At 46.2% G+C, this 72,089-nt stretch overlaps 1 protein-coding gene across 1 annotated transcript; it reads left to right on the top strand.

Moving 5' to 3' along the window:
• The first annotated feature begins 16,257 nt into the window (after positions 1-16,257).
• Positions 16,258-68,184, top strand: FDXR (ferredoxin reductase). The gene is made up of 12 exons (XM_069752371.1): positions 16,258-16,462; positions 16,711-16,808; positions 23,743-23,838; positions 41,403-41,525; positions 42,856-42,969; positions 43,679-43,780; positions 47,499-47,606; positions 53,156-53,240; positions 61,104-61,303; positions 61,386-61,557; positions 61,628-61,801; positions 67,834-68,184. The coding sequence occupies exons 1-12, from the start codon at positions 16,393-16,395 to the stop codon at positions 67,962-67,964; spliced, it is 1,473 nt and encodes a 490-aa protein (XP_069608472.1). The 5' UTR covers positions 16,258-16,392; the 3' UTR covers positions 67,965-68,184.
• The last annotated feature ends 3,905 nt before the right edge of the window (positions 68,185-72,089 follow it).

The raw sequence follows: 72,089 nt of genomic DNA, 5'->3' as shown, positions 1-72,089 counted from the left end.
ATAATTTACATGATGTCTTAGTGCTTGGTCTGCCATGGTTACAAACTCATAATGCAGTCTTGGACTGGAAGACGATGTCTGTGTTAAGCTGGGGATGTCAGGGGATTCATGATGATGCACCTCCGAATTCTATCGCTTCATCTACTCCTTCTGAGGTTCCTGTATTTTTGTCTGATTATCGGGATGTTTTTGAGGAGCCTAAGCTCAATTCGCTTCCTCCTCACAGGGATTGCGATTGTGCTATAGATTTGATTCCTGGCAGTAAATTTCCTAAAGGTCGTTTGTTCAATCTGTCAGTGCCAGAGCATACAGCTATGCGGGATTATGTTAAGGAGTCCTTGGAAAAGGGACATATCCGTCCATCTTCATCTCCTTTGGGAGCAGGTTTTTTTTTCGTGGCCAAAAAAGATGGTTCCTTGAGGCCTTGTATAGATTACCGTCTTTTGAATAAAATTACGGTCAAATATCAGTATCCTTTGCCATTGTTGACTGATTTGTTCGCTCGCATTAAGGGGGCTAAATGGTTCACTAAGATTGATCTTCGGGGTGCGTATAATCTTGTGCGGATTAAGCAGGGTGATGAGTGGAAAACCGCATTTAATACGCCTGACGGCCATTTTGAGTATTTGGTGATGCCTTTTGGACTTTCTAATGCTCCTTCTGTCTTCCAGTCCTTTATGCACGATATTTTCCATGAAGATCTGGATAAATTTATGATTGTGTATTTGGATGATGTTTTGGTTTTTTCTGATGACTGGGAGTCCCATGTTCAGCAGGTCAGGAAGTTGTTTCAGGTCCTGCGGGCCAATTCTTTGTTTGTAAAAGGTTCAAAGTGTCTCTTTGGAGTCCAGAAGATTTCTTTTTTGGGGTATATTTTTTCCCCTTCTACTATTGAGATGGATCCCGTCAAGGTTCAAGCTATTTGTGACTGGACGCAGCCTACATCTCTTAAGAGTCTACAGAAGTTCTTGGGCTTTGCTAATTTTTATCGTCGTTTCATAACTAATTTTTCTAGTGTTGTTAAGCCTTTGACGGACCTGACTAAAAAGGGTGCTGATGTTGCTGATTGGTCTCCTGCGGCTGTGGAGGCCTTTCAGGAACTTAAGCGCCGGTTTTCTTCTGCTCCTGTGTTGCGTCAGCCAGATGTTTCGCTTCCTTTTCAGGTTGAGGTTGATGCTTCTGAGATTGGAGCGGGGGCGGTTTTGTCACAGAGAAGCTCCGATTGCTCGGTGATGAAGCCATGTGCGTTCTTTTCTAGAAAGTTTTCGCCCACTGAGCGGAATTATGATGTTGGTAATCGGGAGCTTTTGGCCATGAAGTGGGCATTTGAGGAGTGGCGTCATTGGCTTGAGGGTGCTAGACGTCGTGTGGTGGTCTTGACTGATCACAAAAATCTGATTTACCTTGAGTCTGCCAAGCGTCTGAATCCTAGACAGGCTCGTTGGTCACTGTTTTTCTCCCGTTTCGATTTTGTGGTTTCATACCTGCCAGGTTCAAAGAATGTGAAGGCGGATGCTCTTTCTAGGAGTTTTGTGCCTGATTCCCCTGGAAATTCTGAGCCCACTGGTATCCTTAGGGATGGGGTGATTTTGTCGGCTGTCTTCCCAGACTTGCGACGTGCTTTGCAGGAGTTTCAGGCGGATAAACCTGATCGTTGTCCGCCTGAAAGACTGTTTGTTCCGGATAATTGGACCAGTAGAGTCATCTCCGAGGTCCATTCTTCTGCGTTGGCAGATCATCCTGGAATATTTGGTACTAGAGACTTGGTGGCCAGGTCTTTTTGGTGGCCTTCCTTGTCGAGGGATGTGCGTTCTTTTGTGCAGTCTTGTGAAGTTTGCGCTCGGGCTAAGCCTTGCTGTTCTCGGGCCAGTGGATTGTTGTCACCTTTGCCTATCCCGAAGAGGCCTTGGATGCACATTTCCATGGACTTTATTTCGGATCTCCCTGTCTCTCAAAAAATGTCCGTCATCTGGGTTGTGTGTGACCGCTTTTCTAAGATGGTTCATCTGGTCCCCTTGCCTAAGTTACCTTCCTCCTCTGAGTTGGTCCCTCTGTTTTTTCAGAACGTGGTTCGTTTGCATGGGATTCCGGAGAACATTGTTTCTGACAGGGGATCCCAGTTTGTGTCTAGATTTTGGCGGACGTTCTGTGCTAAGATGGGCATTGATTTGTCCTTTTCGTCTGCATTCCATCCTCAGACGAATGGCCAGACGGAACGAACTAATCAGACCTTGGAAACTTATTTAAGATGTTTTGTTTCTGCTGATCAAGATGACTGGGTTACCTTTTTGCCGCTTGCCGAATTTGCCCTTAATAATCGGGCTAGTTCTGCTACCTTGGTTTCTCCTTTCTTTTGTAATTCGGGGTTTCATCCTCGTTTTTCCTCTGGTCAGGTGGAGCCTTCTGATTGTCCTGGAGTGGACATGGTGGTGGATAGGTTGCATCAGATTTGGAGTCATGTGGTGGACAATTTGAAGTTGTCCCAGGAGAGGGCTCAGCAGTTTGCTAATCGCCGTCGCCGCGTGGGTCCTCGACTTCGTGTTGGGGACTTGGTGTGGTTGTCTTCTCGTTTTGTTCCTATGAAGGTCTCTTCTCCTAAGTTCAAGCCTCGGTTTATCGGTCCCTATAGGATCTTGGAAATTCTTAACCCTGTGTCGTTTCGTTTGGATCTCCCGGCATCGTTTGCTATTCATAATGTGTTCCATCGGTCGTTGTTGCGGAAGTATGAGGTACCTGTTGTTCCTTCGCTTGAGCCTCCTGCTCCGGTGCTGGTGGAGGGAGAATTGGAGTATGTTGTGGAGAAGATCTTGGATTCTCGTGTTTCCAGACGGAAACTTCAGTATTTGGTCAAGTGGAAGGGTTATGGTCAGGAGGATAATTCTTAGGTGGTTGCCTCTGATGTTCATGCTGCTGATTTGGTCCGTGCATTTCATAGGGCTCATCCTGGTCGCCCTGGTGGTTCTCGTGAGGGTTCGGTGACCCCTCCTCAAGGGGGGGGTACTGTTGTGGATTCTGTTTTTGGGCTCCCTCTGGTGGTTACAGATGGTACTGGGTGACTTGTGTTCTCTGCGGTCTCTGGTGTCCACCTGTTCTATCAGGATATGGGAGTTTCCTATTTAACCTGGCTTTCTTGTCATTTCCTCGCCGGCGATCAATGTAATCAATGTGTCTTGTTACCTCTGCTTTCCGCTTCTGTAATCATCAGGACAAGCTAAGTTTTTGATTTTCCTGTTCCACGTTTTGCTTTATTTTTGTTTTAGTCCAGCTTGCAGTTATGTGATTCCTTGTTGCTGGTTGCTCTAATGGGCTGATATTACTCCTCATGTTCCATGAGTTGGCACATGAGTTCAGGTAATTTCAGGATGGTTTTTTGTAGGGTTTTTCGCTGACCGCGCAGTTCACTTTTGTATCCTCTGCTATCTAGTTTTAGCGGGCCTCATTTTGCTGAATCTGTTTTCATTACTACGTATGTGCTTTCCTCTCATTTCACCGTCATTACATGTGGGGGGCTGCTATTTCTGTGGGGTGTTTCTCTGGAGGCAAGAGAGGTCTTTGTTTCTTCTAATAGGGGAAGCTAGTCCTTCGGCTGGCGCGAGACGTCTAGAATCATCGTAGGCACGTTCCCCGGCTACTGCTAGTGTTGTGAATTAGGTTCAGGATCGCGGTCAGCTCAGTTTCCATCACCCTAGAGCTTGTTCTGTTTTTTGTGTGCTTGTCCTTTTGTGATCCCCTGCCATTGGGATCATGACAGAGACCCGATTAAGCCAGACTAGGGGATTATGGTCCGTTAGGAGGGAAAACTGTCGTCCATACAAATATGGTTGTAACTTTTTGAGTGCCCATACTATTGCCAGGCACTCCTTCTCGATGGCCGCATAGCTCACTTCACGGGGCAGTAGTTTCCGACTCAGGTAAGCTACCGGGTGTTCTTGGCCGTCCGGCCCGTCTTGGCTTAGTACTGCCCCCAATCCAAACATAGAAGCATCTGTGTGAACAAGGAAATTTTAAGTTGGATTGGGTGCGGCCAATACAGGGGTATTGGTGAGGGCATCCTTTAGCTGGCGGAAGGCTTCCTCACACTCTGGGGTCCAGGTTACCTTGCGGGGTTGGTTCTTACGGGTCAGATTAGTGATGGGCTTGGGCACGCTGCTGTAATTGGGAATGAATTTCCTGTAATACCCCGCTTTCCCTAGAAACGCCATGACCTGGGTTTTAGTGCGTGGGGTGGGCCATTTGGCTATGGCCTCAATCTTGGCTGGTTCTGGTCTCTGTTTCCCAATTCCCACCCAATGCCCTAAATACTGAACCTCTGCTTTGCCCACGTGACACTTGTTTGGGTTCAGGGTGATTCCGGCCTTGTGGATCCTGTCTAATACTGTCTCTAGGAGATTTAGATACTCTTCCCATGTCGCGCTGTAGATGGCGATGTCATCCAGGTAGGCACACGCATAGTCCTGGAGACCATCCAGAAGCCGGTCAGCCAGCCTCTGGAAGGTCGCCGGGGCAGTCTTCATCCCGAATGGCATAACTCGAAACTGGAATAAGCCAAACGGGGTGACAAATGCCGACTTGGGAATAGCATCAGGACTAAGGGGAATCTGCCAGTAGCCTTTGCATAGATCGATGGTGGTCAAATACTTTGCCCCCGCCCGCCGGTCTAACAACTCATCCACATGTGGCATGGGATACACATCCATCACTGTTTTCTCATTGAACTTACGATAGTCTACACAAAACCGTGTAGTTCCATACTTCTTGGGCACTAACACTACGGGGGATGCCCAGGGACTATCTGACTCTTCAATGACCCCTAAACGCAAAATCTCTTGTATCTCTTGTCGCATCCCTTCTCGTACAGACTCAGGGACGCGGAAGGGGGGTTGTCGCAGGGGGGTCTGATCCTGGGTCTCAACCTTGTGTTGTGCCAGGTGAGTGTACCCGGGTTTCCCCGAAAACATCCTCTGTCACTGCCTCAACAACTCCTCCGCCTGCTGTCTCTCCCGGGGACCTAAGTCTTCACCCCAGTGTACCTGGTCCCATGTTTTAGACTGAGTCCTCTCCCCTAAGACATCAGGCAAGGGAAGTCCGGCTAAATCCTCTGCTTCAGGTGCACAGATGGCCACTACCTCTTCAGGGCGCTCCCGATAGGGCTTCAGCATATTCACGTGGAACATGCGGATAACCCTGGGGTCGTCACAATCGGCGACATTATAGGTGGTGTCGGCTATTTTCCCCACTACCTGGTAGGGCCCCTGCCAAGCAGCTTGGAACTTGTTCTGCCTAGTGGGCTCTAACACGAGGACCTTCTGCCCTATTTCCAAGGTGCGCTCTCTGGCCCTCCGATCGTACTATACGCGCTGGCGCCGCTGGGCCACCTGCATGTTCCCACATACAGCCTGGGTCAGCTCCTGTAGGCGGTCCCGGAATTCCAGCACATAGGGTACAATAGGAACCCCTTCTATGATGCCCTCCCCTTCCCAGTGTTCTAGCACTAAGTCTGGGGGTCCCCTTACCCGTCTCCCGTATACCAGTTCGAATGGGGAGAACCCCGTGGATTCTTGGGGCACCTCTCGATAGGCAAACAGGAGGTGAGGCAAGAATTTCTCCCAGTCCCTGTAGGTCCTGGTAAAAGTCCCAATGAGTTGTTTTAACGTCCCGTTAAAGCGTTCACACAACCCATTGTTTTGCGGGTGGTACGGGGCGCTTCTAATGGATTTAACGCCGCACAGCTTCCACAGTTGGTTGGTCACCTCTGCTGTAAACTGGGTACCCTGGTCTGAGATAATCTCCCGGGGAAATCCAACCCGTGAGAAAACCTGGAGCAGGGCAGCCGCCACCGTCTCTGCCAGTATGTTAGGTAACGCAACCGCCTCTGGATACCGTGTAGCATAATCTACCACTGTCAATATATACCTTTTCCCTGACGGACTGGGTTTGGCTAACGGCCCTATCAGATCGACCACTACTCGGCTAAATGGTTACTCCACAATGGGGAGGGGGCGTAATTTGGCCTTGCATCGATCTCCCCTCTTGCCAATGCGCTGGCAACTGTCACAGGTCTGGCAGTATTGACGGACATCATAGGTTACCCCCGGCCAAAAGAAGTTTTGTGTCAGACGATGCCTGGTACGACTGACGCCGAAGTGCCCGGCCAAGGGTATGTCATGAGTAGTGTTGAGCATTCCGATACCGCAAGTATCGGGTATCGGCCGATACCGAGATCCGATACTTTTGTGATATCGGGTATCGGTATCGGATCAATAGGGATGTGTAAAATAAAGAATTAAAATAAAAAATATTGATATGCTCACCTCTCCGGCGGCCCCTGGACATCACGCTGCTATGACGTCCCGGCTTCTGATTGGTCGCGTGCCGCCCATGTGACCGGCACGCGACCAATCAGAAGCCGTGACGTCATTCGCAGGTCCTCAATTCCTAGAATTAGGAGTTTAGTGAATGAGAATGACGTTGCGGCTTCTGATTGGTCGCGTGCCGCCCATGTGACCGGCACGCGACCAATCAGAAGCCGCGACGTCATTCTCATTCACAAAAACTCCTAATTCTAGGAATTAAGGACCTGCGAATGACGTCGCGGCTTCTGATTGGTCGCGTGCCGCCCATGTGACCAATCAGAAGCCGGGACGTCATTCGCAGGTCCTAAAGGCGCGCATTTTAAACACAGAAGCCTCCCGGTTAGCAGCGTGATGTCCAGGGGCCGCCGGAGAGGTGAGCATATCAATATTTTTTATTTTAATTCTTTATTTTACACATCCCTATGGATCCCAGGGCCTGAAGGAGAGTTTCCTCTCCTTCAGACCCTGGGAACCATGAGAATACCTTCCGATACTTGATGTCCCATTGACTTGTATTGGTATCGGATATCAGTATCGGCGATATCCGATATTTTTCGGGTATCGGCCGATACTATCCGATATCGATACTTTCAAGTATCGGACGGTATCGCTCAACACTAGTCATGAGAGATTTGCAGTAACTCCTGCCTATACTTCTTGGGAACTACGAGCTGTCGTTTTATAGTGGAGCTCGTCCCTGTGTGGTGCTGCTCTGTGCTCCGGTAGAGGAGTCCCTGCTTCCATATAAACTGTTCCCCTTCCAGTACCCCTCTCCCCTCCTGTGCCTTCCCACGATATCCCTCCAATGAAGGATCCTCAAGTAACTCCCTCTTAAATTCATCTGGGGTGCCCCAAGAAATGTGTCTGGCTATGGGAATACGTGTAGGGCTGGGATGTCTTACCTGGGCCTCCTCTGAGTGTGATTCCGCCTCCGCAGCTCGAGCTTGTCTCCGGGTGGTAACAGGATATGTCTCAGCCAGAGGGGCAACCGAGAAGGTAGACAACATGGGCCCCAAGTCATTTCCCAGCAAAACGTCTGCAGGCAAATCCTCTATCAAGCCAACCTCAACAAGGCCATCCCCAACTCCCCAGTTCAGGTGAATCCTGGCAGTGGGCAGTCGATGTATGGCTCCCCCTGCTACATGGACTACCACTGTCCGGTCCGTCTTCTCTTGGTCCTGGACGAGATGAGGCTTCACAAGGGTCAATGTTGCTCCGGAATCTCTTAGTCCCTGCATGCGTTTCCCATTAACCCACACGACCTGTCGATGCTGTTGTCGATTATCTGCCCGGGCTGCCTGCACGGGGTCTACTTCATGCAGCAATTCCTCCATGTCTTCCACCCCTTGGTTAGTTGTAGCCCCCAATGCCGGGTCAGCTTCGCCTTGGTAGCAGTGTACAGCGACCCGGCGGACGGTAGCTGTTCCCGCCTTTGGTCACTGGGTATGCTGAGTCCGGTTGGGACATTGTCTTTGCAGGTGGCCCATCTGACGGCAGGTGTGGCATCGCGCCCCAGGGGAACTGTGGTAGGCCGGGTTTCTAGCTGGTCCCCCTACAATCTTCGGTGGTTTGGGGCCCTCCAGGTCCATGGGCGGACCCCTAGTGACCATCTTTGATCCGGACAACTGAGGCCTCCTGGCGTCATGATGTTCATCGGCCAGACGAGCGGCTTCCTCAAGAGTCATTGGCTGCCTGTCCTGAAGCCATTCCTGTGTCTCGGGGTTTAGTCCATTAAAGAATTGTTCTAACAAGAAGAGCTGGAGGATGTCCTCCTTAGTGGTTGCTTGGCTCCCTTGTACCCACTGTAGCAGTGACCACCGTAATTTACAGGCCCATTCAGCGTGGGTATCGGTTACTCGTTTTATAAGTCCGTGGAACTTTTGGCGGTATGCCTCTGGTGTCAGCGCATACCGGGCCAAGATAACTTCTTTGATCCGCTCATAGTCCATACAGTCCTCATCAGGTACCGTGTGATAGGCGTCCGCTGCCCGGCCTGTCAGCTTGCTGGCCAGAATTTGAACCCGTTCCTCCGGCTTCACTTGATGAAGGGCACACTGCCGCTCAAAGTCCTGCAGAAAGTCAATGTCTTCCTCTGCCTCCCCCAACTGTCGGAAGGCATTATACTGGATTTTTTGTGGCTTACTGTTGAAGGTACCTGGTCGGAGGCCAGAGCTCCCCTTGCTCGCTGACTCTCTTCTCTCCGCTCTGCCATTTCCATCTTGGCCAGCTCCACTTTGGTCCGCTCTGCCATCTCCATCTTGGCTAGCTCTATCCTGGTCCGCTCGGCCATCTCTTCCTTCAGATCAGTACGCACATCAGCCATCACCTCTCGTATGATCTCTACTGCAGGGTTTGGGCCATAGAACGCCAGTCTGTTCTTTACCTCCCTCAGGAATTCAGTATCCTCCACGTTCACATTGGGGGGCGCTGCACTGTCGTGTTCCATGATGGCTGCTATCAAATCCGCTTTTGTTTTGTTGCTGGCGATTAACCCCCGGGCTTCCACCAGATCTTTTAGTGTAGTCCTCTTTAACTTCTGGTAGTTGTCTTCCATTCATTCCTTTCCTCCTGTAGAAGGGGTATCACATCCCGCTGTCTGCCACCAGTGTAACGGGGTCTACTGTGCTGTAGTACCTCTTTCAGCACCCCCCGAGTTTCAGGAGGTTCATTCTGCTTTTGATGGATTCTGAATGAAGGACACTGGCTAGGATTTCTTGATTACATGGGAGCATATAAAAGCTGACTGCTACTCCAGGTATTTCCAGTCTAAAAGAACAACTTTATTTACAACACACAGAATATATAACACAGATACACAGGGCAGGCCAATAGAAAAAACAGGCCAGACATACATTACAGTAGCCGCAGGGGGCCGGAGCCTGCTGGTATTTACTGTGGGAATTACAAAGGTGGGGGAGGACAGAAGGGGGATATCTTGTCCTCTCTGCCCAGGGATGCAGCCTGTGGACTGATGCATTTCACATGGAACCTATTATACATAATATATATATAGCATAACATATTCTTGGTGCTGGGGGTTCTGTAACAGTGTGTGTCTGTCTGCTGCATTATACTGTGTGTGTGGGGGGGCTACATTATGCTTTTCGTGTGGGGGGCTGCATTATACTGTGTATGGGGACTGCACAATATTGTGTATGTGGGGGGCTGCATTATACTGTGTGTGGGGGCTGCACTATACTGTGTGTGTGGGGGCTGCATTATATTGTGTGTCTGGGCTGCGCTATACTGTGTGTGTGTGGGCTGCATTATACTGTATGTGCGGGCTGCACTATACTGTGTGTGGGGGGACTGCACTATACAGTGTGTGTGTGGGGGCTGCACTATACTGTGTGTGTGGGCAGCTGCATTATACTGTGTTTGTGGGGGGCAGAATTATACCGTGTGTGGGGGGCTGCACTATACTGTGTGTGGGGGAGCTGCATTATACTGTGTGTGTGTGGGCTGCACTATCCTTTATGTGGGGGCTGCACTATACTTTGTGTGGGGGGACTGCACTATACTGTGTGGGCTGCATTATACTGTGTGTGTGGGGAGCTGCATTATATTGTGTTTGTGGGGGGCTGAACTATACTGTGTGTGGTAGAGCTGCATTATACTGTGTTTGTGGGGTGATGAATTATACTGTGTGTGGGGAGTTGGATTATAATGTGTGCGTGGGGCTGCATTATACTCTGAGGGGCTGCGTTATACTCTGGGGGCTGCATTATACTGTGTGGGGGGCTGCATTATACTCTGAGGGCACTGCATTATACTCTGAAGGGGCTGAATTATACTGTGTGTGGGGGGCTGCATTATACTGTGTGTTGGGGGCTGCACTATACTATGTTTGTGGGGAGCTGCATTTTACTGTGTGTGGGGCTACATTCTACTCTGAGGGGGATGCATTCTACTCTAAGGGGGCTGCATTATATTCTGAGGGGGCTGCATTATACTCTGAGGGGGCTGCATTATACTGTGTGGGGGCTGCATTATACTCTTATGGGGCTACATTACACTCTGAGGGGGCTGCATTATGCTCTATGAGGGGACTACATTATACTATGAGAGGGGCAGCAGTATACTGTATGAGAGGGCTGCATTACACTCTGTGAGGGGGCTCCAGTATACTCTATGAGTGGGGCTGCATTATACTATATGAGTGGGGTTGTATTATACTCTATGAGGGGGCTGCATTATACTCTATGAGGGGGCTGCAGTATACTCTATGAGGGGGCTGCAGTATACAGGGCTGCATTATACTCTGAGGGGGGCTGCATTATACTCTATCAAGGACCATGGGGAGTGCATTTTACTATATGTATTATATGGGACCTGCATGATACTGTATTGAGGACTATCTGTACCAATCATTCTTCCTCAGGCGGAGTAAGGGTAGGTGCACACAGTCAGTGAACAATGCGGGTTGGACGCTGCGTACTTGTGCAGCGTCTAGATGTTACAGCATAGTGGATGATTTCAAGAAAACCCATCTCCACTATGCATGCACAGATGCCCGCAGCTCACCTGCGGAGACGGACGTGCGGCGCGTCTCTCCAGACCGCAGCATGTATATTTATCTTGCGTAGATGCGAGCCTTCAGAAGATACATTTCACCCGTCCAGGGGTGGATTAAGGGTAACCAGGGCCCCAGGCTGTTCAGACACTGTGGGCCCCCCGGTCCTGTGACGGGGTCATGTGACGGAGTCATCATATACCGGAACCAGATTATTCCAGAAGTTGTCTCACGTCGCCATTGTTCTCCCGCGCGCTGGGTTGTTGCATATTAATCACTCTTTTTGTTTCATGTTTTTTATTTTTATTCAGTGACATCAGGGTTCAGACATTTTGTGTCTTTGGGTACAATTCTTCTCAACCATTATGGATGGATGCGGCCTGATTCCTTTATCGCAAAAAAGCAAATACATCTGTATATGGCCTGCATTGGAGCACCCCTTGAAGCACACACACTCTGGATCAGAATATGAATGGATCATTCAAAACCTACGATCGCTTCTTTTCCCGGCATTATATTGATCTATGTACTCTGTTCTGGCTGTTCCGACATTATGTATATGCTCCTTTCCTCCCCTTGTTTGTCCCCCTTTTTTTGTCATTGAACATTGTCTTGGATTGTTTTATGCTCCTTATGTTGCACTACCGCAGCTTTTTGGTGCTCACCAGGTGTCCTTCGGCGCTTGCCCATACTTTATCCAGTAAGCAACATGGCTGCCGCGCCGTGCGCCTGCGCGGTGTGGTCCCGGGTGTGTCCGCGTCACTGAAGGCATCCTTAGGACCCGGCGCGGGTCTTTGACGTCACAGGAAATGTTTTTCCTTGACCCGCGCCGAGGCCCGGATGGCCGGATGTGACAGCTGGCGCTGTGGACGGCACTGCGCATGCGCCGCATCTGGCGCGGCGCTTTTGGAGTAATTGAGGCGGCGTCTGGTTCGGTTATTTAAACCGGGCACTGGTGGCACGTACACTATGGTCCCCTGAGGAAGCCATCGTCGCGAAACGCGCGTTGGGGCCCTTCTTTCCAGTCTGCCACGGTCTCTCCTTATCTCCCTCCCACATGGGTAAGCACTTGGCATGTTGTGTCCGATAAGTGTAGTGACTCTAGCGTTACTAGCTGGGGTATTTACATATACATAGGTTCTCTGGGTATTCATTCCCCTATGTTTAGATTATGGGATGCCTGATTGTAACTCACTCTGAGTACCTACATATAGGGATGGACCTTTCCTGGCAGACTGTTTGTGTTTTTTATGTGGTTCTTTTTCCCCCTTGTCTTTTCGTCATGCATTTGTATATTTGGGCTTTTTAGCCATTTTTTGTACTATTTTATGAGCTGGTTGTCTAATAAATATTCACTTTTGAAATTACCATTTTTAGACTGATAGGCTCTAATTTTTCTACATTTATACCTAATGAGAGTATACTCCTGATCTTTTGTAGGTGGTATATTCCAGAAAAATAGTTGCTGTGTGAAACTATAACCTGTAAAACATCCATTGATCTAGTCAATTTTATTATTTATTATTATTATTTATTTATATAGCACCATTAATTCCATGGTGCTGTACATGAGAAAGGGTTTACATACAGAGTTATAGATATGGTTTACAGTAAACAAGTTTACAGTGACAGACTGGTACAGAGGGGAGAGGACCCTGTCCTTGCGGACTTACATTCTATGGGATAGTGGGGAAGAGGCAGAAGGTAGGGGCGAGGCAGCGGCTCTGGCGATGGAGAAGCAGCGGCTCTTGCGATGGAGAGGCAGCGGCTCTGGCGATGGAGAGGCGGCGGCTCTGGCGATGGAGAGGTGGCGGCTATGGCGATGGAGAGGCGGCGGCTCTGGCGATGGAGAGGCGGCGGCTCTGGCGATGGAGATGCGGCGTCTCAGCAGTTAGGAAAGAGGGAGAGAAGTACATGGGATTCAGGGGTGCAGTGGCTATTCCAGAGTAGGAGATCGTTCAGACGTACCAGCAGTTAGGAAAGAGGGAGAGAAGTGCATGGGATTCAGGGTTGCAGTGGCTATTCCAGAGTAGGAGATCGTTCAGACGTACCAGCAGTTAGGAAAGATTTACCCTTCAGTTAGGAAGAAAAATTCAAAAAAAACCCACAATACTATCACCATAAGTGCCAGTATTCACAGGAGATCTGTACTTAGTATGCAGTGTCTGTGTAGAAGTAATACAGTGATCACCGGTGACATTGTACACAGGACCTTTGTATATAGTATACAGTGTATAGTGTCAGTGTATAGGTAACACTGACTCACCAGTGACGTCTCTAAGTGAACTCCTTCATCTTTCATCCAGCACAGACCGCCGTCATTTCATCCAGCCAGGACTCGTCTCTGCAGGAAATAACACAGTTATCTCGAGCTCCGCTTGCAGAACACATTACTTAATTTTTCCCAACTTCTACATTACACCAAATGAAGAAAAAGAGGCAACATAGTGTTGCTCTACACAGTAACAGGACCGCCCCCATTTAAAACAGTGTCCTCAAAAAATAAAATAAATACATCACTGCAGTAATAATATTCCTTAGGCTACTTTCACACTAGTCTGTCGGTACAGGCCGTCGCAAACCGTTGGCCCGACGTACCGACGGACAGTGTGTTAATGTAGCACAACGTGGGCAGCGGATGCAGCTTTACAATGCATCCGCTGCCCATTGTGAGTTCCGGGGAGGAGGGGGCGGAGTTTCGGCCGCGCATGCGAGGTTGGAAATGGCGGACTCGACGCACAAAAAAATGTTACATGGAACGTTTTTTTGTGCCGAGTGTCCGCCAAAACATGACGCATCCGTCGCACGATGGATGCGACGTGTGGCCATACGTCGCAATGTGTCGGCTAATGCAAGTCTATGGAGAAAAAACGCATCCTACGGGCACATTTGCAGGATGCGTTTTTTCTCCAAAACGACGCATTGCGACGTACAGCAAACAACGCTAGTGTGAAAGTAGCCTTAATTTGCCCCTATGGTAATAATATCCCCCATCCTGGCCCCGTGTATCTCATTCCTGGCTCCAGCCATATGTTCTCCCATCTTGCCCTCATGAGTATCCATTCTGCCCCATATGATCTCCCCATCCTGCCCCATCAGTCTCCATCATATCCATCCTGCCCCATGATCCTGCACGATCTGTCTCCAATCCTGCCCCATGTCTTTCATTTTGCCCCGTGTCTCCAATCATGCCCCGTATCTACATTCTGCCCATGTCTCCAATCCTGCCCCATCTGTCTCCAGTCCTGCCCCAGTGTGCCCAGCATCTTTGCCCCCAGTGTCCAGAATCTCTGCTCCCAATGCCCAGCATCTCTGCCCCTAATGTCCAGCATCTCTGCCCCCAATGTGTCCAGCATCTCTGCCTCCAGTGTCGAGCATCTCTGCCCCCAGTGTCCTGCATCTCTGCCCCCAGTGTCCAGCATCTCTGCCCCCATTGTCCAGCATCTCTGCCCCCAGTGCCCAGCATCTCTGTCCCCAGTGTCCAGCATCTCTGCCCCCAATGTGTCCAGCATCTCTGCCTCCAGTGTCGAGCATCTCTGCCCCCAGTGTCCTGCATCTCTGCCCCCAGTGTCCAGCATCTCTGCCCCCATTGTCCAGCATCTCTGCCCCCAGTGCCCAGCATCTCTGTCCCCAGTGTCCAGCATCTCTGCCCCCAATGTGTCCAGCATCTCTGCCCCCAATGTCCAGCATCTCTGCCCCCAATGTCCAGCATCTCTGTCCCCAAATGTGTCCAGCATCCTGCCCCCAGTGTGTCCAGCATCCTGCCCCCAGTGTGTCCAGCATCCTGCCCCAGTGTGTCCAGCATATTGCCCCCAGTGTGTCCAGCAATCTGCCCCAGTGTCTCCAGCATATTGCCCCCAGTGTGTCCAGCATATTGCCCCCAGTGTCTCCAGCATATTGCCCCCAGTGTGTCCAGCATATTGCCCCCAGTGTGTCCAGCATATTGCCCCCAGTGTGTCCAGCATATTGCCCCCAGTGTGTCCAGCATATTGCCCCCAGTGGGTCCAGCATACTGCCCCCAATGTGTCCAGCATCTCTTCCCCCAGTGTCCAGCATCTCTTCCCCCAGTGTCCAGCATTCTGGCCCGGGCCTCCCGGATTGCCGTTCGCATTAAAAAAAACAAAAACGAGTTCTCCTCACCTGTCCGCGCTCCTTCGGCGAAGCTCCCTCCAGTCACTCGCCAGCGACTGACAATGACATCAAATGCCGGCGACGTGCGCGCTGCGGCTGATGTCAGCTGCCAGCCTCCAATTGGCTGGCGGCTGTTAACTATTGACGTAGTGTTAAACTGCCGCAGCGACGGTAAGGGCCCGGTGAGCAGATGAGATGGGGCCCGATGCGGGCCCCCTCTGCCCACCGGGCCCATACGCCAGTCAGGGCAGTAATGCCCTGATGGCAGTGGTCAATCTGAGCGGTTTCCCAGGGCCCCCCACACCACTGGGCCCTGGGCTACCGTCCAGATTGACCTCATTATAATCAGCCCCTGCATCCGTCTAATGTATTTGCGTGGTTCAGCGATTACATGCGGATTCAACTGCGTTCAATAGCCGGCAGCAGACATGTGCTGCGTCCAAAGCGCTGCCAATTATTGAACGTGCGCACCTACACTAAAGAGGGAAACAAGTGTCTGACGACTTCAATATTGTCGATCGCTCTCATTTAGCGGCCTGAACGCAGCACTTCTAAACACAACAGAAATCTTTCTGTGTGATGGTGCAATATGTATTTGGGGCCTCTCATTCAATTTTGCCCAGGGCCCTACTTTGTCTGAGACCGGCCTTGGTCATACCACCCTGTTTACTGCCTTCCCACAAGATACCCAATAATTCAGCGGCACAACTACAGCCAGGCAGAGGGATAGCAGAAAATTAATTTGAGGGGATCTGGCATCGAGTCTAAATGAATTTTGGGACCAAAATTAATTTTTGGAGTCTGGTCTGTGGTATAAAATAATTTAGGGGTCTGGGATAATTGGTGTTTGTTCATATAGAGATCTAATGTTGTTGTTACCTGCTTCTTTTTGGGGTCTGGAATTCATTACGCGCAGTATAGCAGGCACATATGGCAACGGGTGGTGGTCCCGACTCCCAGTATAGCTAGGGGGGCATGCTTTCACATGTCAGTTTGGGAGGAGCGCCATCTCTGACACCAGCAGCTAATGGCACATGGGGCACCCTATGACTCCCCCCAGCTCCCTCCATTTCTGCGCATGTGTGGTGGCTTCACTTTATTATTCTGGCGGCTGCAGCTTCTGAGACCTTGTGCATTACAGTGTTTAGTAAATGTGACAGGTGATAGCGCACAATTCCACGCTGGTAATACTCCAGTTCTGACACTAGAGGGCGGGGCCGCAGGAACGTAAGAACTAATGTCCAAGGCCACCGTGACTGCACATGCGCCCGGGAGACCCGTTTCCATGGAAGCTGAACGCTATCTGTCAGCGTTCAGCCTTGCCGGCAGGGAGGAGTATGGGCGGGGCGGAGCTCCTACCACAGTCCCCGGCTGCAGTGTGGCCTGGCAGTCGGCATGTCTCCCCCGTGTAGCTGGCTGTGGCGCCTTCCTCGCTGCCCGCTGCTTGGCACAACTAGACGTGTGGGTAAGACTCTTGTATTGATGAAGGAGCAGCTGCAGAGAGTAAGAGCAGGGGATGGTACTACAAGTCGCAGCATATTATCCTACTTTAGCAGTAAAAACAGTATATGCCGGGCTCACACTGTATTGTGCCAATGCCCCTCGTTGCCATGGATGGTACAGTGCTCCAGGGCCATGTGATTTGTTCCTTTCTGCCAGGATCTAGGTGTTGTGCTCACAGAACTGGTGTAACCTGATGTCTCTGATGTTCAGGTGCAGAACGCAGACTTTCTACCAGGTGCCAGCCTCCCCGGATCTGTATCGTGGGCAGCGGCCCCGCGGGATTCTACACAGCTCAGCACCTGCTAAAGGTAAGCCCCCCATCACCTAGCTGAGGGCACAGCGCCTAGTGGGGCTGTCAGTCTTATGGACCACCGAGCCACAGATCACCCCCAGCTCTCATGAATAGTGATGGGCGAGTGTACTCGTTGCTCGGGTGACCTCCGAGTATTTGTTAGTGCTCGGAGACTAAGTTTTCATCGCCTTAGCAGCATGATTTACATCTGTTAGCCAGCTTGAATACATGTGGGGATTCCCTAGCAACCAGGCAACCCCCACATGTATTCAGGCTGGCTAACAGATGTAAATCATTCAGCTGCCGTGATGAAAACTAAATCTCCGAACACTAACAAATACTCGGAGGTCACCAGAGCAACGAGTACACTCGCTCATCACTACTCATGATCAGTGCTGATATGCAGTGATTACATGGAGCATCACCAGCCCGTGTGAGTAGTAAGGGGTAAGGGCCAAACGGCCTCGAATCAGAAACATATCCGTTCAGTACGGATAAGCTGCCTTTTTTCTCGGCAGCACAGGTCATGTTTACACAGGACAATGTGCTGCCGAGAATGATGATGCTTTTTTTTTTTTTTTAAAGCAAGAAGTCATTTCACGTAAAACGTGAGCATTTTTCGCATGCGTCGTGCAAACTGTTGACCCTGCGGAAAACAAGTGTCCCAGCGTGTGTCTATTCTATGTAAAAAACTGACCACATTCTCAACGTGTGCACGTGGCCATAGGGTGTTACAGAGGATTCCTAGTTTACATTCAGAAGCGCAATACATGGGGACACTGATGAGACTGGGGATAGCCACAGGTAACTGGTATCAAAGGGTAAAACCTCATCAAAATAGTAAGCGTGCTGCAGTTTATTCAGCAATCGCTGACCTCGAGGCTTAATTCTGCATCTACTATATAATTATCTAAGGGTCACTTCCATCTGTCTGTCTTTCTGTCACGGATATTCATTGGTCGCGGCCTCTGTCTATCATGGAAATCCAAGTCGCTGATTGGTCGCCGCAAAACAGCCACAACCAATCAGCGACGGGCACAGTCCGGAAGAAAATGGCCACTCCTTCCACCCCGCAGTCAGTGCCCAGCGTCCTCATACTCCCCTCCAGTCAGCGCTCACACAGGGTTAATGGCAACGTTGACCGCGGTGTTACGCACTCGGTTAACGCTGCTATTAACCCTCTACCGTGGACCCTCTCCAGGCTATTAATATCTGCCCTCAGTCACTGGCTTTACTACTCTGGCGGAGAAAATTGCGCGGGAGCCCACGCCAATTTTTTTCCGCGATTTAACCCTTAAATATAGCTAGAGCGCCCAAATTTTGCATATACACACTACTAACATTAGTAGTGTGGAATATGCAAAAAAAATGGGGATATGAGATGGTTTACTGTATGTAAACCATGTCTCATATCATGTCGGGTTTATGAAGGAGATAGCAAAAGCCGGCAATTGAATTACCGGCTTTTAAGCTATCTAGCGCTGCATTAAATATAAATATATATATATAGATGTCTCCCTGACATATACAGTGGGGCAAAAAAGTATTTAGTCAGTCAGCAATAGTGCAAGTTCCACCACTTAAAAAGATGAGAGGCGTCTGTAATTTACATCATAGGTAGACCTCAACTATGGGAGACAAACTGAGAAAAAAAAATCCAGAAAATCACATTGTCTTTTTTTTAACATTTTATTTGCATATTATGGTGGAAAATAAGTATTTGGTCAGAAACAAAATTTCATCTCAATACTTTGTAATATATCCTTTGTTGGCAATGACAGAGGTCAAACGTTTTCTGTAAGTCTTCACAAGGTTGCCACACACTGTTGTTGGTATGTTGGCCCATTCCTCCATGCAGATCTCCTCTAGAGCAGTGATGTTTTTGGCTTTTCGCTTGGCAACACGGACTTTCAACTCCCTCCAAAGGTTTTCTACAGGGTTGAGATCTGGAGACTGGCTAGGCCACTCCAGGACCTTGAAATGCTTCTTACGAAGCCACTCCTTCGTTGCCCTGGCGGTGTGCTTTGGATCATTGTCATGTTGAAAGACCCAGCCACGTTTCATCTTCAATGCCCTTGCTGATGGAAGGAGGTTTGCACTCAAAATCTCACGATACGTGGCCCCATTCATTCCTTCATGTACCCGGATCAGTCGTCCTGGCCCCTTTGCAGAGAAACAGCCCCAAAGCATGATGTTTCCACCACCATGCTTTACAGTAGGTATGGTGTTTGATGGATGCAACTCAGTATTCTTTTTCCTCCAAACAAGACAAGTTGTGTTTCTACCAAACAGTTCCAGTTTGGTTTCATCAGACCATAGGACATTCTCCCAAAACTCCTCTGGATCATCCAAATGCTCTCTAGCAAACTTCAGACGGGCCCGGACATGTACTGGCTTAAGCAGTGGGACACGTCTGGCACTGCAGGATCTGAGTCCATGGTGGCGTAGTGTGTTACTTATGGTAGGCCTTGTTACATTGGTCCCAGCTCTCTGCAGTTCATTCACTAGGTCCCCCTGCGTGGTTCTGGGATTTTTGCTCACCGTTCTTGTGATCATTCTGACCCCACGGGGTGGGATTTTGCGTGGAGCCCCAGATCGAGGGAGATTATCAGTGGTCTTGTATGTCTTCCATTTTCTAATTATTGCTCCCACTGTTGATTTCTTCACTCCAAGCTGGTTGGCTATTGCAGATTCAGTCTTCCCAGCCTGGTGCAGGGCTACAATTTTGTTTCTGGTGTCCTTTGACAGCTCTTTGGTCTTCACCATAGTGGAGTTTGGAGTCAGACTGTTTGAGGGTGTGCACAGGTGTCTTTTTATACTGATAACAAGTTTAAACAGGTGCCATTACTACAGGTAATGAGTGGAGGAAAGAGGAGACTCTTAAAGAAGAAGTTACAGGTCTGTGAGAGCCAGAAATCTTGATTGTTTCTGACCAAATACTTATTTTCCACCATAATATGCAAATAAAATGATAAACAGACAATGTGATTTTCTGGATTTTTTTCTCTCACTTTGTCTCCCATAGTTGAGGTCTACCTATGATGTAAATTACAGACGCCTCTCATCTTTTTAAGTGGTGGAACTTGCACTATTGCTGACTGACTAAATACTTTTTTGCCCCACTGTATATATATGTATATATACCTATTCTATGTGTATATATCTACTCTAATCTAAGCTGTCAGTGTGATTCTACTGTACACTGCACTGAATTACCGGCTTTTCAAAAGAGACCCATGCGTAAAAATCGGACAGCAATACGGATGTCATACGGATGTTGCGATAAAAAAAATCGCATGACACTCGCAGACGTTACATCCGTTTTTTCGGTCCGTAATTCGGACCGTTTTTTTTTCTCTCAAGTGGAAAGGGGCCCTAAGACCGAGGATGGAAGGACGTATTTCATGGTCTGCGTAGAGAACGCAGTGCCGGACTTGCCGCGGGTCACCCGACCCAACCTTACTGCCTCATAGACACCTGTTAGGCCTTAAGTCAGGTCAGGAGACATCGGTCAGTCCAGGCATTTCGATCTGTAGACGGACAATAAAATATTCCCCTCTGAACTCCTTACAAGTTGGCGCCTAGTGATAAGTTCTGAGCTCCAGAAACGTTTTCAGGTTATTTATATGAATGACAGCAAGCAGAGGCCTTACAATGTGTAGGAATAGAAATACATCTGATAACTTTTGGCCACATTCACACGTTCAGTATTTGGTCAGTATTTTACCTCAAGATTTGTAAGCCTACACCAGGAGTGAGTGATAAATACAGAAGTGGTGACGTGTTTCTATTATACTTTTCCTCTCACTGTTCCACTCCTGGTTTTGGCTTACAAATTCTGAGGTAAAATACTGACAAAATACTGAATGTGTGAACATGGCCTTTCTGTGCAAAAAATAAAAAAAGCTACAATTGCAAATCATCAGACAGCATCTTTTTTTAAATTTCTTTTTTGTCTAATCATTCGGAGCAGCACTATCACCAGGTGAGACCAAAGCGGTACTAATCATACTGAAATGCTGAATATAGAGCCGCTATATGTCTCATGCTATAGCCATAGTGACAAGCCATAGCAATGTGTGGTAGCGTAAAACTTAACTCTTAATCTATATTCAAATAAAATATAAAACCTGTACAAGTGCTTCTCACAAAATTAGAATATCATCAAAAAATTAATTTATTTCAGTTCTTCAATACAAAAAGTGAAACTCCTATATTATATAGAGTCATTACAACCAGAGTGATCTATTTCAAGTGTTTATTTCTGTTAATGTTGATGATTATGGCTTACAGCCAATGAAAACCCAAAAGTCATTATCTCCGTAAATTAGAATACTTTATCACACCGGCTTGAAAAATGATCTTAAAATTTGAAATGTTGGCCTACTGAAAAGTATGTTCAGTAAGTGCCCTCAATACTTGGTCGGGGCTCCTTTTGCATCAATAACTGCATCAATGCGGAGTGGCATGGAGGCGATCAGCCTGTGGCACTGCTGAGGTGTTATGGAAGCCCAGGTTGCTTTGATAGCAGCCTTCAGCTCGCCTGCATTGTTGGGTCTGGTGTTTCTCATCTTCCTCTTGACAGTACCCCATGGATTCTATATGGGGTTAAGTTCATGTGAGTTTGCTCGCCAATCAAGCACAGTGATACTGTTGTTTGTAAACCAGGTACTGGTACTTTTGGCAGTGTGGACATGTGCCAAGTTCTGCTGGAGAATGAAATTTCCATCTCCAAAAAGCCTGTCTGCAGAGGGAAACATGAAGTGCTCTAAAATTTCCTGGTAGATGGCTGCACTGACTTTGGTCTTGATAAAACACAGTGGACCTACACCAGCAGATGACATGGCTCCCCAAACCATCACTGATTGTGGATGCTTCACACTAGACCTCAAGCAGCTTGGACTGTGGCCTCTCCACTCTTCCTCCAGGCTGTGGGACCTTAATTTCCAAATGAAATGCAAAAAACAACACCTTGGAGCACTGAGCAACAGTCCAGTTCTTTGTCTCCTTGGCCCAGGTAAGACGCTTCTGGTGTTGTCTATTGGTCATGAATGGCTTGACACAATGAATGTGAGACTTGTAGCCCATGTCCTCTATACGTCTGTGTGTGGTGGCTCTTGAAGCAATGACTCCAGCAGCAGCAGTCCACTCCTTGTGAATCTCCCCCAAAATTTTTAAATGGCCTTTTCTTAACAATCCTTTCAAGACTGCGGTTATCCCAGTTGCTTGTGCACCTTTTTCTACCACACTTTTTCCTTCCACTCAACTTTCCATTAATATGCTTGGCTACAGCACTCTATGAACAGCCAGCTTCTTTAGCAATGACCTTCTGTGACTTACCCTCCTTGTGGAGTATGTCAATGACTGCCTTCTGGACATCTGTTAAGTCAGCAGTCTTCCCCATGATTGTGGAGCCTACTGAAACAGACTAAGGGACCTTTTTAAATGCTTAGGAAGCCTTTACATAGTAACATAGTTAGTAAGGCCGAAAAAAGACATTTGTCCATCCAGTTCAGCCTATATTCCATCATAATAAATCCCCAGATTTACGTCCTTTTACAGAACCTAATAATTGTATGACACAATATTGTTCTGATCCAGGAAGACATCCAGGCCTCTCTTGAACCCCTCAACTGAGTTCGCCATCACCACCTCCTCAGGCAAGCAATTCCAGATTCTCACTGCCCTAACAGTAAAGAATCCTCTTCTATGTTGGTGGAAAAACCTTCTCTCCTCCAGACGCAAAGAATGCCCCCTTGTGCCCCCTTTGCAGGTGTTTTTTTTTTTTTAATAATTCTAGTTTACTGAGATAATGACTTTTGGGTTTTCATTGGCTGTAAGCCATAATCATCAACATTAACAGAAATAAACACTTGAAATAGATCACTCTGTTTGTAATGAGTCTATATAATATATGAGTTTCACTTTTTGTATTGAAGACCTGAAATAAATTAACTTTTTAATGATATTCTAAGTTAGTAAGAAGCACTTGTATATAAAATTAGTCCAGCCGGACCTAAAGTGCAAAGATGCTGAAAAACACACACATCCCCTAAACATCAAAACATAAATGCTGCGTCCCTTACACTGACCAACATATACTGTAGGAAGGATTCTTCCTGGCATTACTATATGGTGACGCACGCACTCAAAATACTTTATGTAGGAGAATCAGTATATTGAAGATTCTTCTGTCAGACAGTGAGGATATAAAGTCCTTCTCCATTGTACACACATAAATAAGAGATTGGAACACTCTCGCCCCAAAATGAGGCTCAGGAGTCAGATAGCCGGGTCTGACGTAGCCTTTCGCACGGTCCCATTTTCTCCATGACATTCCCAGGGTATCATCAAGTTCGAGGTGCGCTTCTCCCAATGTGTTTCCTCTGGAAAAAGATTCTTCAGGGGAGTCTTATTCACTCAGTGGGAAGTCCTTCCACCATCACTGCACCATGTCACGACTGTTCATTACCTCAACACCAACTTGCCGTGGTAACAGGCATCATGCTGTCCTATCTTGAAACCGCCACGCTTTATGCCTGCAGCGGCTTTGTCAGACTCGGCTATCTGACTCCTGAGCCTCATTTCGGGGGAGAGTGTTCCAATCTCTTATTTACGTGTGTACAATGGAGAAGGACTATATATCATCACCCTCTGACATGAGAATTGTCAATACACTGATTCACCTACATGAAGTATTTTGAGTGCGTGCGTCACCATATAGTAATGCCAGGAAGAATCCTTCCTATATGTTGGTCAGTGTAAGTGACGCAGCATTTATGTTTTGATGTGTAGGGGATGTGGACTAACTTTATATAGATATTTTATTTGAATATAGATTCAAGTTTTAGGCTAGCACACATGGCTACAGCGTATTGACGTTCAGGGGTTTCAGACCATGACCATTGCAATTACTACAGCCATAGTGAGCCGCTCCCTTATCTCCGCAGCACCACACACAAGCTATCGTTGATATTTATGAGAAACTGCCGGTACCCTTTGGCTTGGTCCGTTTTGGTGTGGCACCAGATCATCCTGAAGTAAAAGTAAGTGATAATCCATCTTTGACGATGTCCATCTTTTGGTTGCATTTACCTTTGTTCTTCCAGCTTGTAGCTCTTTCCTGCTGCAGCCAATTTTATTTTTTTTCACTTTTTACTTTTTTTTTCTGAGCCATAACTTGTCCGTGGACATACATAGAATGCACTGAAATACAGGAGTGAGGTGAAATTGTGAAAAAAAAGCTCAATTCTGCCATTGTTATTAGGGACTTATTTTTATGGTATCTAGTGTGTGGTAAAATAACCAGGCTAGCTTACTCTCATGGTCATTGCGATAACGGCGATGCCAAGCGCCTCATGTTTTTTATATTTTAGTGGTTTAAAAAAAAAAAGTGTTGCCATTTTCTAAGGCCCGTAACTTTTTGTTTTTCAATCAATAGTTTTGTGAGGGCTTCATTTTTGTGTAGTAAGCGGACGTTTTTATTGGTATCATTTTGGGGTACGTGCAATGTTATGATCACTTTCTATTAAATTTTTTTTTTTTTGTATAGGAGCAGAAACCATAAAACTGCAATTTTGATGTATTGATTTTTGTATTCTTTACTCCCCCTGAATTTCCTGAGCCTGTGATTTGTAATGGATCACTATAAAGGCGCAATCAGGTGACCGAGTTCAGAACGCAATGCATGGACTGGCCAGCAGCTCTTCCGGCCTGAGCGTGACAGCTTCATGTATTTCTATATGCTCGATTCGTGAGACCCACCGAGCATTGCCTTCCCCTTGTGGTATGGTTTGTACCGCCGTCTGACTGCTCCCTTACAATAAGTAGTGAAATAAACAAACTCCTATTAAGGACCTGGCGTTATAAGTTTACAAAATGGGGACAATAGGGGCTGTCAGTACACCCCTCGCTGCCATTTTAACCCATCGGCACCCTATGATCTTGCTGTGGCGGGGGCAGATGGGTACCGGAACGCACCCCTCCTCCGGATAGTCACTTATTGGCCACTGTCAGAGATTCCAGGGTCATTTTGGTCAAACAGCAGAAATCGGAGCCAGCTCCGATCACTGCTGTATAGCACTGCTGCCACCTTCCGTGTATGTTGTGGGCTCCCTCACTAAGACCATTCCATACAAACACACTGGACATCTGTCGCACATGTTAGGGATGGGTTAAACCCAGTTAACGTGGTTTCATCAATGTTTTGTGAGGGTGAGACGTTATCACAATTTTGTTTTCCCAGATCTGCAGGGAACGCAAGGTTCTCTCAGTGACTACATCAGGTCGCACAGGATAATGAAGAAGACCAGTCGAAACAACTCTGCCCTTGTTTTCAGGGCAGAGTGCTGATGACCAGCATCTCCTTTTATTATGTAGGAAAGTGTATGTTAACCCTTTCATATGTCATGACTTCACATGCTTGCTGCGACAAGAGTATAGGCAATAGAATTAAGAGGATAGTGTGGTACAGTATTAAAGGTTATCCAGACAGCAGGATTTTCCTCTATAATGTATTAGGTTCGCTTCATCAGTCTCGTAATATCATTTTAATTATCCCTGTGTTGTACCTACATGTTACATGTGTTTAAACTAATGGACTAGTCAACGACTGGCGTCAATCTTTGCAACAGCGGCGAGACTGAGATCCCGGCATTTTCGGTGTGCAAGAAGGAGGAGAGAGACTGTGAGCCTGATCCCAGCAGCAATGATTGACAGCAGTCCCTGACTAGTCTGCTAACACCAGGCAGGGCGCAATAAGGACATGACGTAGCTTTTTTTTTCTTTTTTTAAAACACACACATTACAGCAATTATTAGAAGACTAATAATATGATGATTCTAATATTTCCTAGGGGTGAATCCTACTGTTGGGAGCCTTTTAAAGAGATTGTACCAAGTCTATATGTCCCTATGGGGAGATTATAACCTACTGATTGCTGGGTGTCCGATTGCTTGGACTCTCGCCAATCTTGAACGGTGCTCTGTAGAGCCTCATCTGCATAGACTTTAGGTTGAGCATGCGGTCCTACAATCCATTTATTCTCTATAAAGGCAGCTGAGCATGGTGGTCAGCTATCTCCTAGGTCCTATAGGAAATAAATAGCGCAAAGGTGCATATGCTCAACCTCTACTCTATTCAGGTGAGGCACTACAAAGCACCATTCTCGAGACTGATGGGAGTCTCCGCAGCTGCACTGTCAGTGACCAGCGACATATCCCCTATGCATAGGACTAATCTATAATATAACTCTGGATGTGTCCTGTCCGAAGCCGGTATAGCCCGCGCATTGTGGCTGGAGGCAGAAGGACGCATCCAGCGTTAATACACTGGCGGTCCAGTGCCTCGAGGTGACAGGGAGGAGGATTGTAGCGCCAGATTCAGCGCCTGCGCATACCGCGATCTCTAGTGTCATTTTATTGAAGACAGATTCGCACACAGTATCTTCAACAAAATGGCACCAGATAGTATGATATGTACAACTGCTGACTCCGGCGCCATTTTATTTAAATATTTAATGCGGGGGAAAAGTGAGTAGGAGTGTTTGTTTATTTTTTGGTTTGTATGTATGTATTGAACAACAGCAGCGTAGGCAGGATGGGGGGAGCATATAGTAGTATGGGGCACCAGGGTGGGGGAGCATATACCAGAATGGGGGAGCATATAGTAGTATGGGGCACCAGGGTGGGGAGCATATACCAGGATGGGGGAGCATATAGTAGTATGGGGCACCAGGGTGGGGAGCATATACCAGGCTGGAGGAACATATAGTAGTATAGGGCTCCAGGGTGGGGGAACATATAGTGGTATGGGGCACCAGGGTGGGGGAGCATATAGTAGTATGGGGCACCAGGTTGGGGGAGCATATACCAGGTTGGGGGAGCATATAGTAGTATGGGGCTCCAGGGTGGGGGAGCATATAGTATGGGAGACCAGGGTGGGGGAGCATATAGTGGTATGGGGCACCAGGGTGGGGGAGCATATAGTAGTATGGGGCACCAGGTTGGGGGAGCATATACCAGGTTGGGGGAGCATATAGTAGTATGGGGCTCCAGGGTGGGGGAGCATATAGTATGGGAGACCAGGGTGGGGGAGCATATAGTAGTATGCGGGACCAGGGTGGGGGGAGAATATAGTAGTATGCGGGACCAGGGTGGGGGGAGAATATAGTAGTATGCGGGTCCAGGGTGGGGGAGAATATAGTAGTATGGGGCACCAGGGTGGGGGAGCATATAGTATGTGGAACCAGGGTGGGGGAGCCTATAGTAGTATGGGGGACCAGGGTGGGGGAGAATATAGTAGTATGCGGGACCAGGGTGGGGGAGAATATAGTAGTATGGGGGCCATGCTGGGGGAGCATATAGTAGTATGGGGGACAAGGGTGCGGGAGTATATAGTAGTATGGGGGACCTGGGCGGGGGAGCATGTAGTATGGGAGACCTGGGCGGGGGAGCATGTAGTAGTATTTGGGACCAGGGTGGGGGAGCATATAGTAGTGTGCGGGACCAGAGTGGGGGAGCATATAGTAGTATTTGGGACCAGGGTGGGGGAGCATATAGTAGTATGAGGGACCAGGGTGGGGGAGCATATAGTAGTATGGGGCACCAGGGTGGGGAGCATATACCAGGCTGGAGGAACATATAGTAGTATAGGGCTCCAGGGTGGGGGAACATATAGTGGTATGGGGCACCAGGGTGGGGGAGCATATAGTAGTATGGGGCACCAGGTTGGGGGAGCATATACCAGGTTGGGGGAGCATATAGTAGTATGGGGCTCCAGGGTGGGGGAGCATATAGTATGGGAGACCAGGGTGGGGGAGCATATAGTGGTATGGGGCACCAGGGTGGGGGAGCATATAGTAGTATGGGGCACCAGGTTGGGGGAGCATATACCAGGTTGGGGGAGCATATAGTAGTATGGGGCTCCAGGGTGGGGGAGCATATAGTATGGGAGACCAGGGTGGGGGAGCATATAGTAGTATGCGGGACCAGGGTGGGGGGAGAATATAGTAGTATGCGGGACCAGGGTGGGGGGAGAATATAGTAGTATGCGGGTCCAGGGTGGGGGAGAATATAGTAGTATGGGGCACCAGGGTGGGGGAGCATATAGTATGTGGAACCAGGGTGGGGGAGCCTATAGTAGTATGGGGGACCAGGGTGGGGGAGAATATAGTAGTATGCGGGACCAGGGTGGGGGAGAATATAGTAGTATGGGGGCCATGCTGGGGGAGCATATAGTAGTATGGGGGACAAGGGTGCGGGAGTATATAGTAGTATGGGGGACCTGGGCGGGGGAGCATGTAGTATGGGAGACCTGGGCGGGGGAGCATGTAGTAGTATTTGGGACCAGGGTGGGGGAGCATATAGTAGTGTGCGGGACCAGAGTGGGGGAGCATATAGTAGTATTTGGGACCAGGGTGGGGGAGCATATAGTAGTATGAGGGACCAGGGTGGGGGAGCATATAGTAGTATGGGGACCAGGGTGGGGGAGCATATAGTAGTATGGGGGGCCAGGCTGGGGGAGAATATAGTAGTATGGGGGACAAGGGTGCGAGAGCATATAGTAGTATGGGGGACCAGGGCGGGGGAGCATGCAGTATGGGAGACCTGGGCGGGGGAGCATGTAGTATTTGGGACCAGAGTGGGGGAGCATATAGTAGTATGAGGGACCAGGGTGGGGGAGCATATAGTAGTATGGGGGACCAGGGTGGGGGAGCATATAGTATTATGGGGAACCAGGGTGGGGGAGCACATAATAGGATGGGGGACCATATAGCTAGACTAGCTATTGAACTCGTTCTACGCCCGGGTGACGAGCATTTTTATTGGTACATTTTTGTGCTATGTAAAAGGGAACCTATCACAAGAAATAACGCTATTAACCTGGAGATATGAGGTCAATCTGCAGGTTAACAGCGTTATTGTGCTGCCCGGCGCCTGCACGCAGCCAAATGCAGCTGGCAGAAAATTACAGTGCCGGCAAAAAAAATCTTTACACTTGCGCAGCAAAAAAAAACTTTACATGTAAAATCCACATCATAATTTCACTTTTTAAAAGTGTACACAATGGGGGAGATAATAAAATATGTCTAATATTAAAGCTGGCTTTGTTGCAAATATCAACCAATCAACGCTCAGTTTTCACCTCTCTGGTAAAGCGAAAGCTGCACTCTGATTGGTTGTTATGTGCAGCCCAGCCAGTTTTGCTATTAGGCAGTCTTTTATTATCTCCCTCAGTTTTTTATTATCTCCCACAATGAGTCGAAAGAAGCTTAAAATGGAAGAGAAATCCCGTGCCTTGACTCTGCTCGAGAAGGGGGATTCAGTGATTGCTGTAGCTAGAGATCTGGGAGTGTCAAGAGAAGCAATTTATCAGCTGAAGCGGTCGGCGGCATCATTGCCTCCTGGGATGGTACCGCAGAGGAAGTCAGGCTCTGGCGCACCTAAGAAGACTTCACCAAGGACTGATAAGCTTCTGAAGCCTGAAGTGATGTCACATCCTTCTATAACTAAGTACCCTATGCTCCTCCAGAACATCGCAACTAGGACTATTCGTCACCGCCTGCAGAAGGACCTGGGTCTACCAAGTTACCGTGCCGCAAAGAAGCCCCTGCTCACAGCAGCAATGAAGACGAAAAGGCTTGCCTTCTGTAAGAAATATCAAGATTGGACATCTGAAGAGTGGAAGAAAGTGATGTTTAGTGATGAGAGCACTTTCAGGCTGGTCAGGGGAGGCTCAAAGGTTGTGCGTCGTCCGAGTACCGTGTCACGGTATGACCCAAAATATACAGGTGTTGAAGACACTGTGGGTAAACATGGACTCCACATACTTAGCCAGCCTTGCAGAATCCATGCCTAAACGACTGCAGATGGTGATAAAATGTAAGGGTGACATGACAAAATACTAATTATAATAAAATATCCACAATAAAACACTTGAAACCACTTGAATATTAAGATTTTGTGGTTTCATTGAACTTGTAAAGATTTTTTTTGCTGGCACTGTAACTTTATTCTCCCCGCCACCTTTATGGAGTCAGGGCCACCGCGGGTTTAGTCATTACTCTGAGAATACAGACCCGCGACTGTAACAATGCCCCCAGTCCTGACTTACAGTCGGACTCAATGTAGAGGGGGTGTCACTCAGGGTTGGGGGCGAGGTTACAGCGGCTGCTCTGTATAGTCAGGAATCTACAAGTGGCAGGATGGATTGTTTGTCACTTCTAGATTCCTTTCTTAAGCTGTGTGCTGTTTAAATAAAATCAGGGTTTTATTAGAAGGAGATTATCTCTTCCGGACTAGGAGTCTCATGCCTACTCATCAACTGCTCTGTATAACTCTGCCCCTACCATTGATTAGCCGCAGTCTGTCAGTATCTAGTGTACACAGAAAGCTGCTAATCTGTGGTGTGGTCGGGGTTATACACAGCTCAGCATTCTGAGCTCTGCTTGATCTACAGTAGATAAAACTGTGATTTATCACAACTGCTGCACCCAGTAAACTAAGTGACACATCTCTGGAATCCGGGTCTCTGTCTCTAAATCATGCTGAACTCAGTGGAGGTACCAAAGGGCTGCTGACGGATTCCCTTTAAATTAAAGATTGCTTACAATTTCATTGGAAACAGATGACCATCTCATCACTTGACCAAACAGATGGTGTCAATGGAGACAATGATCTGGCAGTTTGTATACAAATGTCCCATCCTTATATTGTCTCCTTATATAAGCACTCTCCCCATAGAGCACACAAACACTGCCGATCCCAGGAGGTTTTTGGTTAATGTGTATTCCACTCTCCCCATAGAGCACACAAACACTGCTGATCCCAGGAGGTTTCTGGTTAATGTGTATTCCACTCTCCCCATAGAGCACACAAACACTGCCGATCCCAGGAGGTTTTTGGTTAATGTGTATTCCACTCTCCCCATAGAGCACACAAACACTGCTGATCCCAGGAGGTTTTTGGTTAATGTGTACTCCACTCTCCCCATAGAGCACACAAACTGCCGATCCCAGGAGGTGTCTGGTTAATGTGTACTCCACTCTCCCCATAGAGCACACAAACACTGCCGATCTCAGGAGGTGTCTGGTTAATGTGTACTCCACTCTCCCCATAGAGCACACAAACACTGCCGATCCCAGGAGGTGTCTGGTTAATGTGTACTACACTCTCCCCATAGTGCACACAAACACTGCCGATCCCAGGAGGTGTCTGGTTAATGTGTATTCCACTCTCCCCATAGAGCACACAAACACTGCCAATCCCAGGAGGTGTCTGGTTAATGTGTATTCCACTCTCCCCATAGAGCACACAAACACTGCCGATCCCAGGAGGTGTCTGGTTAATGTGTACTACACTCTCCCCATAGTGCACACAAACACTGCCGATCTCAGGAGGTGTATGGTTAATGTGTATTCCACTCTCCCCATAGAGCACACAAACACTGCCGATCCCAGGAGGTGTCTGGTTAATGTGTACTCCACTCTCCCCATAGTGCACACAAACACTGCCGATCGGTGTCTGGTTAATGTGTACTCCACTCTCCCCATAGAGCACACAAACACTGCCAATCCCAGGAGGTGTCTGGTTAATGTGTACTCCACTCTCCCCATAGAGAACACAAACACTGCCGATCTTAGGAGGTTTCTGGTTAGTGTGTACTACACTCTCCCCATAGAGCACACAAACACTGCCGATCTTAGGAGGTGTCTGGTTAATGTGTACTCCACTCTCCCCATAGAGCACATAAACACTGCCGATCCCAGGAGGTGTCTGGTTAATGTGTACTACACTCTCCCCATAGTGCACACAAACACTGCCAATCCCAGGAGGTGTCTGGTTAATGTGTATTCCACTCTCCCCATAGAGCACACAAACACTGCCGATCCCAGGAGGTGTCTGGTTAATGTGTACTACACTCTCCCCATAGTGCACACAAACACTGCCAATGCCAGGAGGTGTCTGGTTAATGTGTACTCCACTCTCCCCATAGAGCACACAAACACTGCCAATCCCAGGAGGTGTCTGGTTAATGTGTACTCCACTCTCCCCATAGAGAACACAAACACTGCCGATCTTAGGAGGTTTCTGGTTAGTGTGTACTACACTCTCCCCATAGAGCACACAAACACTGCCGATCCCAGGAGGTGTCTGGTTAATGTGTACTCCACTCTCCCCATAGAGCACACAAACACTGCCGATCTCAGGAGGTGTCTGGTTAATGTGTACTTCACTCTCCCCATAGAGCACACAAACACTGCCGATCTCAGGAGGTGTCTGGTTAATGTGTACTCCACTCTCCCCATAGAGCACACAAACACTGCCAATCCCAGGAGGTGTCTGGTTAATGTGTATTCCACTCTCCCCATAGAGCACACAAACACTGCCGATCCCAGGAGGTGTCTGGTTAATGTGTACTCCACTCTCCCCATAGAGCACACAAACACTGCCGATCCCAGGAGGTGTCTGGTTAATGTGTACTACACTCTCCCCATAGTGCACACAAACACTGCCAATTCCAGGAGGTGTCTCGTTAGTGTGTATTCCACTCTCCCCATAGAGAACACAAACACTCTGCCGATCCCAGGAGGTATCTGGTTAATGTGTACTACACTCTCCGCATAGTGCACACAAACACTGCCGATCCCAGGAGGTGTCTGGTTAATGTGTACTCCACTCTCCCCATAGAGCACGCAAACACTGCCGATCCCAGGAGGTGTCTGGTTAATGTGTACTCCACTCTCCCCATAGAGCACACAAACACTGCCGATCTCAGGAGGTGTCTGGTTAATGTGTACTCCACTCTCCCCATAGAGCACACAAACACTGCCGATCCCAGGAGGTGTCTGGTTAATGTGTACTCCACTCTCCCCATAGAGAACACAAACACTGCCGATCTTAGGAGGTTTCTGGTTAGTGTGTACTACACTCTCCCCATAGAGCACACAAACACTGCCGATCCCAGGAGGTGTCTGGTTAATGTGTACTCCACTCTCCCCATAGAGCACACAAACACTGCCGATCTCAGGAGGTGTCTGGTTAATGTGTACTTCACTCTCCCCATAGAGCACACAAACACTGCCGATCTCAGGAGGTGTCTGGTTAATGTGTACTCCACTCTCCCCATAGAGCACACAAACACTGCCAATCCCAGGAGGTGTCTGGTTAATGTGTATTCCACTCTCCCCATAGAGCACACAAACACTGCCGATCCCAGGAGGTGTCTGGTTAATGTGTACTCCACTCTCCCCATAGAGCACACAAACACTGCTGATCCCAGGAGGTTTCTGGTTAATGTGTATTCCACTCTCCCCATAGAGCACACAAACACTGCCGATCCCAGGAGGTGTCTGGTTAATGTGTACTCCACTCTCCCCATAGAGCACACAAACACTGCCGATCTCAGGAGGTGTCTGGTTAATATGTACTCCACTCTCCCCATAGAGCACACAAACACTGCCGATCCCAGGAGGTGTCTGGTTAATGTGTACTCCACTCTCCCCATAGAGAACACAAACACTGCCGATCTTAGGAGGTTTCTGGTTAGTGTGTACTACACTCTCCCCATAGAGCACACAAACACTGCCGATCCCAGGAGGTGTCTGGTTAATGTGTACTCCACTCTCCCCATAGAGCACACAAACACTGCCGATCTCAGGAGGTGTCTGGTTAATGTGTACTTCACTCTCCCCATAGAGCACACAAACACTGCCGATCTCAGGAGGTGTCTGGTTAATGTGTACTCCACTCTCCCCATAGAGCACACAAACACTGCCAATCCCAGGAGGTGTCTGGTTAATGTGTATTCCACTCTCCCCATAGAGCACACAAACACTGCCGATCCCAGGAGGTGTCTGGTTAATGTGTACTCCACTCTCCCCATAGAGCACACAAACACTGCCGATCCCAGGAGGTGTCTGGTTAATGTGTACTACACTCTCCCCATAGTGCACACAAACACTGCCAATTCCAGGAGGTGTCTCGTTAGTGTGTATTCCACTCTCCCCATAGAGAACACAAACACTCTGCCGATCCCAGGAGGTATCTGGTTAATGTGTACTACACTCTCCGCATAGTGCACACAAACACTGCCAATCCCAGGAGGTGTCTGGTTAATGTGTACTCCACTCTCCCCATAGAGCACGCAAACACTGCCGATCTCAGGAGGTGTCTGGTTAATGTGTACTCCACTCTCCCCATAGAGCACGCAAACACTGCCGATCCCAGGAGGTGTCTGGTTAATGTGTACTCCACTCTCCCCATAGAGCACGCAAACACTGCCGATCTCAGGAGGTGTCTGGTTAATGTGTACTCCACTCTCCCCATAGAGCACACAAACACTGCCAATCCCAGGAGGTGTCTGGTTAATGTGTACTCCACTCTCCCCATAGAGAACACAAACACTGCCGATCTTAGGAGGTTTCTGGTTAGTGTGTACTACACTCTCCCCATAGAGCACACAAACACTGCCGATCCCAGGAGGTGTCTGGTTAATGTGTACTCCACTCTCCCCATAGAGCACACAAACACTGCCGATCCCAGGAGGTGTCTGGTTAATGTGTACTCCACTCTCCCCATAGAGCACACAAACACTGCCGATCCCAGGAGGTGTCTGGTTAATGTGTACTACACTCTCCCCATAGTGCACACAAACACTGCCAATTCCAGGAGGTGTCTCGTTAGTGTGTATTCCACTCTCCCCATAGAGAACACAAACACTCTGCCGATCCCAGGAGGTATCTGGTTAATGTGTACTCCACTCTCCCCATAGAGCACACAAACACTGCCGATCCCAGGAGGTGTCTGGTTAATGTGTACTCCACTCTCCCCATAGAGCACACAAACACTGCCGATCTCAGGAGGTGTATGGTTAATGTGTACTCCACTCTCCCCATAGAGCACACAAACACTGCCGATCTCAGGAGGTGTATGGTTAATGTGTACTACACTCTCCCCATAGAGCACGCAAACACTGCCGATCCCAGGAGGTGTCTGGTTAATGTGTACTACACTCTCCCCATAGAGCACGCAAACACTGCCGATCCCAGGAGGTGTCTGGTTAATGTGTACTCCACTCTCCCCATAGAGCACACAAACACTACCGATCTCAGGAGGTGTCTGGTTAATGTGTACTCCACTCTCCCCATAGAGCACACAAACACTGCCGATCCCAGGAGGTGTCTGGTTAATGTGTACTCCACTCTCCCCATAGAGAACACAAACACTGCCGATCTTAGGAGGTTTCTGGTTAGTGTGTACTACACTCTCCCCATAGAGCACACAAACACTGCCGATCTCAGGAGGTGTCTGGTTAATGTGTACTCCACTCTCCCCATAGAGCACACAAACACTGCCAATCCCAGGAGGTGTCTGGTTAATGTGTACTCCACTCTCCCCATAGAGAACACAAACACTGCCGATCTTAGGAGGTTTCTGGTTAGTGTGTACTACACTCTCCCCATAGAGCACACAAACACTGCCGATCCCAGGAGGTGTCTGGTTAATGTGTACTCCACTCTCCCCATAGAGCACACAAACACTGCCGATCCCAGGAGGTGTCTGGTTAATGTGTACTCCACTCTCCCCATAGAGCACACAAACACTGCCGATCCCAGGAGGTGTCTGGTTAATGTGTACTACACTCTCCCCATAGTGCACACAAACACTGCCAATTCCAGGAGGTGTCTCGTTAGTGTGTATTCCACTCTCCCCATAGAGAACACAAACACTCTGCCGATCCCAGGAGGTATCTGGTTAATGTGTACTCCACTCTCCCCATAGAGCACACAAACACTGCCGATCCCAGGAGGTGTCTGGTTAATGTGTACTCCACTCTCCCCATAGAGCACACAAACACTGCCGATCTCAGGAGGTGTATGGTTAATGTGTACTCCACTCTCCCCATAGAGCACACAAACACTGCCGATCTCAGGAGGTGTATGGTTAATGTGTACTACACTCTCCCCATAGAGCACGCAAACACTGCCGATCCCAGGAGGTGTCTGGTTAATGTGTACTACACTCTCCCCATAGAGCACGCAAACACTGCCGATCCCAGGAGGTGTCTGGTTAATGTGTACTCCACTCTCCCCATAGAGCACACAAACACTGCCGATCTCAGGAGGTGTCTGGTTAATGTGTACTCCACTCTCCCCATAGAGCACACAAACACTGCCGATCCCAGGAGGTGTCTGGTTAATGTGTACTCCACTCTCCCCATAGAGAACACAAACACTGCCGATCTTAGGAGGTTTCTGGTTAGTGTGTACTACACTCTCCCCATAGAGCACACAAACACTGCCGATCCCAGGAGGTGTCTGGTTAATGTGTACTCCACTCTCCCCATAGAGCACACAAACACTGCCGATCCCAGGAGGTGTCTGGTTAATGTGTACTCCACTCTCCCCATAGAGCACACAAACAATGCCGATCCCAGGAGGTGTCTGGTTAATGTGTACTACACTCTCCCCATAGTGCACACAAACACTGCCAATTCCAGGAGGTGTCTCGTTAGTGTGTATTCCACTCTCCCCATAGAGAACACAAACACTGCCGATCCCAGGAGGTGTCTGGTTAATGTGTACTACACTCTCCCCATAGAGCACACAAACACTGCCGATCCCAGGAGGTGTCTGGTTAATGTGTACTACACTCTCCCCATAGAGCACGCAAACACTGCCGATCTCAGGAGGTGTCTGGTTAATGTGTACTCCACTCTCCCCATAGAGCACACAAACACTGCCGATCTCAGGAGGTGTCTGGTTAATGTGTACTCCACTCTCCCCATAGAGAACACAAACACTGCCAATCCCAGGAGGTGTCTGGTTAATGTGTATTCCACTCTCCCCATAGAGCACACAAACACTGCCGATCCCAGGAGGTGTCTGGTTAATGTGTACTCCACTCTCCCCATAGAGCACACAAACACTGCCGATCTCAGGAGGTGTCTGGTTAATGTGTATTCCACTCTCCCCATAGAGCACACAAACACTGCCGATCTCAGGAGGTGTATGGTTAATGTGTACTCCACTCTCCCCATAGAGCACACAAACACTGCCGATCTCAGGAGGTGTCTGGTTAATGTGTACTCCACTCTCCCCATAGAGCACACAAACACTGCCGATCCCAGGAGGTGTCTGGTTAATGTGTACTCCACTCTCCCCATAGAGCACACAAACACTGCCGATCTCAGGAGGTGTCTGGTTAATGTGTACTCCACTCTCCCCATAGAGCACACAAACACTCTGCTGATCTGAGAATACCATAACTATTGCCCAACATATGTCTCTGACTGAAATCGCTCTCCTTTATGAGGGTGTCGCTAGTGTTTGCGGATACCAGTGCTGTTCATCTCATCATTGCTTTATACTGAAAAGCTGTTGAAAAATGTCCTAGTGCACATGACCTAGTGACAGCGGGCACATGGAGCTGCCTGAAGAACTTTGTGAAATTTGCATGAGATGTGCATCAAATCTCCGGCAGAACTAGTGTGGTGTATCACCTTGAGCTGTCCAGAGATCTGATCTGATTCCTCTCGGGTATTTTGGGAGCGGCTGGAGGGTTTGAAGCTGATATGAAAGGCTGCATGTGTGAGATAAGAAGAGCCCTTGAACAGCCTGTGGAGATAGAGCGGCCTTGCAGATAAAAGCCAGACCTCTTGCAAGGACTCACTGTGGAACTGAGGTGTCTCATTACGTCATACAGCCCACTCGGGCTATGTCCTGAAGGTTGAGCACATTTCTGGCAGACAAGTCAAAGTTAAACATACATCCACTAGATTAAAAAATCCAATGTGTCGGATTATTATTTTTGTGATCTCTGGATGTTAGTGAAGCCCTTTTACCAACTCCACTGTTCTCTGCAGTGTAGGAATTTAGTGCTTTAGTAAAAAAACTCAACTTCACTGACAAAAAGCTGCTAATCAGTGATGTGGGCGGGGTTGATGATTGGACCAGGAGGCACAGGACATCTAGTCGGTAGTGATAATCTACTGCTGATAAAACACTGATTTTAATGAAACAGCGACGCACAGCCCAATAAGGCTACGTTCACATTGGCGTTCCGCCAATGTGCGTCGCTGTTGCGCCGGCGACGCAGCGGCGACGCAACGCTAATGTGAACGTAGCCTAAGTGACACATTGCTGGAATCAGCCCGTACATCATTCTTTTCTCAGATTGCATAGTAAAACCTGCTGACAGATTCCCTTTTAAAGGGTTATTCCAATCTTCTTAGATGGGTAAACTTGTAGGTTTGTATGATGAGAGTGACATGAGACCCCCAACTAATGGCTAGAATGAAGGAGCCCAAACAATCAGTAACTGTATAGCTGACTAGAAAGCCTTTAGATACGATCTTAAAGGAGGCATCCCCTCTTAGAAAGTCCTGGTTGCAGTTTGTCAGTAAAAAAACACAAACATAATGTATTTTACTCACTGTGCTCAGATCCAGCTCTGAGTCTCCACTGCTGCTGGTGTCACTTATTGGCTGTAGGACTGACATCACGTTGACCGCGTGGTCGCTATATCAGGGAGCAGAGCCGCTCAGCCCGTGTAACCAGAATGCTGTTGACATGGCATGAATGCTGCAGCCAATGACAGACACTGGGAGCAGAGGACCCTGGTGGACCTGGGAATGGTGAGTACATTAGTGTTTGCTTTTGTTTTCTGTGCCCAGGAATTTGGACTTCCTGAAAAGGTGCAACCCCTTTAACTATCCAATATGGCCTAAAGGGCTGCCTATCTGGATATCAATGCCAGTCATAACACAAGGCTGGACAGATAATTGGTGCATTATAGATTTGATCAAGTGTTTACATGGTCGAGTAGGATTAAAAATGTCGTTTTTTTTTTTTTTTGTTTTTTTTTTTACATATTTACAGTCATGTCAAAATTGTGTTTTGTTTTTTTTCTATCCCCACTCCCCAAAAAATGATCTAAAGTTGTATGTACCAAAAAATGTGCCAATGAGAACGTCAAATCTTCCTGCAAATAATAAGCCCACTGAAGGCTATGTTGGTAAATTCTCCCACGAAAGTAATACAATTTATACAGTACAGTGTGTGCCAAAATGGTGGCAACTCGTCCTGCGAAGAACAAGCGCCCATGCAGCTCTGCTGAAAAAAGATTTGACTTTTGAAATTAAAACGACATGAAAAACTGCATCCTCAATGTACAATTTACGTTTTGTTTCCAAGGGTTTATCGCAAATGATAAAATCTTGGTATAGTTGTTTGACAGTTTTAATAAAATTAGGATTTTCACTACGAAAAAAACCCCAAAACTGTTAAATATTGTGTTGTCCTTTGTTTGGAGCGTTAATGATGTTTACCTGATCGATGAAAATTCTCTCACCTGCTATGCGGTGTCAGGATGGAAGGATTTCCCCCCCCCCCCCCCCCCCCCCTATAAGGCAATGTTCACAAATTTTTTTTTTAGTACAAATTTTAAGCTGTGTCTTACCGTACCAACAAAAGCTATGAGATTTCAGAATTCTCATGCACACATTGATTTTTTTTCTTCTTCTGACTGAATTGGAAAACTCCTGCGTTTTTGAAAAACTGCAGCATGTCGTTTCTTTTAGCGTTTTCACAGCTTTTTTTCATTTGTAGAAAAAGAAGGAAGTGCAAAAACGCAGCAAGAAACGGCGGTATCAGGTTTTGCTGCATTTCTACAGAAAAAAGCAAGTACAGCAGTATGTGAAACCGAATTCGCAGATTGATCTCATAGTGGGCTTCAATAAAATGGCACTGGCAGATTTGAGACCTCAGATTGTCATTTAGCTGAGATCTTAAACTGCGCATGCACCTGCGCCTTTATTCTGAAGACTGACAGGAGCTCAATCTGCTGCCTTTGGCTAGGATGGTGCCAGTGCAAAATTTAAATAAGAGAGAGGATAGAGACACTAGAGTTAGTGGAGTAGCCTGGCAGAGCCGAAGACACTACCCACAGGGTCGCCCCACAAGCTCCCCCTCATGCATGGAGACCAAAACTTCTGATTTTTAAAACAACCAAGCTGCAGATTCCTTCATCGAATGTATGTATCACTCGAACAGCACCATTCTGGACATACCTTCAGTTTTATATGAATAACCCTGATCACATGGTTCTCGTTAACAGAAAAAAATTAAAAAAACAAACTAGTGAAAATGAAATGTACAACCTTTTAATGCAATCACTTCATACAAACGATTCCTATAACTCTCAATGAAGCTTCTGCACCTGTCCACCGATATTGTGGCTAACTGCTCCAGCTGCCTCAGGTATAAACGCACATTCTCCAGACGGCATGTTTCATCTCCTTCCACAGATGTTCGAGAGGATTTAGGTCAGGACTCATAGAAGCCACTTCAGAATAGTCCCAACGCTTTGCTCTTAGCCATTCTTGGATGTTTTTGTCTGTGTGCTTTTGGGTCATTATCCTGTTGGAGAATCCATGGCCTGCATCTCTCACCAAGCTTTCCGTCACAGGGCAGCACATTTTGCTCCAGGATGCCTTGATAGTCTTGATAATTCATTGTACCATGCACAGATTCAAGGCACCGTGTGCCAGATGCAGCAATGCATCCCCAAAACGTAACCAAGCCTCCTCCTTGTTTTACAGTAGGTACAATGTTCTTTTCTTTGTATGCTTCATTTTTGCATCTGTGACCATAGAGCTGAAGTGACTAGACAAAAAGTGAGCTGAAGTGATTAGACAAAAAGTTCCAGTTTTGTCTGCTATGTCTAAAGGACATTCTCCCCAGAAGCTTTGTGGCTTGTACGTATACATTTTGGAAAATTCCAGTCTCCCTTTTTTATGATTTGCTTTCAACAGTGATTTCCTCTGTTGTCCTCCATGAAGTCCTCTTTAGCCTAGACCGTGCCAGACATTGCGATCTGACACTGATATACCTTGACCTTGGAGTTCACCTCTAATCTTTTTGAAAGAAACACTTAAAAAAACAGGCAAAGGTGCTTACCTGTCTAGGCCTTGAATCAAATGCACTATCATGGTGCAGCGGGCCCAAGTAAAGATGTCGACTACACAGGTGCGATAATACCAATGAGACAGCCAAATCATACATACCAGACCACACGAACACCTCAAATAAATTGTCAAGGGTGCTAGGATGTATTTCACCAGTTCAGTGCACAGAAGATAGAAGAAATCCTATAAGAGAGCAGCACTACGAGAACCAAATATAAAACTATTTACTTTATTTAATATTTATTTCATATTAGTTATAACATAGAATGACAAGGATTCACCAAAAAGGTGCCAACACAGTGCCCAACAGGTATTCAATGTCCAAATATTTCACTCATTTATATAGCATCGTCAAATTCGGCAGCACTTAACAGATATTGTCATCACTGTCCCCATTGGGGCTCACAAATCTAAATGTAAACCCACACAAACATGGGGATAGCATACAAACCTTTGCAGATGTTGTGGTGGGATTTCAACCCTGGACCCCAGCGCTGCAAGCTTACAGCACCACCCACTGAGCCCTCATTCTGCCCATTTAATCCATATTGTATGAGAGAAAAGATATTATTTGGAAAGCATACATGGTCAATACTAAATACATTAATTCCGTTACATTTCTTTTTTTTTTTTCTCCATACAGAATGTTATTAACACTTTTACCCAGACTGCCCGCTCTGAGCGCTGCAGCTTCTTCGGAAATGTGACTGTGGGGAGAGATGTAACAGTAGAGGAGCTGCAGGAAGCCTATCATGCTGTAGTGTTGGTAAGTGCCATAAAAGGGTGCCTCAAATGCTGCCGCCATTTGGTCTCTCATTAGAGGTTTAAAGGCAGGAGACACGGCTGACAAATCATTCACTACCGTCGCCATTCCGAACGTACCATGCCTCTACTGGAAAGATCCCATCTTGTAAGTTGCCATCAAACGGGAGATGAGCTTGGCAGCAACGTCCTATAAGAAGCATCTGTCACCAGAGAGCTGAAGACGTAGATGCACCTGTTTGGGGTGAAGGGGGCATATGGTCACCTGTGCAGAAGCCACATGTGAGCTATTCTTGATGACAAATGACCTTCTTTTATATTTGACTTGTAAAACAACATTCTGCATTTAGCGGTCTCACTCTGCCTACTAATTGCCTTGGCATCAGTGTCTTTGATTCGTGGGATCTAGCATACAGCCTAAGTGACTGCTGGTAATCAAGAGTAATAAAGGAAAATCTCATAATGTGATGTGTATACCTTCGGCAATTCCCGTAGACTGGCAGAACTGTAGGACAATGCGAGAGTCTCGGGACCAGAGGTTGCAGTCTGTCGAGCTGGAAGGCGCTTCTGATATAGTGATGGCGGCTTACTCTATTATTTCTTAGGCTCCCTGGAGCGTCTCGGTCTTAGTTGAGCTTCACAATCCAGGATTCCTTAAAATGCAGTATTGTTGCGTGCCATTGATATTGGGTTAGAAGACTGATACAATACTAGCCTCTCCGATATCTAAGATAATTCCGAAATTGTAATGGTGACTAGTAAAGGACTGCAAGCTTTGCAGAGGTCACTTATTTATATACAGGGGTTACATGAAATTACAAAAAGAGGCTTCCCCTTTCTTGCAGAATCGGCACCACTCTTTACTAATATATTATTGATATAACGTTCAATAACCAATTTAAACTCAATTGTTCAAACGTAAATCGTATCAGTAAGGGCATAATTATTCTGTTGGTGGTATGAATAGCGTCCCTTCACTGTTAGAGCAGCCCTAACTTCAACTGTCTGGCCGGTGAGAAGAAAAATACACAGGCTTGTGATTTCCAACAATCTCCAAGGTTTAAAGGAGTGTTCACTATTTTATACCTTTCGTGAATGTAGGTGTTTTGTTAAAAAAAAAATGTAAACTTTTTATATAATACCAAATGGCAGAATTCGTAGTTGAATAATAAGTAAAAGACACTCCCTGTGTTCACCCAGCTTAGTGCACCCCTGAATAGATTTTTGTTCTAAATTCTTCAATGAAAGTGTCCACAGTCTGTGAGATTTGGTAGACCTGAAGACATTAACCACCATATAAAATGCAAGTATAATTTGACTTAACTTTCCCACAGAGCTATGGAGCGGAAGAAAAGCGGGAACTAGGGATACCGGGAGAACAGCTTCCAGGCGTATATTCCGCCAGAGACTTTGTGGGCTGGTACAATGGACTTCCAGACAATAGATATGTGAGTTTCTGAGAAATAACCTGCGGGGCCTTCTTTTTTTTTTTGCTTATTGACTAGAGGACATCACTTACAAACCAAACTGTGGGATGTAAATAAATGTAGTAATTTCTTCCGGGCTATCTGGGTGTTGAGGAGTTAGGTGCATGACTGTAGTGTGATGTAGAAGGTGTCAGTAAATTCAGTAGGTTTTAGTACCGTTAAGTTTCACATCAAGTATATCATCCCTCGAGTAGATGTTATATGTGCGCTCTCTTATCAACATCGATCTTGCAAAGGAAATCTAAGATCATGGAAAATCCAAGGTCTTTAAATGGAAGTTTGCCTGGGCCATTATGGGCTTCTGTGAATATATGTCAGTGCTTGCTAATCCTGACCTTATTATAATGTTTAATATCAGATATAATAAAGTTGATGCCAGGGTTGCCCAAACTATGACATATGCTCTTTCTTACAGTGGAATATATCAATAAGGATGTGCTGTGTGTACAGATCCTGTGCCTATAGAAGCGAATGTAAGCTATCAGCGGCACCTGATATCGGAGCCTGGGGACTTGTTGCACACTCCTGTATCCTGTTAGTTTAGCTTATTTTTGTAACATACAGGATCTGTATAACTTTAAACCCTACAGCCTTTATACATATTGCAAAGGATCATACAGCGTGCAGAAAATCTGATAGGAGGGAGTAAGTGATGTTCTCTTTGTTCCAGTTATCCCCAGACCTGAGCAGTGAGACGGCTGTCATCTTAGGACAAGGCAATGTTGCTCTAGACATTGCCAGAATGCTGCTTTCCCCACTTGAGCTGTTAAAGGTTAGTGAGCTCTTAATAAGAAGCCGGTCATTCCCAAAACTGAAATTGAACTATTCAGACCTACATATGGAGGGCTTAGTCCCAATAAAAATCATAGATGTACTGTGAATTTTAGTAAGTGTGTTTTTAAGAGAAAAACCTTTTTGTTACCTATGGAAATGAGAAGGCTTTAGTGCACCCTAGGTGTGGCCAAGGGTTCTGGGCACTTTTCCACCCCATCAATTACAATACTCCATCCCTCAATTTTGAGCACTGCCTGATCTAAATCCCCAGCTCTGCACATTCTGACAATGAGGATGACCATGCCCACATGGGCAGAGTTCTCATCCCCCTCTCCCGTGTACCGATAACAAAGCCGTGGCGGCGGATGCTGACAGTAGAGGGAGGTGAGAACGTGCACAATGTCAGTGTACAGTATGTGGACTCTCATCTCCCTCCCTTGTGTGCTGCGGCCACATGCTGCTTTGAGATCCTGTGTGCACAGATAGTGACATTGTGTTAGTTCTCATCCTCCCGTTTGCATCGGCCACCGCGGCTAAGTGAGCGGCCACAATACACAGGAGAGGGCGATGAGAACTCTGCCCTTGCACCCACTGATAATGTGAAATATTATCACCAGAACAGAAACCATATCACTATATAGCCATATAACAGTGCCTATATAAGGGACCTAATGAATCACAGAATAAGGACTCTCCAAAACTGGATTAGAAACTGATGACCAGTTGTAAATATCCGAAAAATGTATATATAAACAATATTTTATTCAACTCGCAATAGGCATGTACAAATACATAACAAACATGTAGATCAGTTGCAGAGTCTTTTCAGGCATAAACGGGCATGTACATCACTGACTGGGGGAAGTTTATGAAAAGTGCATAGTGCTTATGTAAACTTTATACTCACTCAGCATGTGGGGATATATGAGAGAGAGAGAGAGTATATATTATACACACTGCTCAAAAGAATAAAGGGAACACTTACCGTATCTTCCGCTTTGTAAGACGCACTTTATTTCCCCAAAATTTGGGGGGGAAATGGGGGTGTGTCTTACACAGCAGATATACCGCTTACCTTTACAGGCTGGGGGTGTCCGCTGCCGTGGTTGTCCGCAGCTGCCCAGGGTGATGCTAGAGTCTCCGGCGCTGCGGGGGGCTCTGGCGACATTTTGTGGAAGGCTAGAGCCCCCCGGCAGTTCTTCAATGCTTTCCTGTGCGCCGGAATCTCGGGAGATGAGATTTCAGTGCTGAGATCTCATCTCTTGAGATCTTGGTCCCAAGATCTCCAACTGCACATGCGCCGCCTCCTGGCGGCCATTTTCCCGATGTCCACTGCACAGGAAAGCTTGGACGAACTGCCGGGGGGCTCTGGCCTTTCACAAAATGTCAGCAGAGCCCCCCTGCAGTACTGGAGACACCCCTGCAGCACAGGAGCCCCCCTGCAGCACAGGACTCCTGCACACCCCCTCATCCCAGCCTGCAGCAACGCTCCACTCCTGCCTCCTCCAGCAGCGACCCTGGGACCCTGATCCACCGCAGCCACAAACCCCGGTAAGCAATAAGACGCATGGATTATAAGAAGCCCCACCAATTTATTAAAAAAAAGGTTTTTTTTACAATTTTCTCCTCAAAATTTGGGGTGCGTCTTATAATCTGAAGCGTCTTACAAAGCAAAAAATACGTTAAACAGAATATAACTCCAAGTAAATCAAACTTCTGTGAAATCATACTGTCCACTTAGGAAGTAACACTGTTTGACAATCAAGTTCACATGTTGTTGTGCAAATGGAATAGACAACAGATGGAAATTATTGGCAATTGTCAAGACACTCTCAATAAAGGAGTGGTCCTGCAGGTGGGGACCACAGACCACATCTCAGTACCAATGCTTTCTGGCTGATATTTTGGTCACTTTTGAATATTGGCTGTGCTTTCACACTCGTGGTAGCATGAGACAGACTCTACAACCCACACAAGTGGCTCAGGGTGTGCAAATGTTCCAGGATAGCACATTAATGCAAGGTGTAGCAAGAAGGTATGCTGTGTCTGTCAGCATAATGTCCAGAGGCTGGAGGCGATATAAGGAGACAGGCCAGTACACCAGGAGACGTGGAGGGGGCCGTAGGAGGGCAACAACCCAGCAGCAGGACGGCTACCTCAGCATTTGTGCAAGTAAGAACAGGAGGAGCTCTGCCAGAGCCCTGGAAAATGACCTCCCGCAGGCCACAAATGTGTATGTGTCTGCACAAACGGTTAGAAACCGACTCCATAAAGATGGTCTGAGTGCCCAACGTCGACAGATGGGGGTTGTGCTCACAGCCCAACACCATGCAGGACGCTTGGCATTTGCCACAGAACACCAAGATTGGCAAATTCACCACTGGCGCCCTGTGCTCTTCACAGATGAAAGCAGGTTCACTGAGCACATGTGACAGAGTCTGGAGACGCCGTGGACAGCTATCTGCCGTCTGCAACATCCTTCAGCATGACCGGTTTGGCAGTGGGTCAGTAATGGTGTGGGGTGGCATTTCTTTGGAGGGCCGCACAGCCCTCCATGTGCTCGCCAGAGGTAGTCGGACTGCCATTACGTACTGAGATGAGATCCTCAGACCCCCTGTGAGACCATATGCTGGTGCGGATGGCCCTGGGTTCCTCCTAATGCAGGACAATGCCAGACCTCATGTGGCTGGAGTGTGTCAGCAGTTCCTTCAAGATGAAGGCACTGAAGCTATGGACTGGCCCGCCCGTTCCCCAGACCTGAATCCGATTGAACACATCTGGGACATCATGTCTCGCACCATCCACCAACGTCACATTGCACCACAGACTGTCCTGGAATTGGCGGATGCTTTAGTCCAAGTCTGGGAGGAGATCCCTCTGGAGACCATCCGCTGCCTCATCAGGAGCATATGGAGGTCATACAGGCATGTGGAGGCCACACACACACACACTGCTGAGCATCATTTCCACTGAAGTTGGACCAGCCTGTAAATTGATTTTCCACTTTTGATTTTGAATATCGTTCCAAATCCAGGCCTCTATTGGTTAATAAATTTGATTTCCATTGATGATTTGTGTGTGATTTTGTTGTCAGCACATTCAACTTTGTACAGAGCAAAGTATTCAATGAGAATATTTAATTCATTCAAATCTAGGATGTGTTATTTGAGCACTCCATTTATTTTTTTGTGCTGCATGATGGATTTACTGTGACACCATCCCAACATACATAGAGAGGCTCTTACCTATAGTCAGTTCTGTAGTTCTGTACGATGACATGCGAACAGCCCCAGCTCATGTTTCAAGTTGACTTCCGTTGTTATATGTTTGTACATGCCTATTGTGAATTTAATAAAAGATTGTTTTTATATACATTTTTCGGACATTTACTCCTTGTCTTCAGTTTCTAACTCGCTGATAATGTGCACTCTGGGCCCCTCAGTGTCAGTATGAGCAGGGCTGTTCAGTTAGATGAGATTGCAGTCACCAGTATTGTAATTGAGTGGGCAGGAATGTGCATCAGAGCGCCATAATTTACATATGTAATGAAACACATTTACTAAAATCCACAGTACTTGTATGATTTTTATAGAGGATAAGTTCCCTATATGAAGTTCTAAATAGACCATTTTCCGTTTTAGACTTGACAGACTCTAAAAATGGCTGCTTTATTTAAGCTTAATCATTGACCGTTGTGTATTTTTGTTTTTTTACAGAAAACAGATGTCACGCAGCCTGCTCTTGAAGCCCTATCTCAAAGTCAAGTGAAGAAAGTCTGGCTGATTGGACGCCGCGGACCCCTACAAGTGGCATTTACGATAAAGGTACATTTTAGTCTTGATACATTTAGTTATAATATAACAGCAACAAATTTCTGTTCAGAAGGTGTAATAATTCACTCAGGTCGCAATCTGATTTTCGGACACATTGGAGCCAATGTCACCCAGTACAGAGCAATAGGTCTTCCGAATATCGCTCTTTTCCGACTGCCTTTCAGATACAGAAGAAATTTTGGTTTCAGCAGTTAGATAGCTTTGTGTTGAGCAGGACATACACCTTGCATAAACTCAAGCTTCTATTCTATAATTAAAAGTTGGCATACTGTGATTTTAATGGGGTTTTACCTGAATAGAAAAATATATTTAACTAAAGAAAATATTATTCGGAATAAATTCCTAAGTACATTTTTTTTAAAACTCATTTTATTGAAAGATTCCACAGGATAAACATTACAAACCTATAAAATCATAGTATAAGGTCAGAATGATTCAGACATTTACCTTTATCCATTCAATACAATAACATGGATGTAACATCACCCTCTCAATAACTGAGTGAATAAAGAAAAGCGAACAGATTGGAACATAGTGTATGAGGACGGGTTCCGTTATGAAGCATTGCACTCGCGACTAAATTAGCTGGTTCCTTATCAACATTCCGAACACGTACCAATTTGGGCCATATCAGAAGTTTCCTAAATACATTTAATTGGCAAATCACGCTCATTTTGTCTATGGAGGTAATCACTAATGAATCAGTATTACCACTGGCTTCTTACTCTGACAGAAACCTGTGCTAGAATGTTAATAGGACATGAGCCTATGAGCATGTGCAGTAGGAAGCTTTACATGTACTGTCAAGCAATCTCCAAGTCGCAGCAGTGGAGCTTCCTACTGCACATGCTCACAGACTACTTGTCCTATTAATATTCTAGGACAGGTTTCTGTCAGAGTAACAAGACTGAAGCCATTTAACCCCTTCACGACATGTGACGTATAGTTACGTCATTTGTCGTGTCCCTACCTTTTTGAAGGCTCACATGCTGAGCCCGCATCTTTTCACACACAAGACAGGCTGATTTTAATCAGCCATCATATAGCTTTAACATCTGCAGGTGGAGCGGTGTTCTGCCCACAGCTGTTAACCTGTTAAACCTGCTGTCAGTCTCTCATTCCACGCTCCCATCGGTGAGCGGGGGCGCCGATGGGTTGTTATGACAGACAGGTTTGCTGATGACTCTCTAGCCTGTCATTATGATCCCTCCTGTAAACAGCCAGTCCATAGCAAGCATACATAGGAGATCATAGTTATCATCTATACTACATAAGCGGGCTGAAGCACAAGCAAACAGATGATTGCAGCTTCAAGTCCCCTAAAGGGACTATTAAATGCGGTAGAAAGTAAATAAAAAAAATGTAAATATGCAAAAAAAAAATTCAGCTCAGGGCGCAAGAAATAAGCCATCACACAGCAGTATATGCCTAAAAATAAAAATGCTACGGTCTTTCAATATGGCGACAAAAGCAAAATATTTATTCATGCAAGTTTCCAAATTTATTTTTCACCACTTAAATAAAAAAAACAAAACTACACATCTTTGGTATCTGCTTATTCGTACTGACCTGGAGAATCGTATTGCAAGGTCAGTTTTACCATATAGTAGACAAGGTACATAAAGAAAACAAACAACAATTGTGGAATTGCACTTCATTTACGTTAGTAATGTTTTTCTATTCCTAGAGAACACTATTAATTAGTGATATTTGCTTGAAACATATATAATTCATTACAGTATCAAGCAGATTTTAAGATTTCAGTTATTAATGCTCTTTACTTCCTCCCTGCTGTTGTCAACTACAGGGGTAACCCAAAATACTGTCAATATTTGACTCCAACCGGTAGTGACATGTGGTCTTTGTGTAGCCCTGTGATTACAGCAGCACTGGCCATACTTCATGCTATGAGAGATTTGCAACCAGGCGTGCACAGATGGGATAGAGGTGTAATGTGTATTGTAATGCCAGCTTACAGGCTTGTTAGTGGCCAGTAATGGGACATTGTGATTTTATTTGATTCTTGTTTGTACACTTCTTATTTGTACATTTTCAAGGGTACTTTAATGTCATAACGTGATATAAGGAAAGTTCAAGCTTGGAAAGTATGCACAGTAAAGAACCAATGTAATTAGAAATGACAGAATCGGGGTTGCGACTGGAGCAAGCATGTGGCATTGGACATGGTACCAAAATTAAAAAAAAGGAAATGCATGCAGTAGGGGGATGTTGAAGGGGAAGGGAAGGTAGCACTTCTGAAGGGGAAGATTTCACAAAAATAATGTACATGAGCACCTAAGAGCACTGTAAAGGTTTTTCTTTCCTTCCGGATGTATGTTTTAAGTGCCTATTAGTAATGCTTGATCCCAGTCAGCAAACTGTGTGTATCCTGACCTCCTACTGGTATGGAGACATATCCTGAATCATAATGCTCTCTTTTTTTTTTCTAGCAGAAAGTTGCACTTTTCTAACTTTAGTTTCTGCCAATCCTAGCAGCCACTGAGAGAATTACCGTCGTTTTTTTACCGTATAGGTATACTAGTCTTGAAGATGCCGTTGAAGGTAATACAATTTGCAGAATATCACAGCATTTAGAGTTTAGCTTGCACCATTGGTGCCCAAAGCCCTGCGCTACAACTCCCTAGATGTAGTGGTGCATACTTGATGATGGCTGTAATGGCAAGCCCCACTTTTGCCGCACATTATCCAGGTTTGATAGCTAACCCATTTAGTGCTATGACTAAACCTGATTCCAGTATTCTTGTAGTCGTGATCCTGGTTCTGGCGACATTATTGAGACACACTGGGAACAGATAAAGCTCCAAAGAACTTTGTGCCTGATAAATCAAAACCGGCGTTGTTGACGACAGTCTTTATGTGAGGCTTGATGGAGTCAGATGGTCCTGATTCTTTAGCCAACAGCACCCAATGAGTGGCGTGAGCCTCCTTGCACTGCGTCAGAAATCTCACTCCAGTTAGAGACTGGAGAACACCACAGCTCGTTGTGAATAGATGTCACATCCTGCCGCTGCCCCACCTCAGCTCCCCATATTTTGGCAGAGCTGGGAGAAACTTGTGTGAAAACGTCAAAAGATGCAAAATTTTGGTGCAACATCAAGTTGCGTTTAAATTTCACGACTTTTCAAAACTTTTTACTCCAGAATTCTGCCTTGAAAGTTTTGATGGATCGGGCCCTGTGTCTTGTATGGTCTCAAAGGCAAAAAATGTATTTTTCCTTCAGGGGTTAAAGTAAATGGCCATCCTTGAATACAGTTTCTTTCTTGTACATCCCAAAAGTTTGTACCTTGAGGCCTTCATGAACTTAGTAGTATCCATACATCCTGGCTGTGAAGGGGATCCCTACCTTGGACGTAGAAAATGCGGCACCGTGACCGCATAAAGGTGCCTGCGGATTCTGACAGCAGGGAGCCTGTGCTAGTCTACACAGGGGGTTTTGCTGCCCCCTGCAGCTACGATCGCTGTGATTGGCTGCACAATTCTGAACAGCGAATCACAGTGATTTGAGTGTTTTCAGGCAATTAAATTGCCTGAAACACTAAAGTCCAGCTTTGATCGGTGCTATAACAGCACTGATCATAAGCTGGTGCTAGGCAGTGGCAACGTCACCAGCGCTGATTGGAGTGATCAGATGGTCCCATAGCACCAATCGGTGAGCAGACGCAGTCTGACCTCAGTGACCGCCCTGCATCGCCTCATTCCATCTTGGAGACGTTGCAGAGCGTTCACTGTGTCGTTCTGCATATATGCTTGGCTTTGTGGTGCCACGTACTTTTTGAAACCTATGCCATCACTGCTATTGCTGAAAGAAAAAAGATGTTGCTGACCTGTTCCTGTCCCTTGCTTTTTCCTAATCTACTCCAATCCCCCTTGTGCCGCCAAGCGCCGACCAGTACTTGATCACTCATTTTTGTTCAGTTTTTTTTTTGTTCATGCTGCAGCTGTCGAACGCTGTTCAGTGATGCACATCACTGATCAGTGTCTATGCTCGCTTTTGGCCAAGACTTTCTTTTTCCCCTGTCCATTTTGTTCTCCGCACCTTCCCCCTTTGCAGCACCTCCATGCGTGCATCCTGCAGCCACTGAGCCATGGACATCACTAGTTAGCATCTGCTTGCTTTTGGCCAGGACATTTTTTTTGTCCCTCCCCCTTGGCACCACGTCCGTGCATACATCCTGCGCCGCTGATCAGCATCTGTGCTTTCTTTTGCCTGGGACTTTTTTTTTGGTTTTTGACCTTTTTTTTTGCACAACATACAAGTGCTTCTGACAAAATTAGACTATCGTCAAAAAGTTAATTTATTTCAGTTCTTCATTACAAAAAGTGAAACTCCTATATTCGAGTCATTACAAACAGAGTGATCTATTTCAAGTGTTTATTTCTGTTAATGTTGATGATTATGGCTTACAGCCAATAAAAACCCAAAAGTCGTTATCTCACTAAATTAGAATAATTAACAAAAAACACTTGAAAAGGCTTCCTAAGCATTTTAAAAGGTCCCTTAGTCTGTTTCAGTAGGCTCCACAATCATGGGGAAGACTGCTGACTTGACAGATGTGCAGAAGGCAGTCATTGACACACTCCCCAAGGAGGGTAAGCTACAAAAGGTCATTGCTAAAGAAGCTGGCTGTTCATAGAGTGCTGTATCCAAGCATATTAATGGAAAGTTGCACTTGATCGTGCTAAAGCATGTAGACATGGAATATATGAAACAAGAATAGCAATACTGCTCTGGATAATAAGAAAAAATTGAGATGCCTGGCACATAATTTGGCCAATTCATGCATAACCAGCAACCAATGACAAGTTAGTCTCACGCTGCTGGGACCCTACGTGTCTAGTGTGAATGCTTCTCGTAGGCTGAAGTCTGAATTCCTGGGTGAATGTGGATTCCTCTCTCAGTAAAGCCTGTAAGTTGGTAGGATCCTGCTGTAATTAAAACCCCCACATGTTGGATAAGATAACAAGATAACAAAAACGTAATTTTGCTATTGCTTAATATTTATCATATTGAAAGAAGTCATTTGAACTTTCATTCAATGTCTGCTGATCTCAAACCATCTTTTGCTGAAGGGAAATTTCTAGCAAGTTTGTTGTCATTTGCCCAGGGTCACTAAAGACGTAAGCCTAGATGGACTAAAATGTTTGGCTGCATCTTAAGTAACAGTCGTTAACTCGACATTCAGTTGTTTAGTGGTTGTTCAGCCATCAAATTACTATCTAATGTGTTTTGCAGCTTTTTGTCAGGACCTTACCTAGCAGACCCAGGGTAATTTATTAGATCCCTAACTTAGCTATCATTGACTTCCCACAGTTGCATTGTAGAGGTGCCAAACCACCTAAGGGTTTAAAGGACTGGTGCCAGCCACTATTAGAGGACAATGTGTATGTACTGGATAATAAATGTATGCAGTAAGCTTAAAAGTTTAACACCTCTTCATCTATAATTGCCAAACGATAGCAACAGATGTACAGCTAAGAATTTTGTTATAATAATTATTATTATTATTATTATTATTAAGGAATTGCGAGAGATGATCAGTCTACCAGGAACTCGACCTATCAATGATCCTTCTGATTTTCAAGGCCTCGTGAATATTTTAAAAGGTAAACTATAGAACTACTAACATTTACAGCCATGCATATAGACCCCCACATGCAGAGTACACACGTGTTAATAAACTCACGGCCGCTTTCTCCAGGATCCAGCGCCATTCTGCTTCTTTTTTCAGTGACGTCACCGCTCTGCCAACTCTCCGGGACGCTCTATGATCTGTGTGAGAGCCGAAAGTCTAATTTACAATATAGGCCTATGGAGCCTTGTTCTGACTCTCCATAGAATTACATTATAAAAGCCACTTCTGGGGTCGCACAGAGCACAGTGTGACCATGAGAGTGATTTTATTAGCACACTTACACATTACATGCCCATATATACAGATTTATTTAAAAAAAATTTAATGGAAGTGCTTGTTTAACCCCTTAATCCCATTGGACGTACTATCCTGTCAAGGTGACCTGGGACTTAATTCCCAGTGACGGGATAGTACGTCCAGTGCGATCAGCCGCGCTCACGGCTGGGTGTCAGCTGACTATCGCAGCTGACATCCGCCACTATGTGCCAGGAGCGGTCACGGACCGACCCCGGCACATTAACCCCTGACACACTGCGATCAAAGATGATCGCAGTGTTCCGGCGGTATAGGAAAGCAATGCACAGGGAGGGGGCTCCCTGTGTGCTTCCCTGAGACCCTCGGAGCAACGCGATGTGATTGCGTTGCTCCGAGGGTCTCTTACCTCCTCTTCCCTGCAGGCCCGGATCCAAAATGGCCGCGGGGCTGCATTTGGGTCCTGCAGGGAGATGGCTTACCAGCTCCTGCACAGAGCAGGCGCCAGGAAGCCTTCCTGCTGTGCCTGTGTGATCGCTGATCTGACACAGTGCACAGCAAAGTGTCAGATCAGCGATCTGTCAATATAATGTCATGCCCCCCCTGGGGCAAAGTAAAAAAGTTAAAAAAATTTTTTTTAAATGTGTAAAAAAAAAAATAAAAATAATAATAATTCCTAAATAAATAAAAAAAACAATATTGTTCCAATAAATACATTCCTTTATTTTAAAAAAAACAACAAAACAATAAAAGTACACATATTTAGTATCGCCGCGTCCGTAATAACCCGACGTATAAACATGTCCCACTAGTTAACCCCTTCAGTGAACACCATAAAAAAATTTAAAAAAGAGGCAAAAAACAACCCTTTATTTTCATACCGCCAAACAAAAAGTGGAATAGCACGCGATCAAAAAGACATATATAAATAACCATGGTACGTCATCTTGTCCTGTAAAAAACGAGCCGCCATACATCATCTGTGAAAAAAATTAAAAATTTATAGTCCTCAGAATAAAGCAATGCAAAAATAATTTTTTTCTATAAAATAGTTTTTATCGTATAAAAGCGCCAAAACATAAAAAAAAATCTAAATAAGGTATCGCTGTAATCATACTAACCCGAAGAATAAAACTGCTTTATCCATTTTACCATCCGCGGAACAGTATAAATGCCCCCCCCCCCCCAAAAGAAATTCATGAATAGCTGGTTTTTGGTCATACTGCCTCACAAAAATCGGAATAAAAAGCGATCAAAAAATGTCACGTGCCCGAAAATGTTACCAATAAAAATGTCAACTTGTCCCGCAAAAAACAAGACCTCACATGACTCTGTGGACCAAAATATGGAAAAATTATAGCTCTCAAAATGTGGTAACACAAAAAATATTTTTGCAATAAAAAGCATCTTTTAGTGTGTGACAGCTGCCAATCATAAAAATCCGCTAAGAAACCCGCTATAAAAGTAAATCAATCCCCCTTCATGACTCCCTTAGTTAGGGAAAAATTAAAAAAAATTTAAAAAAATGTATTTATTTCCATTTTCCCATTCGGGTTAGGGTTAGGGCTAGGGTTAGGGTTGGGGTTAGGGTTTGGATTACATTTACGGTTGGGATTAGGGTTAGGGGTGTGTTGGAGTTAGAGGTGTGATTAGGGTTGGGATTAGGGGTATGTTTGGGTTAGGGTTTCAGTTAGAATTGGGGGTTTCCATTGTTTAAGCACATCAGGGGCTCTCCAAACGTGACATGGCGTCCGATCTCAATTCCAGCCAATTCTGCGTTGAAAAAGTAAAACAGTGCTCCTTCCCTTCCGAGCTCTCCCGTGTGCCCAAACAGGGGTTTACCCCAACATATGGGGTATCAGCGTACTCAGGACAAATTGGACAACAAGTTTTGGGGTCCAATTTCTCCTGTTACCCTTCAGAAAATACAAAACTGAGGGCTAAAAAATAATTTTTGTGGGACAAAAATGATTTTTTATTTTCATGGCTCTGCGTTATAAACTGTAGTGAAATACTTGGGGGTTAAAAGTTCTCACAACACATCTAGATAAAGTTCTTGGTGGGTCTAGTTTCCAAAATGGGGTCACTTGTGGTGGGTTTCTACTGTTTAGGTACATCAGGGGCTCTGCAAATGCAACGTGACGCCTGCAGACCAATCCATCTAAGTCTGCATTCCAAATGGCGCTCCTTCCCTTCCAAGCTCTGCCATTCTCCCAAGCGATGGTTACCCCCCACATATGTGGTATCGGCGTACTCAGGACAAATTGCACAACAACTTTTGGGGTCCAATTTCTCCTGTTACCCTTGGGAAAATACAAAACTGGGGGCCAAAAAATAATTTTAGTGGAAAAAAAAACGAATTTTTATTTTCACGGCTCTGCGTCATAAACTGTAGTGAAACACTTGGAGGTTCAAAGCTCTCACAACACATCTAGATAATATCCTTAGGGGGTCTACTTTCCAAAATGGTGTCACTTGTGGGGAGTTTCAATGTTTAGGCACATCAGGGGCTCTCCAAATGCAACATGGTGTCCCATCTTAATTCCAGCCAATTTTGCATTGAAAAGTCAAACTGCACTCCTTCCCTTCCGAGCTCTGCCATGCACCTAAACAGTGGTTTACCTCCACATATGGGTTATCAGCGTACTCAGGACAAATTGCACAACAACTTTTGTGGTACAATATCTTCTGGTACCCTTGGGAAAATACAAAATTAGGGGAGAAAAGTTCATTTTTGTGAAAAAATATTAATTTTATTTTTACGGCTCTACATTATAAACTTCTGTGAAGCACTTGGTGGGTCAAAGTGCTCACCACACATCTACACATCTAGATAAGTTCCTTAGGGGGTCTACTTTCCAAAATGGTGTCACTTGTGAGGGGTTTCAATGTTTAGGCACATTAGTGGCTCTCCAAAAGCAACATGGTGTCCCATCTCAATTCCAGCTAATTTTGCATTGAAAAGTCAAATGGCGCTCCTTCCCTTCCGAGCTCTGCCATGCGCCCAAACAGTGGTTTACCCCCACATATGGGGTATCGGGATACTCAGGACAAATTGTACAACAACTATTCGGGTCCATTTTCTCCTGTTACCCTTTGTAAAATAAAACAAATTGGAGCTGAAGTAAATTTTTTGTGAAAAAAAATTAAATGTTCATTTTTTTTTTTAAACATTGCAAAAATTCCTGTGAAGCACCAGAAGGGTTATTAAACTTCTTGAATGTGGTTTTGAGCACCTTGAGGGGTGCAGTTTTTAGAATGGTGTCACACTTGGTTATTTTCTATCATATAGACCCCTCAAAATGACTTCAAATGTGATGTGGTCCCTAAAAAAAATGGTGTTGTAAAAATGAGAAATTACTGGTCAAATTTTAACCCTTATAACTCCCTAACAAAAAAAAATTTGTTTCCAAAATTGTGCTAGACATGTGGGAAATGTTACATATTAAGTATTTTTTGTGACATATCTCTGTGATTTAAGGGCATAAAAATTCAAAGTTGGAAAATTGCGAAATTTTCTAAATTTTCGCCAAATTTCCTTGTTTTTCACAAATAAACACAGGTAATATCAAATAAATTTTACCACTATCATGAAGTACAATATGTCTCGAGAAAACGTTAGAATCACCGGGATCGGTTGAAGCGTTCCAGAGTTATAACCTCATAAAGGGACAGTGGTCAGAATTGTAAAAATTGGCCTGGTCGTTAACGTGAAACCACCCTCGGGGCTTAAGGGGTTAATAGTGTGCTCCTAAGCTCCTCCTAGTGGCGATTGTAGTTAGACTTTTCTTGGTGTAAAGTTGTTCTACGGGCATTGCTTTTGTAACATTTGGGATCCTAACCGTGTGTAATATATATCATTTCAGGATTCTCTCTGTTTGACAGGTCGAGCATTCGTCATGGGACCGGTCATGTACCATTTGAATACGAGCGGCCGCCATGTGACCGGTTATGTACCATTTGAATACGAGCGGTCATCATGTGACCAGTAATGTATCATTTGAATACGAGCGGTCGTCATGTGACCGGTCATGTACCATTTGAATACGAGCGGTCGTCATGTGACCGGTCATGTACCATTTGAATATGAGCGGTCATCATGTGACCGGTCATGTACCATTTGAATACGAGCGGTCGTAATGTGACCGGTCATGTACCATTTGAATACGAGCGGTCATCATGTGACCGGTCATGTACCATTTGAATACGAGCGGTCGTAATGTGACCGGTCATGTACCATTTGAATACGAGCGGTCATCATGTGACCGGTCATGTACTATTTGAATACGAGTGGTCGTCATGTGACCGGTCATGTACTATTTGATTACGAGTGGTCGTCATGTGACCGGTCATGTACCATTTGAATACGAGCGGTCATCATGTGACCGGTCATGTACCATTTGAATACGAGCGGTCGTCATGTGACCGGTCATGTACCATTTGAATACGAGCGGTCGTCATGTGACCGGTCATGTACCATTTGAATACGAGCGGTCGTCATGCGACCGGTCATGTACTATTTGAATACGAGCGGTCATCATGCGACCGGTCATGTACTATTTGAATACAACCGGTCGTCATGCGACCGGTCATGTACCATTTGAATACGAGCGGTCGTCATGTGATCGGTCATGTACCATTTGAATACGAGCGGTCGTCATGTGACCGGTCATGTACCATTTGAATACGAGCGGTCGTCATGCGACCGGTCATGTACTATTTGAATACGAGCGGTCATCATGTGACCGGTCATGTACCATTTGAATACGAGCGGTCGTAATGTGACCGGTCATGTACCATTTGAATACGAGCGGTCATCATGTGACCGGTCATGTACTATTTGAATACGAGTGGTCGTCATGTCATGTGACCGGTCATGTACTATTTGATTACGAGTGGTCGTCATGTGACCTGTCATGTACCATTTGAATACGAGCGGTCATCATGTGACCGGTCATGTACCATTTGAATACGAGCGGTCGTAATGTGACCGGTCATGTACCATTTGAATACGAGCGGTCATCATGTGACCGGTCATGTACTATTTGAATACGAGTGGTCGTCATGTCAGGTGACCGGTCATGTACTATTTGATTACGAGTGGTCGTCATGTGACCGGTCATGTACCATTTGAATACGAGCGGTCATCATGTGACCGGTCATGTACCATTTGAATACGAGCGGTCGTAATGTGACCGGTCATGTACCATTTGAATACGAGCGGTCATCATGTGACCGGTCATGTACCATTTGAATACGAGCGGTCATCATGTGACCGGTCATGTACTATTTGAATACGAGCGGTCGTCATTTGACCGGTCATGTACCATTTGAATACGAGCGGTCGTCATTTGACCGGTCATGTACCATTTGAATACGAATGGTCGTCATGTGACCGGTCATGTACCATTTGAATACGAGCGGTCGTCATGCACCATTTGAATAAGAGCGGTCATCATGTGACCGGTTATGTACCATTTGAATACAAGCGGTCGTCATGTGACCGGTCATGTACCATTTGAATACGAGCGGTCGTCATGTGACCGGTCATGTACCATTTGAATACGAGCGGTCGTCATGTGACCGGTCATGTACCATTTGAATACGAGCGGTCATTATTTGACCGGTCATGTACCATGTGAATACGAGCGGTCGTAATGTGACCGGTCATGTACCATTTGAATACGAGCGGTCATCATGTGACCGGTCATGTACTATTTGAATACGAGCGGTCGTCATTTGACCGGTCATGTACCATTTGAATACGAGCGGTCGTCATTTGACCGGTCATGTACCATTTGAATACGAGCGGTCGTCATGTGACCGGTCATGTACCATTTGAATACGAGCGGTCGTCATGTGACCGGTCATGTACCATTTGAATAAGAGCGGTCATCATGTGACCGGTTATGTACCATTTGAATACAAGCGGTCGTCATGTGACCGGTCATGTACCATTTGAATACAAGCGGTCGTCATGTGACCGGTCATGTACCATGTGAATACGAGCGGTCGTCATGCACCATTTGAATACGAGCGGTCCTGTGTCAGTTTCTTTACCTGCTTCACTGAAGTGAACATTGAAAGAAGTGGAAGAGAAGCTGGTTGGCCAGCACTGGCCTCTAACAGAGACTGGAGCTAGCTCCTACTGCTGCTGCTGTTTAATCATTTAGATACTGCTATCACTAGCGATTTGTTACTTACTGGGCTGATTGCTGTAATTTTGATAATCATTGTTTTAGCTATATGAGATTATCATTGGAGGATTTCTGAACCTGCTGCCATGTTGTCCTCTATATTCATGAGCTCCATATGATCCCGCTCCCAGCCATGATTGACAGTTTTCTGCCTATGCACAGTGTACTCAGAAAGCTGCCAATTAGTGGTGGGTGAAAGGTTACTGCTTAGCATTCAGACAACTGGTAGGTCTGCAGCAGATGAAGCAGTGATTTTATCAAAACTGTAGGAAGCAACACAGTAAGTGATACATCATTGGAATCGCAGTTTCTGACCTCACATGATGCAACTCTCAGATATGGTAGCAAAAAGCTGGTGACTATAGTTGACCAGATCAATTCACGGGATTCCAGTCCTTTGACCAAGTTAGTAGTCTTGCTGCTGTGTTGGAGACTCGTGGATCTCTTACCTTCTGGGATTCCTGGTGCAGCTTTTTATTAGCAGGGTTAGAACTATGTCATTTGTGCATCACGTGAATCTCCCGTCCAGCGGCCGGAGACTACGGAGTCCTGCACATTGATCCTTCCAATTCTACTGGTGACGGTCCCTTTATGGCCTTTGTTGCTGCCATCTATGTACTCTCATTAAGCCCTGTGGCTGAGCTTCGTACGTGATCGTTAATTCCCTGTTCAAGTCCTCACGGGGGGGTGGAGGTGAGGAGGACTGAAAACTAAAAAGAAAATTAATTGAATTTTTTAAATCCTCAAAAAACAGAATCGGGGTAATGGTCTCCTTTTTTACCCAAATCATAAATAGAATAAACAAATTAGTATCAGTGTGTCAATCAAAGTCTGACATATCAGGGTATAAAATTAATTAACCCATAAGGTCAAATAGTGTAAAGAAAAAAAGTGAAATGCCAGGGTTGCAGTTTTTTTGGTTACATTACCTGTCCCCCCAAAAAAAATCAGTAAAACAAATGTACCCAAAAATGGTATCGATAACAATCAGAAGCTCACTATACAAAAATTCAAACTCTCACACATCGATGGAAAAATAAATCTTACAGGTCTCAGAACTTGGATTTTGTTTTTCAATGCATTATATTGTAAAAAGAAAGATGTCCTCCAAAACTGCAACTCATTCCACAAAGAAGTGGCCCTAGTTTGCCTATAGCGATGTTGTCATAAAAATAAGAGTTAATCTGCCTCCTATTAAGTATCATCAGTAAATTGATAGAAGTATTGTAAACCCCCAACCTGCCTGTCATGTTTTACTATTCAGTAATCCTTACCATAGTATTGCAGATATTTGCCTCTGCTATGCATAGTATAAGAATATCCTATTCAGTATGACCCATCCCTTGAAATTTAGGTGATATGTTTTATTTCCCCATAACTCTTAGACCTCCCTAGACCAAGGAAGCGACTGACGGAACTACTAGTAAAGTCAGCCCTGGAGGCACCAGGAGAGAAGGAGGCTGCTCGTCGGACCCACTGTAATAGAGAATGGGGTCTGCGTTTCTTCCGCAATCCTGTATCGGTGCTTCCTAGTGAAGATGGGAAAAGAGCAGCGGGGGTCCGGCTAGCAGTCACTCGACTTGAGGTATGAAATGGCATTTGCATTATAGGCTATATATGTTGCTCTCCACGATTGTTGATATTGGGTAATGTTTCCTGTTCTTCAGGGATCCGGGGAGAGTGCAGTAGCTGTTCCTACAGATAAAACAGAGGATCTACCTTGTGGCATTATTCTCAGCAGTATTGGGTATAGAAGTGTTCCGATCGCACCAGGCGTGCCTTTCCTTCCGAAGCAGGGTATCATTCCAAATGTTATGGGCAGAGTTCAAGGGACCGCAGGTAAGTGTTTCTAATCTTTCAGAATGCTGACGACAATGTCTCTAGCAATTTATTCTGACTTTATTGGTAGGACTGTATTGCAGCGGTTGGGTAAAAAGAGGTCCTACTGGTGTCATCACAACTACAATGACAGACAGCTTTGACACAGCTCAAGCTTTGTTGGAGGACATAAAATCGGGGACATTGAACTTTTCATATCCTCGAGCAGGAGCCTCAGCAATTAGAGAGCTTCTTCTTCTTAGAGGTGGGTTTTACGTGGTGTTTGTGGTTTTTCTTCATCTTGTGCCTTTTTTTCAGATACATCTACCTAACTGCCTTTTAGGCATAAATTTTCATATATTGTCCTCCATGATTGTCTAAAATCAACGTTTGCAAATACTGTTGATATTTCAGCTTGAAACCTTAAAGGGGTTGTCCATTTTTGGGATGATAATCTGCAGTCTTCTCTCCATGTGCACATCTGGATTCTCCAATATTGCTGGTGAGACACGTGATAGCAAGTGTGCAATTTGCATCCTTACGGTCATGTGCCAACTAGGTGTGCTCAGTCTAGTCATAATGTGAGCGAAAGTATGTAAATCGTATATATGCGTGTGACCGGCGCTCGCACCAGCAATACTGGAGAAATCCTGACTGCATGTGCACCACTCTCTGTAAGGATTCCAATGTCTGTTGTCACATAGACCCCAGCTGTGGGGTCTGTAAGCCAAACCGCCGACTCCAACTCCTCAATTTCCCTGACTTGGATAACTTTCCCAAATTCTTATGAAAAAAACTTCAGCACATCCTGCATTAAACTACGGTACCCAATTTTATTATATATTTTAGGAGTCGTTCCATTTTATACCGACTCCACCAAAATGGAAACCGACTCCACAGCCCAGCTGCATACTTTAATCCCAAGCCCCACCAATCCCTTTCAACCCCTTCCCGACCTGTGACACAGCGTATGCGTCATGAAAGTCGGTGCCAATCCGACCTGTGACGCATATGCTGTGTCACAGAATGATCGCGTCCCTGCAGATCCGGTGAAAGGGTTAACTCCCATTTCACCCGATCTGCAGGGACAGGGGGAGTGGTAGTTTAGCCCAGGGGGGTGGCTTCACCCCCCACGTGGCTACGATCGCTCTGATTGGCTGTTGAAAGTGAAACTGCCAATCAGAGCGATTTGTAATATTTCACCTAAAAAACTGGTGAAATATTACAATCTAGCCATGGCCGATGCTGCAATATCATCGGCCATGGCTGGAAACACTTATGTGCACCCACCCCACCCCACCGATCGCCCCCCCAGCCCTCCGATCTGTGGTCCGCTCCCCTCCGTCCTGTGCTCCGCTCCCCCGTCCTCCTGTTCGCTCCCCCCGTGCTCCAATCACACCCCCCGCGCTCCAATCAAACCCCCCGCACTCCGATCCCCCCACCGCACAGCGATCCCCCCCCGTGCTCCGATCCCCCACCCCGTGCTCCAATCCACCCCCCCCGTGTTTCGATCCACCCCCCCATGCTCCGATCCACCCCCCCGTGCTCCGACGTCCCCCCGTGCCCTGATCTCCCCCCCCCTTATACTTACCGAGCCTCCCGGGGTCCGTCCGTCTTCTTTCCTGGGCGCCGCCATCTTCCAAAATGGCGGGCGCATGTGCAGTGCGCCCGCCGAATCTGCCGGCCGGCAGATTCGTTCCAGAGTGAATTTTGATCACTGAGATATAACCATCTCAGTGATCAAAATAAAAAAAATAGTAAATGACCCCCTTCCCCCTTTGTCACCCCCATAGGTAGGGACAATAAAAAAAATAAAGAATTTTTTTTTCCACTAAGGTTGGGGTAAGAACTAGGGTTAGGGGTAGGGTTAGGGGTAGGGTTAGGGTTAGAAGTAGGGTTAGGGGTAGGGTTAGGGCTAGGGTTAGGGTTCGGGATGTGCACACGTACTCTGGTCCTCTGCGGATTTTTCCGCAGAGGATTTGATAAATCCGCAGTGCTAAACCGCTGTGGATTTACCGCGGTTTTTCTGCGCATTTCACTGCGGTTTTACAACTGCGATTTTCTATTGGAGCAGTTGTAAAACCGCTGCGGAATCCGCAGAAAGAAGCGACATGCTGCGGAATGTAAACCGCTGCGTTTCCGTGCAGTTTTTCTGCAGCATGTGTACAGCGATTTTTGTTTCCCATAGGTTTACATTGAACTGTAAACTCATGGGAAACTGCTGCGGATCCGCAGCGTTTTCCGCAGCGTGTGCACATACCTTTAGAATTAGGCTATGTGCACATGGTGCGGATTTGGCTGCGGATCCGCAGCAGTGTTCCATCACGTTTACAGTACCATGTAAACATATGGAAAACCAAATCCGCTGTGCCCACGGTGCGGAAAATACCACGCGGAAACGCTGCGTTGTATTTTCCGCAGCATGTCAATTCTTTGTGCGGATTCCGCAGCGTTTTACACCTGTTCCTCAATAGGAATCCACAGGTGAAATCCGCACAAAAAACACTGGCAATCCGCGGTAAATCCGCAGGTAAAACGCAGTGCCTTTTACCCGCGGATTTTTCAAAAATGGTGCGGAAATATCTCACACGAATCCGCAACGTTGGCACATAGGGTTAGGGTTGGGTTGGAATTAGGGTTGTGGTTAGGGGTGTGTTGGGGTTAGGGTTGTGGTTAGGGGTGTGTTGGTGTTAGGGTTGTGATTAGGGTTACGGCTACAGTTGGAATAAGGGTTAGGGGTGTGTTGGCGTCAGAATTGAGGGGTTTCCACTGTTTAGGCACATCAGGGGGTCTCCAAACGCAACATGGCGCCACCATTGATTCCAGCCAATCTTGTATTCAAAAAGTCAAATGGTGCTCCCTCACTTCCGAGCCCCGACGTGTGCCCAAACAGTGGTTTACCCCCACATATGGGGTACCAGCATACTCAGGACAAACTGCGCAACAATTACTGGGGTCCAATTTCTCCTGTTACTCTTGAGAAAATAAAAAAATTGCTTGCTAAAACATCATTTTTGAGGAAAGAAAAATGATTTTTTATTTTCACGGCTCTGCGTTGTAAACGTCTGTGAAGCACTTGGGGGTTCAAAGTGCTCACCACATATCTAGATAAGTTCCTTGGGGGGTCTAGTTTCCAAAATGGGGTCACTTGTGGGGGGTTTCTACTGTTTAGGCACACCAGGGGCTCTGCAAACGCAACGTGACGCCCGCAGACCATTCCATCAAAGTCTGCATTTCAAAAGTCACTACTTCACTTCCGAGCCCCGACGTGTGCCCAAACAGTGGTTTACCCCCACACATGGGGTATCAGCGTACTCAGGAGAAACTGGACAACAACTTTTGTGGTCCAATTTCTCCTGTAACCCTTGGGAAAATAAAAAATTCTGGGCTAAAAAATCATTTTTGAGAAAATAAATTTTTTATTTTCATGGCTCTGCGTTATAAACTTCTGTGAAGCACTTGAGGGTTCAAAGTGCTCACCACACATCTAGATTAGTTCCTTTGGGGGTCTAGTTTCCAAAATGGGGTCATTTGTGGGGGATCTCCAATGTTTAGGCACACAGGGGCTCTCCAAACGCGACATGGTGTCCGCTAATGATTGGAGCTAATTTTCCATTTAAAAAGCCAAATGGCGTGCCTTCCCTTCTGAGCCCTGCCGTGCGCCCAAACAGTGGTTTACCCCCACATATGGGGTATCTGCGTACTCAGGACAAACTGGACAACAACATTTGTGGTCCAATTTCTCCTATTACCATTGGCAAAATAGGAAATTCCAGGCTAAAAAATCATTTTTGAGAAAAGAAAAATTATTTTTTATTTTCATGGCTCTGCATTATAAACTTCTGTGAAGCACTTGGGGGTTTAAAGTGCTCAGTATGCATAGGCACACAGGGGCTCTCCAAACGCGACATGGTGTCCGCTAACAATTGGAGCTAATTTTCCATTCAAAAAGTCAAAAGGCGCACCTTCCCTTCCGAGCCCTGACGTGTGCCCAAACAGTGGTTTACCCCCACATATGAGGTATCGGCGTACTCGGGAGAAATTGCTCAACAAATTTTAGGATCCATTTTATCCTATTGCCCATGTGAAAATGAAAAAATTGAGGCGAAAAGAAATTTTTTGTGAAAAAAAAGTACTTTTTCATTTTTACGGATCAATTTGTGAAACACCTGAGGGTTTAAAGTGCTCACTAGGCATCTAAATAAGTTCCTTGGGGGGTCCAGTTTCCAAAATGGGGTCACTTGTGGGGGAGCTCCAATGTTTAGGCATACAGGGTCTCTCCAAACGCGACATGGTGTCCGCTAACGATGGAGATAATTTTTCATTCAAAAAGTCAAATGGCGCTCCTGTTATGAACTGGTGATTTAGAACCACAATGGACCTGGTGGTTAAGAGCACACAAAGTGACCTGATAGTTACTAATAACATAGGACGAGCTCTGAGACGTGGGAACTCTGCTGACCGCAATCCCTAATCCTATCACACCACACTAGAGGTAGCCGTGGAGCGCTCCTGACCAGACCTAGGCGCCTCGGCACAGCCTGAGGAACTAGCTAGCCCTGAAGATAGAAAAATAAGCCTACCTTGCCTCGGAGAAATTCCCCAAAGGAAAAGGCAGCCCCCCACTTATAATGACTGTGAGTAAAGATGAAAATACAAACACAGAGATGAAATAGATTTTAGCAAAGTGAGGCCCGACTTACTGAATAGACCGAGGATAGGAAAGATAGCTTTGCGGTCAGCACAAAAACCTACAAACAACCACGCAGAGGGCACAAAAAGACCCTCCGCACCGACTAACGGTACGGAGGTGCTCCCTATGCGTCCCAGAGCTTCCAGCAAGCAAGACAAACCAATATAGCAAGCTGGACAGAAAAAATAGCAAACAAAAGTAACACAAGCAGAACTTAGCTTATGCAGGGCAGACAGGCCACAAGAACGATCCAGGAGAGAGCAAGACCAATACTGGAACATTGACTGGAGGCCAGGAACAAAGAACTAGGTGGAGTTAAATAGAGCAGCACCTAACGACTTAACCTCGTCACCTGAGGAAGGAAACTCAGAAGCCGCAGCCCCACTCACATCCACCAGAGGAAGCTCATAGACAGAACCAGCCGAAGTACCACTCATGACCACAGGAGGGAGCTTGACCACAGAATTCACAACACGCTCCTTCCCTTCCGAGACTTACCATGTGCCCAAACAGTGGTTTACCCCCACATGTGAGGTATCGGTGTACTCAGGAGAAATTGCCCAACAAATTTTAGGATCCATTTTATCCTGTTGTCCATGTGAAAATGAAAAAATTGAGGCTAAAAGAATTTTTTTGTGAAAAAAAAAGTACTTTTTCATTTTTACGGATCAATTTGTGAAGCTCCTGGGGGTTTAAAGGGCTCACTATGCATCTAGATAAGTTCCTTGGGGCGTCTAGTTTCCAAAATGGGGTCACTTGTGGGGGAGCTCCAATTTTTAGGCACACGGGGGCTCTCCAAACGTGACATGGTGTCCGCTAAAGAGTGCAGCCAATTTTTCATTCAAAAAGTCAAATGGCGCTCCTTCCCTTCCAAGCCCTGCCGTGCGCCCAAACAGTGGTTTACCCCCACATATGAGGTATCAGCGTACTCAGGACAAATTGGACAACAACTTTCGTTGTTCAGTTTCTCCTTTTACCATTGGGAAAATAAAAAAATTGTTGCTGAAAAATCATTTTTGTGACTAAAAAGTTAAATGTTCATTTTTTCCTTCCATGTTGCTTCTGCTGCTGTGAAGCACCTGAAGGGTTAATATACTTCTTGAATGTGGTTTTGTGCACCTTGAGGGGTGCAGTTTTTAGAATGGTGTCACTTTTGGGTATTTTCAGCCATATAGACCCTCAAACTGACTTCAAATGTGAGGTGGTCCCTAAAAAAAATGGTTTTGTAAATTTCGTTGTAAAAATGAGAAATCGCTGGTCAAATTTTAACCCTTATAACTTCCTAGCAAAAAAAAATTTTGTTTCCAAAATTGTGCTGATGTAAAGTAGACGTGTGGGAAATGTTATTTATTAACTATTTTGTGTCACATAACTCTCTGGTTTAACAGAATAAAAATTCAAAATGTGAAAATTGCGAAATTTTCAAAATTTTCGCCAAATTTCCGTTTTTATCACAAATAAACACAGAATTTATTGACCTAAATTTACCACTAACATGAAGCCCAATATGTCACGAAAAAACAATCTCAGAAACGGCAAGGTCTTTAAGGTCAAAATAGGCTGGGTCATGAAGGGGTTAAAGAACATTTTATTTTCCATTACAGGAGTTCAAACTGTGTCATTCTCTGACTGGGAAAAAATAGATGCAGCGGAAATCGCACAAGGATTGGAAGCAGGAAAACCTCGAGAAAAGATTTTGGACACAGAAGAGATGCTGCAATTAGTCTCTCGATGATAAATTCATGTACATTGAGCCATAATGGACTCTGACATCTTGGACTTGTAAAAAGGAGCTAAATAAATGTTCTTCTTTTCCCAGTTTCGCCAAATGCCAGCTTATATATATTTAATAGCTAAAAAATAATTTTTACTAAATTATAAGTTGTTGTATTGTACAGCCATTTCTGTGTATTTTCGAGAAAGCAAGTTTGTTCTCACCAGAAGAATGACATCTTTATCTCTAGTGGCACCAATAGGTGGCTGCGCTGTTAGTCAGTGTCCAACCCTTAAGAAGGACCTGGTGAAAAGTGGGCATTTTTTGGACTTATTTTATTCCCACTGCTCCCCTGATTATTACAGTTTTTATTTTTTTTAATCTACTATACGGTTTCAGAGTTATGGGCTTTTAATCTGCTGCAATTTTTTATAGTCTTTACCAAGGCGATGTAGCTTACAGGGTAAAAATGCAGAGCAGCCTAAACACACGTCCTCAGAAAATCCTCTAGCTACCTCCAGAGTCAGCACTTGTCTCCCAAAAAAGTGTTCCCTGACTCCTGTTCCATATGATACAGATGCAAATAAATGGAGAAACGGCTGTGCACTTGACTCCAATAGCAATGAATGGCGAGAGACGGTCACATGCTCAACAGGTGGATTTGTGTAGCCCCTGTTTTTGTTGATGGGTGCGGATCTTTGAGCTGGTGCCCCCAGTTATCAAACAGTTATGGCTCAAACTATAAATATATGATATAAATATATAAGATGAGAATACTCCTTTAAAAACTTAACATTTTAACAAAATTGACATCTCAGAAGCTTTGATTGGTGGAATACTGGTTACTAAGATCCTTAAATCAAGGGCCAGATGTGCTCAACCGCTTCAGCTGTGTTCGTCTTTGCATTGCTCTCTGTGGAGATGCAAGCAGTTTGATGTATTTTTAGTGACCCCCCCCCCCTGCTCTTGTCTCCAAGAAGAGACCAGCAAACCAATCAAGGTAGAAGAATCTGATTGCGCTGCTAACAACTTCCCTTGTATTTTAGCCATTGGTGTGGGCCCAAGTCCTAATACCTACACCAATCAAAGCATTTGATGTCACTATATTCTTCGTTGGAAAACTAAGGGTGCATTTCTATCATCCAAAAACACAATGTTTATATAGGCAGACAGCTCTTCAGATGCAGACTGCACGATCTGTAATAGATTGCTCATATGCTGCCATTGTTCTAAGCAACATGAGTCCTGTTTAGACGGGAGGATTCACAGTCAATAATGATGATATTTGCAGTACAAAAGATAATTTAGCCCAAAGTGCGAGTGTTTTGCTTGTTTGTCCAGTGATCAGCAGCCCCTGCAAGATTATCATGAAACAGAATTCCCAAGGAGCGCTCCTTAATCTTGCAGTGTAAATGGACCTCAACTTGATATTAAAGGGAACCTGTCACCCCGTTTTTTCAAGAAGAGCTAAAAATAGCGTTAAATAGGGGCAGAGCTGGGCTTTACATTAGTGTATTTTGGAGCCTTTATTCCCCACCTATGCTGCCGAAATACCTTTGTAAAGTCGCGGTTTTGGGCTGTCACTTACGCTGGTCAGGTCATATGGGCGTGGTGACAGCGCTGTTTCTCCCCCAGATCTCCGTTGGTGGCGTAGTGGTGTGCGCATGTCCAAGTGGCAAATCCACTGCGCAGCTTCAAGGAAAATAGCGCGATCTGCGCTATTCAGCCGTTTATCGGTGGCCGCGGCCATCTTTGTGAGGCCGCGCGTGCGCAGATGGTTCTTCTCGGCTTCCCGGGGCTTCAGGAAAAAGGCCGCGGGATGCCGCGCGTGCGCAGATGGAGATCGCGGCGGCCATTTTCCTGCAGCCGAGATGCGAACTCGGCTTCAGGAAAATGGCCGTCGAGATCGCCATCTGCGCACGCGCGGCATCCCGCAGCCATTTTCCTGAAGCCCCGGGAAGCTGAGAAGAACCATCTGCGCACGCGTGGCCTCACAAAGATGGCCGCGCCCACCGATAAACGGCTGAATAGCGCAGATCGCGCTATTTTCCTTGAAGCTGCGCAGTGGATTCGCCACTTGGACATGCGCACACCACTACGCCACCAATGGAGATCTGGGGAAGAAACAGCGCTGTCACCACGCCCATATGACCTGACCAGCGTGAGTGACAGCCCAAAACGGCGACTTTACAAAGGTATTTCGGCAGCATAGGTGGGGAATAAAGGCTCCAAAATACACTAATGTAAAGCCCAGCTCTGCCCCTATTTAACGCTATTTTTAGCTCTTCTTGAAAAACGGGGTGACAGGTTCCCTTTAAAGGTACAGCCACATTCAGCGACGCTGCAGCGATATAGACAACGAGCCGACCTAAACTAGATCGCTGGAGCGTCGCTGTTTAGGTCGCTGTAGAGACGTCAAACACAGCAACTCCAGAATGATGCAGGAGCGATCCAGTGACGTAACGGTGACTCACTTATCGTTCTCGCTGGTTGTTGGCTCCATGTCAAACAGCCGGAGTGTACCGATCCGACACACATCTAGGGGCCCTATGCTCGTTGCTGGCGTTGTTGCTTTTGATGTCAAACATGACGATACACGCCGACCTGGCGACGAAATAAAGTTCTGGACTTCTAGCTCCGACCATCGATGGCACAGCGGGATCCAGATCGCTGCTGCGTGTCAAACACCACGAGATCACTATCCAGGACGCTGCAACGTCACGGATTGTTGTCGTTCTCTTTGCAAAGTTGCTGAGTGTGACGGTACCTTAAAGGGAACCTGTCACCCCGAAAATCGCGGGTGAGGTAAGCCCACCGGCATCAGGGGCTTATCTACAGCATTCTGTAATGCTGTAGATAAGCCCCCGATGTTACCTGAAAGAGGAGAAAAAGACGTTAGATTATACTCACCCAGGGCGGTCCCGCTGCTGGTCAGGTCAGATGGGCGTCTCTGGTCCGCTGCGGCGCCTCCCATCTTCTTTCCATGACGTCCTCTTCTGATCTTCAGCCACGGCTCCGGCGCAGGCGTACTTTGTCTGCCCTGTTGAGGGCAGAGCAAAGTACTGCAGTGCGCAGGCACCGGGCCTCTCTGACCTTTCCGGCGCCTGCGCACTGCAGTACTTTGTTGTGCCCTCAACAGGGCAGACAAAGTACGCCTGCGCCGGAGCCGTGGCTGAAGAGGACGTCATGGAAAGAAGATGGGAGGCGCCGCAGCGGACCAGAGACGCCCATCTGACCTGCCCAGCAGCGGGACCGCCCCTGGGTGAGTGTAATCTAACGTCTTTTTCTCCTCTTTCAGGTAATATCGGGGGCTTATCTACAGCATTACAGAATGCTGTAGATAAGCCCCTGATGCCGGTGGGCTTACCTCGCCCGCGATTTTCGGGGTGACAGGTTCCCTTTAACTGTAAGTATATGCATTAACTATATTAACCAAATGTGTCTTCGATGAGCTGTTCCTAACAGAAACTGCAGTCAGCTCAGTGTTATCATTTAATCAAACAACTTTGCCATAGTTAACAGGATTTGTCCCTACGTATGATAAAAATTGAGCGGCTTCATCTCTGAAGGTGTATTGCAAAATAAATCTGTGCTGAATAGCTTACTCCCTTTCTACTATATGGACAAAAGTTTTGGTAACGAATAAAAGAGAGAAAATAGCATATGGACGGCACTGCCCCAACTAAATCCATAATCTTCAGGAAAGCCGGTACTAGAAAGCTATATCATGTCAGCAACAGCCATGGCCAAAAAGATATCGGGTGCAAAACCATGAAATAACATATGTGTCCCAGGTAGCAAAAGAAAAAAGCAGGATGCACTCACCAATCTTCAAAGTAGCAAATTTTATTGAGTCTTCACAATTAAAACTTCATGGCCGGGGGAGAAGAAAAGGAGCTCGTGCGAGCAGGGGAAGACGACGGCCGTTTCGCGCGGTCCTTGCGCGAAACGGGTCTGATGCAGACCCGTTGAAGCGCAAGGACCGCGCGAAACGGCCATCGTCTCTCCTGCTCGCACGAGCTCCTTTTCTTCTCCCCCGGCCATGAAGTTTTAATTGAAAAGTTTTGGTAAACTTCCACATTACACCCTCAGGAGCTTTTATGACATCCAATTCTAAATCCATAGGCATTAGTATGAAGTTCCCCC

The sequence above is a fragment of the Ranitomeya imitator genome, chromosome 2 (assembly GCF_032444005.1).
Source record: "Ranitomeya imitator isolate aRanImi1 chromosome 2, aRanImi1.pri, whole genome shotgun sequence".
NCBI classification, from domain to species: Eukaryota; Metazoa; Chordata; class Amphibia; order Anura; family Dendrobatidae; genus Ranitomeya; species Ranitomeya imitator.
Note: the sequence above shows the minus strand (reverse complement) of the source record. Positions and strands in the feature narration are given on the sequence as shown.

What these genes read in the sequence shown, in the direction of transcription:
- FDXR (XM_069752371.1), top strand. Translation starts at nt 16,393, where the DNA reads ATGTCTCCCCCGTGTAGCTGGCTGTGGCGCCTTCCTCGCTGCCCGCTG. An exon ending in AAGTGGCATTTACGATAAAG is followed by an intron (nt 47,607 to 53,155) that starts GTACATTTTAGT and finishes ATTATTATTAAG; the next exon opens with GAATTGCGAGAGATGATCAG. An exon ending in TAGCAGTCACTCGACTTGAG is followed by an intron (nt 61,304 to 61,385) that starts GTATGAAATGGC and finishes CCTGTTCTTCAG; the next exon opens with GGATCCGGGGAGAGTGCAGT.